General features: G+C 38.8%; 2 protein-coding genes, 2 non-coding genes and 1 pseudogene across 4 annotated transcripts in view; 2 read left to right on the top strand and 3 right to left on the bottom strand.

Annotated features, from left to right (window-relative positions):
- GDF10 (growth differentiation factor 10) overlaps positions 1–3058 on the top strand; it is a 12036-nt gene extending 8978 nt beyond the window's left edge. Inside the window, exons 2-3 of the mRNA XM_049790691.1 lie at positions 1–755; positions 2487–3058. The exon at positions 1–755 is cut by the window's left edge and continues 171 nt beyond it. Coding sequence (XP_049646648.1) covers positions 1–755; positions 2487–2678 — 947 coding nt within the window. The 3' untranslated portion in view covers positions 2679–3058. The remainder of the gene's footprint in view (positions 756–2486) is intronic.
- Positions 3059–17273: 14215 nt separating this feature from the next.
- LOC126033395 (rho GTPase-activating protein 5-like) lies at positions 17274–18050 on the bottom strand (annotated as a pseudogene).
- Positions 18051–20789: 2739 nt separating this feature from the next.
- Positions 20790–25157, bottom strand: GDF2 (growth differentiation factor 2). The gene is made up of 2 exons (XM_049790700.1): positions 24693–25157; positions 20790–21889 (listed from the first exon to the last, which is right to left on the bottom strand). The coding sequence occupies exons 1-2, from the start codon at positions 25036–25038 to the stop codon at positions 20973–20975; spliced, it is 1263 nt and encodes a 420-aa protein (XP_049646657.1). The 5' UTR covers positions 25039–25157; the 3' UTR covers positions 20790–20972.
- Positions 25158–32534: 7377 nt separating this feature from the next.
- On the bottom strand, positions 32535–32639 carry LOC125995279 (U6 spliceosomal RNA). Its single transcript, XR_007490826.1, has one exon. It is a non-coding gene; the product is annotated as a U6 spliceosomal RNA (small nuclear RNA).
- Positions 32640–48917: 16278 nt separating this feature from the next.
- LOC125995157 (U1 spliceosomal RNA) lies at positions 48918–49073 on the top strand. Its single transcript, XR_007490746.1, has one exon. It is a non-coding gene; the product is annotated as a U1 spliceosomal RNA (small nuclear RNA).
- Positions 49074–72089: the final 23016 nt, after the last annotated feature.

The raw sequence follows: 72089 nt of genomic DNA, 5'->3' as shown, positions 1-72089 counted from the left end.
GCTCGCACTTACGCCAACACCTGCTCTTCCACAGCCTCTCTCAGAACACAGCCTCACAGGGGCTACTTCGGGGGGCCATAGCTCTGGTACCTCCACTGCAGGGCCTGTGGCAGGCCAAGGACATCTCCACCATTGTAAAGGCTGCCCGCCAAGATGGTGAGCTGCTCCTCTCTGCTCACCTGGATTCTGGAGAGAAAAGCCTGGGGTTACCTAGGACCAGTCTTCTTGCACCCTACATCCTCATCTATGCCAATGACTTGGCCATCTCAGAGCCCAATAGTGTGGCAGTGACACTACAGAGATACGACCCCTTCCAGACTGGAGATCCAGAGTCTAGTGCAGCCCCTAACAGCTCGATAGACCCCCGAGTGCGCCGAGCTACAGAGGCTAATGGGCCCATTCAGAACAATGAACTGCCAGGGTTGGATGAGAAACCAGCCCATGAGCCCCATCCCCAGCAGTACCACAAACATGAACTCTGGCCCAGCCCATTCCGAGCACTGAAGTCCCGGCCTGGCCGTAAGGACCGCAGAAAGAAGGGTCAGGAGCAGTTTTTGGCTTCCACACCAGTACTAGACTTTGATGAGAAAACCATGCAGAAGGCCCGGAAGAAGCAGTGGAATGAGCCACGGGTCTGCTCGAGGCGGTATCTGAAGGTGGACTTTACAGACATTGGGTGGAATGAGTGGATCATCTCGCCCAAATCCTTTGATGCCTACTACTGCGCCGGAGCCTGCGAGTTCCCCATGCCCAAGGTATTTAAGCAATGAGTCCGAGTCCTGGGGACTTGCTTCGTGTTTGTTGGTCTTGTCCCTGTAAGATAGGTCTCTTGATACCTTCCATCTGGGTGGGCAGCAGTGGGATGGGACACTGAGCTCCTCAACCTTGCAGCCTGGGGGATTGATGTGATTTCATTGCATTTTTGACCACCATGAGTTTGTTGAACTTTAAAGTAGAACATGTCTTCTTTTTGAAAGGAAAATCCACATAACAAATTTGTAGAGAGGTCAAAAAGACATTATCCTCTGGAACAAGACAAGTTCTCCCAAGTCCCCTCCTCCTACCAGGAAACTCTTGTTTCTTCTGTTATTGTGAACTTGCTTCTGTTACTAGAACAAATATTGAATTCATGGCTTCCCAATATGGTATTACCTCTTTCTTCTTTCCTCCCCCCTCACTCAAAGGCTGAGGGTACTTATGGTGCCACAGCTGTCAGGACACACAACTTGAGTGTTTCGTTAATTGTGCTGATACTGGGGTTTCTGTTCACACCTTCCCTCTGGGCTGGAAGATGACTTGGTCCCTTCTGCCCTGTGGCGGCTGGCTGCTAGTTGATGTGGGCCCCCAGGCAAATAGCACATTCCACTCTACTCAGCAATTCTGCTGAGTTCCGGATTATGCCTTCCTCTCTAAGAATGGAAATTAGTGCATAAATTCACTTCAAATGTTAGCCAGCCAGTAACTCCCAACCCCAGGAATGAAACAACATTAACCTATTTGGGAATTCAGGGTCTTCTAACGCCATGCATGCATTAAGAAAAGGAAGGGAGGTGTCAGGCACAGAGACTGTATCTTCTGGAAAACCCAGAAAACCCAGGCTTCAATTCAGCTGGCTGACCTAGCACTTGCCAGATTTGCTGTCTACCTGACTGCTTTGCAAATGAGGGGCTTTCCTCATCTTTATGCTGTAAGTACAACTCTGACCAAAGGTAAATCCTGTTCATCACATGGGAAATGCTGATGGGAACTCAGCACTCAAACCTTCTGAGAAGCTGTTTGAGAGAAATTGTGTTCTCCCAGGGAGCCTGGCTTCCAAGTCAAGCTGCTATCTAACTAGACAGTCTTGGTCAAGTTACTTTAAACCACTTTAAGCTTTAGTTTCTTCCCCCAATAAAATGAAGGTTAAACTCCCCACCAAAAAAATCTGATATGACAAAAAAAGAATGATTGCTTGTGAAATGGCATCTGAGACTCCCAAGTCAAACTGACTGGAAATGTGTAGAACCCCACCCACTGACCATCATTACAGTGCTAAGAGCCTGCCACCCAGAAAGCATGCTTCTGCTTCTCAGATGGTAAACCCTGGACAGCTGTGGCTCAATGCAACCAGCTGAGCTTCTCTCTGGCTTTGTTCTGGAGTCTGGACAGATCCCTGTCCCAGTTCCAGGCTTGCCTCTGGGATGTGTGACGCGCTGGTGCCCTCCAGTGGCCAGTGCTGTGTAGTAGCTAGGACTTGTCCCAACAAACGGAGAGCTTGAGTTCTTCCAGGGACTTCCAGGGACTGTGGCAGACTTCCAAGGAAACAAATAGAGGATACCCTCTATTCGTCAAGGTTGACGGCTTTCCTATGGCCTCCCATGGATACACAGATGCTGTGGTGGTGTTGGTGTATGGTATTTGTATGGTATACAAATGTGTAACATATGTTTGTGTGTATTGGGGGTGACAGGATGCCCAGATAACCAGACCCCTTTCCTGCCTTACAGATTGTCCACCCGTCTAACCATGCTACCATCCAGAGCATCGTCAGGGCTGTGGGTATTGTCCCTGGCATCCCAGAGCCTTGCTGTGTTCCTGACAAGATGAACTCCCTTGGGGTCCTCTTCCTGGATGAGAACCGGAATGTGGTCCTCAAAGTGTATCCCAACATGTCAGTGGAAACATGTGCCTGTCGGTAAGAAGAGCCACTCTGGGGTCACAGGAAGTCTCTTACCCAGCCTTTGCCCGAGAATTCAGCACCCACGAGGCCCTTCTGCAATGGCGGCTTGATGAAGGGTAGACCTGAAAAACAGAACAGAAACTACACATCACCTTTCTGGGCTACACAAAGATCTTTTCTCTAGAACATTGTACTGTGGACTTCTGTTGTTACATCATAACTCCCTAAATGCTGATATGAATCTTAACACTCTGAAGGAATCTGGAATCAGCCTTGGCTGACCACTACTATCATCAATTTATCACCTCAGAGAAGGCTTAGGGCAATAATCCCTTTATGTGGAAAGAAGTTGTTTAAATAATTGGTTTAAAGCAATTTGGATTCATATTGAAACTGGAACCCAAGACTTCACTATATGTGTGTGTGTGTGAGTGTGTGTGTATACATATATACACAGATTTTCTCTTTAAACCACTGTAGAAAAAGCTTTTATATGTACATTATGCACTTATAACAATGATGGTTTCTTTTCTTAATATATATTTTATTCAGAAGCAATAAATTTGTTGAAGCCATTCACAGAAATATGTGTTGAAACCATTCACAGAAATAATAATGTTGATGAAGTGTAAGTTGCTTAAATATGCGTATTGAAATAACATGTTGGGATACTAAAAAAATAACCAAGATTTTTATATTTTTGTAAATTATTCTTTCTATACTATAGATTGTGTATGTTATGTGTTTTATGGACAACTAATAAAGATACAGTGGTATCTTAGAAAATGTAATGTCATTATTCTTTTTTTTTTCTTTTTTTTTGGTTTTTGGGCCACACCTGGTGACGCTCAGGGGTTACTCCTGGCTATGTGCTCAGAAATCGCTCCTGGCTTGGGGGACCATATGGGACACCGGGGGATCGAACCGTGATCCGTCCTAGGCTAGCACAGGCAAGGGAGGCACCTTACCTCTAGCGCCACAGCACAGGCCCCATAATGTCATTATTCTATTTTATAATGTCATTATTCTATTTTAAAGTATTTATTGATTTCCATCAGCATAACATCTGATGGCTATAGGTGGACACAGCCAAACTCCCTAACGCCAGCTTCACATGCTTTTGTTTCTCTCTCCAGCTCTAGAAACTGCCATTTCTATGCCTCCCTGATTCAGACCACCTACCTTGGCCTGCAGATCTTCACCAAGAATTGATTTAGCCCTGACCATGGGTAGGAGATAGCCCTGGGCATTCACAGTGGCCTTATCCACTTTCCCTTCACCTGTCAGGAGACAGAATACTTGGAGTGGGAGAGAGGGCAGAGATATTTGAAAGATGATCTATTACTTCCTGTTTTCTGGGTACCTCATTTGGGGCAGTTTAAGCAGGATAGTCCAGTAAAACTATCAGGGACCTCTCCTAAGAGTTTGGAATATCTGCTTATTCTTGTGTATGTTTGTTAGGATGACCACTTCCAACTTCCTCATCAGTAGCTTCATCTACAACCAAATAAGCACTTCACACATTTACTTCAGCCCAGATTTGACACCTTACAGTAGTAGTGCCAGAAGTGGGTTGGTCATAATTTAGTTCTAAAGGAAGATCTTTTTTTGCAGTATGGTGTCACTGCGTACCTCTCTCTCAGCTGGAATCCCGTCTTACTTGGAGATAAGAAGCTATGAGCAGTAGCATCAAATAATAGAAGCACTTGAAAATTGTCCTAGATCAGGATCTGGAGTTTCTCTGCTCCTGGGATGAAGACGAAAAAATAAAGAGAACTAAAGCAGAAGGGAGGGCCAGAAGTCAAGCTTTTCACCCTGCTGGGATCTCTGGAGTGCCAGTTAAAATTCAGAGCTAGTTCTGCCTTGCCACAGGGGAAATTGATGTTCAGACCGTGGAATGTTATGAGTCCAAGAATTTACCCATTTCTTTCAGATTCTCATGTTTTGTGGCATAGTGTTTCTCAAAGTAGTCTCTAATTACCCTTTGAATCTCTGCAGTATATGTAGTAATCTTCCCATTTTCATTTATAAACCGGTTTATTAAGTTTTTCTTTTCATTTCTTTGTGAGTTTTGCTAGTGGTTTATCAATTTATCAATTGCTAGTGGTTTATCAATAATTATAATTATTGCTTTCATTGATCTTTTGGACTTTTTTACTTCAACTTCATTGATTTCTGCTCTAACCTTTATTTCCTTCTCCCTACCAATTTTGATTCCTTTTGTTGATCATGTTTTTCATTTTTAAAAGCTGGTTTATTAAGCTTTTTATATAGGCCCTTTCTTCCTTTCTGATAAGTGCTTGCAAAGCTATAACTTTTCCTCTTACTATCACTTTTGCTCTGTCTCATAAATTCTGATAATTTGTGTCTTCATTGTCATATGTTTCCAGGAATCTTTTGATTTACTCTATATTATCATCTTTGACCCACTGGTTGTTCAGTAGTGAACTGTTTTATTTCCAGTTGTTAAAGTTTGTCTTTTGTGTCTTTTTGTAGTTCACTTTAATTTCAGTGCCTTGTGATCAAGAAGGTAGTCTGTACAATTTATATCCTCTTGACTTTATGGAGATAGGTTTTATTGACCAGCATGTGGTCCATCCTGGAGAATAATCCATGTGCATTGGAGAAGAATGTGCATCCAGTTTTCTGGGGATGGAGTTATATATATATATATATATATATATATATACATACACACACATATATATACATATATACACACATATATATACATATATATACTAGTTTTCTGTCTTTTATTTATCTTTTCAGAGCTTTTATATTCTTGTTAGGTTTCAGCCTGGTTGACCTATCAAGGGGTTACAGGGAAGTGTTGCTATTAATATCTCCTTTCAGACTTGTCAACAATTGTATTAAATACTTTGCTGGTCCCTCACTGAGTGCATATATGTTTAGCAGTATGATTTCTTCCTGTTGTACATATGCTTTGATTAGTACTAAATGTCCATCTTTGTCCATCATAACTTTTCTGAGTTCTAAAGTTTGTGTCATCTGATATTAATATGGCCACTCCCGTTTTTTAAGAGTGCTGTTTCTTTGGGTGATTTTCCTTAAACCTTTGATTTTGAGTATATGTTTGTTCTGACTATTCAGATGTGTTTCTTATAGGCAACAAAATGTTGGATTCAGCTTTTGATCCATTTTTCCACTTTGTGTCTCTCAACTGATGCATTTAGTTCATTGATTTTGAGGAAGATAATTGTGATGGAATTTATAGTCATCTCTATGTAGAAGTCTGTCTGTGGTCGTCTTGTTTTAAAGTAGACCTTTCAGTTTTTTTTAAGGCTGGTTTTGAGTCTGTAAAGTTTTTGAGCTGTTGTTTATCCATGAAGCTATGTATACTTCCTTCAAACCTGAAAGTTAGTCTGGCAGGGTACAGTATTCTAGGTGAAGCATTCATTTCATTGAGTTTTGTAGCTATATCCCACCACTACCTCTGGCCTTGAGGGTTTCCTGTGACACTTATGTTGTAAATCTTAAGGACCCTCCTTTGAATGTAATTTCTCTTTTTTTTTCTTGCTGCTTTCAGTATTCTACCCCATCTGTGGGTTTCATCATTGTGACTAGGATGTGTCTTGAATTGCTTTTCTTTGGGTCTCTCTTAGGTGGTACTCTTCGAGCATGCAGGATTTGATTACAAGCTGTTTTAGCTCTGAAGTTTCTCTGTAATAATGTCCTTAACTATTGATTCTTCTTGGGGATTTTCTTCCTGTATCTCTGAGACTCCAATGATTCTTATCTTGTTTCTGTTAAATTTATCAAAGACTTCAATTTTCATCTGTTCATATTCCTTGAGTATTTTTTCCATTGTTTGATCATTTACTTTAATGTTCTTTTCCCATTTCTTCTGCTGTATGGAGTTGTTCTGGATCTAATCTTCTAGTTCACTGATTCTGTTCTCAGGTTCTGTTACTCTGTTGGAGAGGCTTTCCATTGAGGTTTTCGTTTCATCTGCTGAGTTTTTCAGTCCTGTTATTTCAGTTTGGACTTTTCTAATTTCTGTCTTTGTGTTCTGTTCAGCTTAATCTATGCTTTCTTTGAATTCTTTGAGCATCCTACATATTTCTTCTCTGTACTCCATATCTGAGAAGCTAACTATGTGGTTGAAACTTTTCGGGTCATCAGAGTTGCTGTCTTCATTTTCTATGCCTTGTGTTGGCTTGTGTTTTTTTCCCATTGTCATAATTGTGGTGCAGTTTTTTTCTATGTATTATGGTGGAGTTCATTTGCTAGAAGATGTGCACAGCTACAAAGCAATGAAGAGCAACCACACTCCTCTGGCCCTATGCTGCGTGGGAGTTCCAGGTCACCCCCATCTTGCATCTGTTGCCGGGGCTTCTGTGCTGAGGTTGGTCTCAAAGTTGCAGTGATGATTAGGCTAAGGCCCCTTACAATTGCGGCGGTGAGCAGACCCCACCCTGCTTAGGCATTCCAGGTTATCTCTGTTTTGCAGCTTCTGCCAGGGTTTCTGTTGATTTTTTAAGTCTTTGGGCATTTAGTTTATCAGTACCTTATGCTTTCAGAATATGAATTGTGTAAATATTTTGTATGTAGAACTATTTCTCATTATTTTGGGCTACAATTATAAATAATTTTTCTTTAAAATTTAGCTTGTTGGAGTCAGAGTGATGGCGCAGAGCGGTAAGGCATCTGCCTTGCCTGTGCTAGCCTAGGATGGACTGTGGTTCAATCTGCTGGCATCCCATATGATCACCCAAGCCAGGAGTGATTTCTGAGTGCATAGCTAGGAGTAACTCTTGAGCGTCACCAGCTCCCCCCCAAAAAAAAAAATTTAGCTTGTACAATTGTGATGGAGCAGAACTTCTAGAACCCATAAAGGAATACTCTATCATAGACTTCATCCTATAACTTGTACAAATACCAAGATCTCTAATTACAGAGAACTGACTTTGCCAGCCACAATTGAGCAAAACGTTTCCTGTCCTACCATAAAAAGACCTTGGTGTTCAATACTGTGCATGTTCAGAGTCTGTAGTTGTTCCCATGACAGTATGCTTCATGAATGGAGAAACGCTGTATCTCTTAGGCCAAGGAAATTCTCTTTCTAATATCACCAATACTTACTGTGCCTACACAAACAACAACAACAACAAAAAAAACAAACCTTGCCACACTAGCTCTCCCCCATTTTTCTCTTTCTTTTTTATTTTCTTTTTCACTTTCTTATTGTTGTTTTATTGTATTTTTCTTATTGCCCTAGTTTTTTGCTGTTGCTGATTTTTTGTTGTTTTTTTTTCCAACAGAATCACAGAACTTAAATTATCTTTTTCTTCCTCATAAATTGAAGGGAGGAACAGTGGATGATAGCAGGAGCAAATAATGGCTTGAAATTTAAGTGGAAATAAAAAATAATCAGACCTAAATGTCATAACCAAAGTCAACAACAATAAAATCAAGATTCCCACTCTACAACAAGCTATACACAAAGGGGACCTGTTACACTAGCAATCCAGAGGGAAAAGGGGGGAGATAACAGATGCATGCTGGGAACAGGGGTGGAGGAAGGACACATTGGTGGTGGGAATGGCCCTATTTCACTGTCACTGTGTACTTTAAATAGAAGGTGAAAGGTTGTAATTCACATTAGTCACAATAAAAATGATAAAACAAACATGTGACTGTAAAAGAATAGCAAACACCTCCCAAAATTAGCTTGTAGTCATTTCTTATATAGTATAGATTCTGTGACCATGTTAAACTGATTATTAACCCTAATATTTTTATAGAATCTTCAAGGTTTTCTAAAAAAATATTTTGTTGAAATATTTTCTTTCTTAGCTACAGACTATTATTTTTAATTTTTCTTTAGTTTGGGGGCCACATCCAGAAGTGCTCAGGATATACTCCTGTCTGTGCTCTGTCATCAAGCTGGCAGGTTTGGGCACTATATAAGAGGTGCCAGGGATTGAACTCTGGTTAGCCACATGCAAGGCAAGCACTCTGAATCCAGATTGCATTTCTTACTCTTGCCTTACAATATTCATTTGAGCTTCCCATCCTCCATTGCCTTGATTCTTATTTTAGAAGAAAACTATTCAGTATTTATTCACTATTAAATGTAATGTTAGCTATATTTGTTATCATTCTGCTTTGCTTTTGTGGGAGATCTGTATTCATTAAATAAAATTCTCTTTTGTTTTTGGTATTTTGATAGCTTTAAAATTATTAACAGATGTTAAATATTGTTAGATGCATCTACTAAGACTATCTTAATTGTTTTTCCTTATTACATTGCTATGGCTGTTTACACTAATTAGTTTTCTAAGTTTTTAACCAGGCTTGATTTGGCAGATAAATCTTCTTTGACCAGGATTTTATTTTTATCCTTTATCTGGTTCTGGATTCAATTTACTAGTGTTTTGTTAAACGTTTTTTCATGCTCCTGAGGGATATCTTTCATCTTTTCTTTTAGCCTTGTATACAGTTAATGATAATATTATCTTTAAATGTTCCTTTGTTATTTCTTTATTTTATGAATAAATATATGTAGCATTTATTTTATTAGAATTATGTAATAAGCTTAGAAGCTTAGGCAAAGAAGGTTCTGTTTATCTCAGGCCCACATCTCAGAAAGGCCAACTTTCGACTGACTCCTGATTTCTCTCGTGCCTTTGGGGATACTGTGTGCAAGGCAGTGAGCCTGACCTGGGTTGGACCACTGAGAAAGAATCAGTACTGAGGGTGTCAGGGGTTCTGAATTGTGACCAAGGTTCTGGAAAATTATCAATATGATTTCTCCACAACACATCTCTCAGAGGCACATAATTGTTCTTTCTCTTCCCTATACTAAACATTTTCCATACAATTGTGTGAGAAACTTAAGTTTTTAACAGTTAAAATAATTTGGGATAAGAGCCTGTCCAGAGAAGGAGCAGAGGAGTGCAGGGGCTACATAGGTTCTAGAAATAAATGCTATTCACAAATGAAGAGGAAGAACTTTTGAATCTGTTGTTTATAGCTAATCATTTAACCAGGTAGGCAAGCCATAAGAATAATAACCTAGTCTAGTCAATTTCCTGTGGCCCTGAAATTACAGGACATTGTGCACTTAGTTCATGGTCTTTTAGTCTCAGTATGGGATAATTAAGCCTCCATTTAAAGGTTAAGGTGTGACATCATTATAAAATGCCATTAGCACATCAGGTAGGAAGTTTGCTTTGCACACGGTTGGTCCAGGTTTGATCCAGGCATCCCATATTGTCCCTGAACCTGCCAGGTTTCTGAGCACAGAACTAAGAATAATCCCTGCGTGGTCCCAGGGGTAGCCCAAACTCCCCACCCATAACATTTTTTAAAAATGCCATTACTCGGCACACATCACAAAGAATGAGAATAAACAGTGTTGGCGGGGATGTGGAGAGAAAGGAACTCTTATCCACTGCTGGTGGGAATGCCATCTAGTTCAACCTTTATGGAAAGCGATATGGAGATTCCTCCAAAAACTTGAAATCGAGCTCCCATATGATCCAGCTATACCACTCCTAGGAATATATCCTAGGAACACAAAAATACAGTACAAAAACCCCTTCCTTACACCTATATTCATTGCAGCACTATTTACCATAGCAAGACTCTGGAAACAACCAAGATGCCCTTCAATAGACGAATGGCTAAAGAAACTGTGGTACATATACACAATGGAATATTATGCAGCTGTCAGGAGAGATGAAGTCATGAAATTTTCCTATACATGGATGTACACGGAATCTATTATGCTGAGTGAAATAAGTCAGAGAGAGAGAGAAAAACGCAGAATGGTCTCACTCATCTATGGGTTTTAAGAAAAATGAAAGACATTCTTGCAATAATAATTTTCAGACACAAAAGAGAAAAGAGCTGGAAGTTCCAGCTCACCTCAGGAAGCTCACCACAAAGAGTGATGAGTTTAGTTAGAGAAATAACTACATTTTGAACTGTCCTAATAATGAGAATGTATGAGGGAAATGGAGAGCCTGTTTAGAGTACAGGCGGGGGTCGGGTGGGGAGGAGGGAGACTTGGGACATTGGTGATGGGAATGTTGCACTGGTGATGGGTGGTGTTCTTTACATGACTGAAACCCAAACACAATCATGTATGTAATCAAGGTGTTTAAATAAAAAAAAATGCCATTACTCAGCAGGACACAAAGCCAGGGTGTAGGTAGCCAGCATGAGATCCACAAAGAGACACCAATAATAACCTCCCCAGTAACCACATAGGTCAATAAACTCATTCATTAGCCCCTCTTGGGCATTTTAGTTTATCTCTTGTTCCCATGAGACAAGGTCCAGATGCTAACTTATATTGACTTAATAAAATACTTACCAGTAGGACAGATGGAGCACCTGAACAATAAAGAAAATATATCCTGAGCCTGACTCCTAGGTATAAGACAGCTTCCCCTGGGAACGGGCCAAACAATCAGGAAAGGGGATATAAACCTAGAAAAGAGAAGACCAAATGTTTCTCTGAGTCTTTTACTATGGCTTAAAGTTCTCCTGGCCCTTTCATTGCAAGCATCCTATTTTTCTAATAAACTTTCTTAATGCCTATAATTCTCACCATGAATTAGTTAACATTTATTAAAATTTAATTTTATTATTCAGAAGGGGAAAAATTGGGATACACCCAATGGTACACTGTTTCTGTGTTGGATCATTCCAGCAGTGCTTGGGGACCATGAGGTGTAAGTTCTTTTTCATTCATAGTGTTTCTCCACTCCCCACAAAGACTTTATTCCATCTTTAGCCATAGAGGTAATAGACACTCTTTGTATCATGCAAAGCCAATTAATAGCTTCTGAGGATTAGGTTGTATGCATAAAGTTAGGGGCCTCCACTTAACACACCACAGAGAGGAGATGCTGTCAGGTGATACCCAATGTTCTTGTGTCCTGTGTTCCCTGTATCTTTCATAAGGGCTCTGCCTGAATTCCTGAACCTGGCTTCCCACTCCTCTGTCAGGGGATACCTCTGTTTTTCCTCCTCTGTTAGCTCTGACTTTGTCCCCTTGGTGATAATCCCTTCCTCCTCCAAATCCTATTTCAATTGAAATATCTCATTAAATAAATTATATTTATTGAAAACACAAAGAGAAAGGGAAAGACAAAAACAGCTAGAAGCAGAACATATAAAATTAAGAATGCAAAACATAGCTCCTAAGATGGATCTAAAGAAAAGAAACAATGGGCATCTCTACTTGCTGCTGGAGTGTTCTTGCAGCTCTGGTAAGTGTGACACTCCTGCAAAAGATGACTGTGATGACCAGTGCATACAATGGAATCATTGGATGGTTTGGCAAAACAAGGAACTTGAAACTCAGGAATCACCTTGGGATCTAAGAGATGATTTTCTGTGCTGAATTTTTATATCAACTCTTTTTAAAAAAATTTTTTTCCTACGTTACCCAGTGGGATGTTCATATTCTCCCCTGCTTCTTTGGAGGAATCCTGAGAAGGACATGCAGCGCAGTAGCTCACAAGGTCCTTCCCATTGTCAAGTTCTGAGTCCATTGGTGAGTGGCCCCAGGGCCTCATCCACAGGAGTAGATGCTTTTTTGCTGCTAAACATGTGTTTAGAGTTTGTAAAAAAAAAAAAAATGGATAGCACAGCGATAGGGCATTTTGCCTTGCATACAGAAGGACAGTGGTTCGAATCCCAGCATCCCACGTGGTCCCCTGTTGGGGTGTGATTTCTGAGCATAGAGCCACGGGTAGCCACTGAGTGCTGCCGGGTGTGACCCAAAAACAAAAACAAGCAAAAAAATATGGATAGCGAACTTGTAGGCTTAGTCTGTTTCTTACTGTTTGTAAGCCCTATCTGTCTACAGTGTTCAACATAAATGCTCTTCTGTGCCACTAACCACCTGTTTTCATGAGGTTAAATCTGGATTAAACATACTGTTGCATCTGTTAGTGTTTGACAGGGTCTATTCAAGTGAGTGGGCCACAGAGCACGTCTCAGAGAAGTCTTGCTTCTTCACAACAGTGTCTCTGAGGTTAGTGCTCAGATGCAGCCATGAGGTTCAATAAAGACCTCTGTAGACCTCCCTAAACTCATGTGCAGATCTCTTAGGTTCCCCAGACTCAATCAACATATTGTAATGTGAGCCAGACTCTGATTACTCTATTAGACTACTTAGATTCAAAACCCATTTTGATGGGTCCATGTCATCACTTTCTCCTCCTAAGAACACAGGCAGAGATTTTACTAAATGTTGAATCTCACTCTGCTTTCCCTTCTATATCAGTTAAGAGTATTTCTATGAAGAATGGTTCTAAGATGGATGAGCAGAAAGAGAGGAATAACTTATTTTTTTGTTGTTTTTTTTTGTTTTTTTTTGGGGGGGGGGTCCACACCTGGCAGCGCTCAGAGGTTACTCCTGGCTCTACACTCAGAAATCGCTCCTGGCAGGCTCGGGGGACGATATAGGATGCCGAGATTCCAACCACTGACCTTCTGCATGGAAGGCAAATACCTAACCTCCATGCTATCTCTCTGGCCCTAAGAGAGGAATAACTTAGATAAGACTATATTTAAATCACTTTGGTAAGGGCACAGCTATAATTCTCTAAGCTGTGGTAGAACATCAAAAGCAATTTTCAGCGTTCAGCAGATGTTTCAGTTTGTTGTTAAAGACAGCGTTGTTTGGTGTCTTAGGTTCTCTTTGGCCATGCAAGCATCTTCTTTCATCTCCACATAACGCCTGACAGGCAGGCAGGCTGAGTTCTTCTCTATCCTCATTCAATATTGTCTATAGGAGGCATACTCAAAGCACTGTCACCTCTCAGTAGTTGTGTCCACTAGTATCCCTAGTTCCCTGCAAAGTCAAGACTTTGCTTACAGCTTCGATGTGGCTGCCAAAGCTCTGCTCGGACCAATGTTCATTTGCCTACAACCTCTGATGTTCCTTGAGCATGTGCTCTTAAAGGGTCACCCCTTTCTCTATCCTGCTTGTCTTTCTCTTTATCTCTTTTCTGTCTCTGTTTTTTTACTAAGGAAAGAACTTCTCTGGCATTCAACTTTCTTTTTTTTTTAAGAATAAACAAAGCATTAGTTTATTGATTTTTTTAAGAAAATAAAATAACATTATATCTTTTAAAAAATTAATGGATAAATTTTCTTGTTTTCCTGTCACCAGAGCCTTTGGCACTCCTTATCAACTGGTACATAAAAGAGTAGAAAAATAAAAGATTGCATTCAACTTTCTTGAAGAGCAGAAAGCTAAGTACTCTCATCAGCTTTTTTTTTTGGGGGGGGGGGGGTTTGCGTCACACCCGGCAGAGCTCAGGGGTTACTCCTGGCTCTATGCTCAGAAATCGCTCCTGGCAGGCTAGGGGAAACATATGGGATGCTGGGATTCTACCACCATTCGTCTTGAATCAGCTGCTTGCAACTGCTTGCAACTGCTGAGCTATCTCTCCGGCCCCCTCATCAGCTTTTCTTCATCTTCTTTTGAACTCTTTTTTTTTTCTTCTGAACTCTTTTAAAACACTAGAGCTCACAAAGTTATTCCTAATACAGTGGTTTTGAACAGCCAATGTTCCAACACCAATCCCAGCACCAGAGTGATATAAGTTTATATTATATAAATTATGTATATTTATATAAAATTGTTTATATAAACAATTATTTATGTTGTTATATACAAAAAAGTTGCTAAGAGAATCTTAAAAAAGTACTTCGGTAAAAGAAAGTTTGTGACAGTTAATATAGTAGTTCTCATCAGGGTCATTAAAGTTAATGTTTTGGTTTACTGAGCTGTTTGTTACTATTTGACTCTTTTTGTGTAATTGCTTTTTGTTTATTGAGCTTAGATGCCTTCTATGCTATTTTCAGATCTAAATTGATGTGCTCTTACAGGGATGTCAGTATTGTAGAAATTTGGAGGTGTCAAAAGCAGCCACACATTCTAGTTTCTCAAGGATCTGTAGAACTGGAATTATTCTGTCTGACCATTCCACTGAGGGAGTTGCAGAATTTTCAGTCCAAAGACTGATATACCCCCTGCGTTTCTGTGCCTTGGCTTGCATTGCTTCAGAAATTAGTATAAATCTGGAGGGTTGTGCTGTTGTTTACATGAGATGTGGATGTGGATCTTTGAACTTCTGAAGGTGGGGCTGGGGATTTGTGTGAGGAAGCTAGCAGTTTTCTTCTTTATAGAATTTTTCCTGCTTTATCTCCTCTTAGAGTGTCTTGCGTGGGGTGTCTCATCCTGTGCCTGGGGTCACTAATACATTCCTAATTATAGTAAATTTTCTACATAACTTGGGTTTTCTAGTTGCATTTCCTGATTTCATTTCTATCAGGCCCATTAGACATATCTGAACTGGAGTAATTAATAATCATCAGGATCATTTCCATGAAACTTGTGGGAAAACTTGGGAAGTGAAGGTTTACTTTGCAGTGCAAAAGTGCTTGACAAGATTTGTGTTTGGTGCTCAACACACAGACAATGCCTAATGTGTTTGTATGTGTGCCTGTGTGTGTGTGTGGAGGAGATGGGTTGCTGAGGCAGAGGAACATGATGCTGCTGGACATGTCTATTTCCAACCCACGAAAGTCACTGATAATTGGAAAATGTGGGAGAAAGTGAAATGGGGGAGATTGAAATGGTAACATCAAAGGAAGTATTACTAATTCAAGGTTATTTTGTCTGGGGTTCCAAATCCAGTAAATATATTTGAGAGACTTGAGTTGGTACAGAAAACAATGAAAAGAAATAAAAAGGTTTAGTTGTTAGCAAACTGAGAAGATGGCTAACAGATTGTCTCTGAAACTCATATTTATCTCAGATAAGTGTATTGCTTGTATAGGAAAAAAAGGAAGACAGCTCAAAGTGAACCTGCAGGAACCCCCAGTTAATCCCCAGGCACCACAAAGTCACACTAACCACAACTGGGACCATATGGTGCCTCGATTAATTGAGAGAAATTCCCTAGTACTTATAAAAAAATTTTTTTAAGTACCTGGAAAACATTTCCTGTCAGTTTTGGAAGTTATAAATCAAGACTTAGTGAGCCTCGCATTTTCTTTTTTTGAGGGAAAGACAGTATTTTTTTTTATTAATGAAAGACAGTATTTTTAAGTAAAAATGCAGCAAATCGAATTCTTAGGAGTCTTGAATCTCAAAATTATTTAGTAATACACATCAGAGAACCTTAAAATTGTAGTATAAATGAAGATTACAATATGAATCAAATAATTTTCTCTTTACTACACAAAATAAAATCAACCAAAGGCAAACTATTTCTTTACTTTTCAGAGGAGGATGGGTAAGGTTCAATAAGGAACAAATTTTGAATAAAGCCTAATGAATTTACCTATGCAATTTATTCTGAAATTTGTATCTGTAATTTAGTATTCTGGTGGTATCTTCACTAAAAAAAAAAAAATTTAATGCCAAAAGAAGCAGTCATTTAAGGCAAATCTGGTACCAACATAAAGGAAAATGTTCTGTTAAAAAAAATGGGGCAAAACTAATTCAGGACTTTAGTACAACGTATCACAGAAAAGAATATGAATACAAGTTTTCAACTTATATATATATACTCCAAAAAGGCTGTCAGTACCCAAAGTATTTTTATTGCTCTATTATCAATGGTTTTGGATATGTTTTTAAGGGACACATAAAAATAGATCCAAGGAACAGATTAAATTAAACTTCTAGGTTAAAATGTTTGATTTAAAGAATTTTCTACAACAAATTTTATGTTTTATGTCTTAAAAGTTATATAACCTAATATATAAATGTCGTGGACTACTTTCTACACTATACTAAATATATTTCCCATGAGGGAAAAAATTAAGATATTTAAAATATATTAAGATTACAAGACCATCATAGATCTTTTGAACATGCATCTGTTTACAGAGTTATAACAGTATACAAGATGTTTATTTTATCATGGACTATTAAAAAATGAGTCGGTGACAATACCCTTTGCACAACATTATCAATTCACTTTAGCCACAAGCATGTCCTTGGTGTGTGTGTGTGTGTGTGTGTGTGTGTGTGTGTGTGTGTGTGTGTGTGTGTACAAGAAATGTTTATCCCTCATCAAATCATTCACAAGTTTACTAAGATGATGAAAGTATAGAAATATGTTGAGTATTTTTTTCTCTCTTTTAAGTAGCATCCTAAACATGGCAGAAGTAGGCTAAATTATAAAATATTTACTGGGCTTTTAGTTAGCTACACAGACTGCTAAAATGTAAATCAAGTTACCCAAATTAGCACATCAAATAACAAAACCAGCCATAAAGCAGGCTGAAAAGCATTAAATGTTTTATAGATGTTTTAAATCATTTAATTTCTATAAAAAAATTTATTCACAATATAATGTGACAGAAAATGCCACAGGAATGATATACTGATTGCAATAAAGTGCATGCAACAGAAGCTTTGTATTTTGTAGCTATTTTTGTTTATAAAAATTAAATCTCTCCAGTCATGCTTATCAGAGGTTTTAAATTTGTTATGTAAATGAATAAGGAATCCCATATAGTCCAAAGAGAAAGTAGTTCATCATTTTGAAGGTGAATTATCTGTAAGAAACATGAAGTACACTACTGAGCCCTGAAACATGCATGCCTAAATTTGCTTTTTTTGTCCTATTTCAGGCTCTCTGCTATCACTTCCTATGTATATGATACCAAGAGGATCCGTCTGTAACTGTGGTTGTATCAATTGAGATTGTAACGATGGTGATAACTGAAGTGGCGGCATTGGTTCCACTAACTGTCTAAGATTTGAAGGTGGTGGAAGAGCCACAGTATTCACAGTTTCAACAATTTCTCCATTGTAAAAGAAAAACTGGCACTGCTGAATAAACGTTTCAACAACAGATTGATGAATCTTAGTGGTAGATAGAAACTCTCGGTTTTCAAAATCAGGTCTCATCAGAGTTGGCCAAAAACAAATGGATAAGTTGTCTGCTGTCATAGGTTGATTTTATTTTGCTGACTAATCCTGTTTAGATGTGTTATTACATATCTGAATACATCATAGTTTACAGGATGAAATTTCTTAACAATTTCTTTCAATGCATGAGGACGTTCTGTTTTATTCGGTATTTTTGCTGTTTCCAACAGTTCTGGATGAAGAAAATAAGCAATTAAAGGATCTGGCAGATCTGCAAAGAAAGTTTTAAGAGCTCCAGCTACAATATTGACTGTTACTTCCATTGATACTAGACTGATATTATGATCTTGATCAATTTACTTTTGAATATTGTCTTGATCAGTTTTGTTTCCACTAACCCGATAGAGTTCTTCAGTACATAACCCTATATCTTCAATAAACTCCATACATTTTTTCAAAAAATAGTGGTATAGGTCTTTCAGCTGTAACCAGATCCTGGAAGGACATCAGAAAGTAATTACATTTCCAATTTCTATGTGTTGGTGGATTAAAGTTCTTAGTTTTCTTTTTCTGCTCAGCATCTCTTCAGCACTCAGTGCCAGAAGAGTGTGTGCATGCGCACAGCCACACTCACACCACTTTTTCTTGACATGACCAACGCTCAATGCTTGACTTGGGGAGTACCTGAGCCCAGTTTAGTTTAGTCCCAAGCCCATGTATTCAACTTTACCTCTGCTAATATCTGCCATTACCCCCTATGTATTGCCAACTGTATGCCATGATTAAGTCATGTGGAGGCAGGAAATAGAATGTAAACCCTGCCAACTTGTCTTTGTGCTGGACTTAGTTTTTTTCAGATGCAAAAGCAGCAGCTTCACCACTAAATAGGTCAAAAATGACCTCTCTATAGGAAACATTACTAAGAGAGCATTGGAAAGAACAGAGGTTAGATAGAGGGCTGTTTAGGTCACACCAGGGGTTATCCAGAGGATGTCCCTCTTGCATTTATTTCACTTGGTTTGAAGTGAACACACTTTGGGAAATTGAATCTGGCGGAAAGAATAGAAAAACAGAAGTCTCACATTGGTAATGAATAGGGATGGTCAGAATTGTCTCAAGTTTGAGAATAGGGTGTTTGGCTAAAAATATAAGGCAAAAGGAACAGGAAGTGCTGGGGTGGAAGAGGGGGAAGGGGGGGCAGAAGCCAGAAAACTGTACAGGGGTTAGGAGTTTGGGAAGTGGAAAGTGATTAACAGCTGGATGTAACTTGTAGCAAGTACCCAGGTCTCCCACCCTTGATGTGATGCAGTGGGAAGGGTAGGTGAAGAAAGGTGTAAGTTCCCCCATCTACTACATACATCATCTGCATGATTTATACACATTCACATCTACACCTGTATTCCTCTACACACACCACATCTGGACACATGTCTTCATCCCAACATTCACTGACACTACTCACAATAACCTGCCCATCTGGTAGCATTCTGACACTCCCTTTAAGATAAAAAGTGTTTTCAGGAAGGGACAACAGAGTGGAAGTGCAGGTCATCAGGCTCAGAACTCACTTCTTAGGCATATGACTTTATTTCCATGGAAAACTTTGATGCAGGCACAGAAGGAAATATATGACCAGGACTAAAAGATGTTCATTTATGATTGAGCAGCATTGTTGTGCCAGAAATTAATATTTTCTATAATTTCAGCAATTAAGTAATGATATTCTATGGTATTCTTTTATTAAAGCTGTTCATTGTTTTCATGTAAACACTAAACACAAACTATTTTGTTTCTAAAATTATTGGGCTCTTCAACCAGTGAGAATGGTCCAGGGTTCTGTGCTGTGGGAATACCCTAGAAAGAAAAATCACTGCTCTAGTCACTTCTCAGAAGGAGCATAGAGGAAATCCTAATCACTTACAGACACCTACTCCATTCTATTTATGTGTGACCTCACAAGTCAGAGGAGATGAAACCTAGAGGGAACAGAAAATAAAGTCTCAAAGTTATTGGAGGTGGAGTCTTGTCCTAAGATGCAAGTCGAGGGCAGGAAGAAGGGAGCACATATAAGAGCTAACAAGAACAGGAAGAACTAGCTATGCCCACAGAACCTGAGTTCTTAGGTGATCAGGGAGCCTGAAGGCTGTCATTAACAAGTATCTGTCATGCAGGGTATAAAGAGAGACATTACAAGTAACTGAACAAGAGTTACATTTATTTCAACAAATTTAAATTCAGATCCTGTTTCCTTTTGAGTCTGTCAGAAAGAAGCCCAGAGGTATGTTATACCATGAGCTGGTTATGACTGGGTGACTAAGAAGCGGCCTGTCATCCATATCTCCAAAACTATCAGGGTCGTTGAGACCATGGGCAGACAAGGCCACCTAAACTCTGTGTGAAGAGGTCCCTGGAAATTTAATCACAATGTACACCCAGATCCAAGGACTGTCATCTTGATTCTTATCTAACCCATAGTTGTTTTGAGGAGTAGTTTTATTGAACCTCAAGGATCATCTTAAAAACATTTTTGTAGGGCTGGGGGTATAGCACAAAGGACTAGAGCATATGTGTTGCATATTGGAGCCCCAGTTTCAATTCTTAGGACCACATGGTTCTCCTAGTACTACTAGATATATCCTCTGCAACTTGAGCAAAAAGTTTTTGCATTTTTTTTTAGAATTAAGAGACCCAGAGAACCTGTGTAGTTAGGACTGATAAGGAGTAACAACCTGCTTAGTTACACTATGTGAATTAACTATGCTCCCTTCTCCTCCACCCCTTCACTACAGGTAAATTTTCTTTAACTATGAGGTTACCTTTTGATCTGAGATGGAAACTTAGACACATTTAGGACTTTGTCAATTGACATACTTATGGAGACCTGTAGGCTGAACTTACAGAGCAAATGGGCATAGCTTGACATGTCTGGGTTTTAGGTTCTGCATCTATAGATGGGGGTTTGTCATTCTCATATCACTGGGTTGTGGAAATATATGAAATGATGGGTTTGAGTGCATTGACTGTTTCTTTCCTTGTACTTCCTGAGGTTATTGGAATCAGCACTTGAATGCCCCTTGAATCTCCATAAATCTGCACATCTGTCTATACTTTTCTGGTCATTTTTACTCTGGCTTTTGTTTTGTATTTTATTGTTGTCTTTGTATTATTTATCACTTGCCCTTTTATCATTATCTTCACTTTTATCACAACAGCACCATCCAACCTTTCTTTTTCTTCTCAAACCCTTTCTTCCTTTGTGTGCTTGGGATGAACTGTGGGAAGAACAAACCTTTACCATAAAGACATGGTGAGTCCCTTCCATTTCCCAGTCTTTCAAACAGATAAACATTGACATTGTCATGCCCAAGAGGAACACAGAATTCTTCCCAAGACACCCCAACAAAGCCTCCCCTGCCCCATGATCTGAAATTACCTGCACCCACATTCTGCCACACTCATCCCTTCATAGTGATACTTGAGGGTAGGAACACCCATGTCATCCTTGTAGAGAATGGAGATGGGGCTCAGTTTGGTGGGAACACAACAGGCTTTGCCCACCTTCATTGGGAACTTGAGATGCACTAGGGTCTGCACAATGGCATGCTTTGTTGGCGTCACATCATCAGCCAGGGGGAAGAAGCATCCACCTTTACACTCATAGGCATCATATTCCTTGGGTGCAATGATCCAGCTATCCCAGCCTATGTCCTCGAAATTCACCCGCAGGGAGGTTTTTTGACAGTGGTTGCTGGCCCCTACACTCCTCTTCCTTCTGACTAGGGATAACCCTGAGACTGTATGACCTTCTGCTTTCACCAGATTGTTCTTGGATGGGCCCTTGAGCACACTCTCCTGCTCATGGCCAATCATCTCCCTGAGCTCTAATCTGGTCTCTTTTGTCCCATTGCTGCGATCATTGGAGAAGATGACAAAAAAGGGCAGGTTTTTGGTTCCTGGGGGGACGCTGATATCCAGCTTGTCACAGCCTTTCTTGTACTTCTCCAAGGTCACTTCCAGTGTATTTCTGCTCTTGGTGGAATCTGCCCTGACCCACCGTCTTACAGCACTGGAGACTTCAAAGGTCTCCCAGCCTTCATGATGAATGCTCTGGGACACCAGGAAGGACTTAGTTACTTCAGAAGCATCCCAAGCATCTGCTCTATCCAAAACATCATAAATAGCCATGTTTCCCTTCAGCTCAGGAGAAGAGTCTACGTGGTTTTGACAGGAGATGTAGAGTCGAAGCTCTGCCCTGGTGATCTGCTCGTGCCTGGGAATGGAGATGTTGAAAATCAAGATGTGTTTCTGGAAGGGGAAGCCTTCAGTGGTGGATACAGAGATGGCATCTGAAATGTAAAGCACAATGAAAGACAAATTCTGGGTGGGAGGTTGAGCCTCCCAAAGCTGAAGCTCAAGATTAAAAAAATACTATCTAGATGGCATAATTTGTCTCTACTAAATATTTTTGGTTTTATGTAAGACTTTATGTAAGATTTCAAGAGAATCTTGAAAGGATTTAGGATCTTCAAAGAATAGGAGAGGCAGAAAATTCCTGTCATCAAAAGTTTCCCATCCCAATCTAGTATGCCTGGTTTTGAACTGGCACTTGTATATGTATACTTTAGTCTATCCTTCACACTAATACTGGGAGAATCTAATTTCCTCACTTTAAACATAGAGCCAGGGTTTAGATATTTAGTCGCCAATACACACACATCTCATCAGGTCTTACACTTCAACACATAATAAGAATAAAATAAGCAAAACAGCCACATTTCATGTTAATGCACATCCTGAGTTTATGATTGGAAAGGCAAGATCCTTGGAGGGAAGATGAGATTACATTATTTAGCAAGTATAAAAATCTCTTCATCCAAACAATGTGAAAAGCATATAAAATTATCTTCTGAGCAAAGTAAAAGTGAATGAGACTTTTCACATTTGAGGAAAAAATACATAGTACCTTTAATGACTTTGCTATGTCAGGTGATAATGGAATTTGTCTCCCAGCTACACAATTGTTCAGATTCCCACTTTTTCTGGACTGGCACACAGACATTAGCACATGTCTATTATGTCCTGACGTGGTCACAAAGAGAGTAAGAAAGTCATGTTTTATTACTAACTACTATGCCCTAATCTATGGGAGACCATCTGTTGTCTTGACATCTGGCAGTTTTTCATGCCTAAAAGAAGAAATAAACAATTACAAATCTGTCTCTTCTCAAGTATGCACCATTGGAGAAAACCCAAGACCCTCTGTACTTTATCTCTTCACACGAGATTCAGCTTATCTGGCTCAGGAATGATATGAGGCTTTCATCTGATAAACTTGGAACTCATCTAGCACTGATCCTGACTTATAGCAGATACTCAGTCAATATGTCTGTGTCATCACCAGATATCCCCCACCTCTGGGCACCCCTCACCTCAAAAGCATGTGCACCCGCCATCCCTCCAAAACATGTGTTATTTTGCTTGCTCTGTGGGATGCACTCACCCCAGTATGGATGTGCCACTTAAACTAAGGAGTGAGTTGAACAGGATAAGAGTAATGTCTATGAGTAGTATATTAAAAACCCAATGCGCTCTCACTGTAACATATCTTGACAATGACTGTGGAACCATAGTCAGACATCTAGAAAACACCCTCCCAAACAGCCACACACCCTATTGCTTCTGAAGGCAAAGATAATTGGCCTCCACGGGAATGTTGGTTATAAGGAGATCTGGGATAATATCAGAGCACTCGCTTCTGCAATGAGGGCAATGCAGGGGATTACTAAGAGACAGGGAAGGAAGATGAAGTTATTGAGATGGCTCCAAATGCTGGACTCCAGGCTCCAATTTGGTATTAGTTTTAGATGAAGAAGTTCAGCCTTCCTCTAGATCAGAGGTTACAAACACTTGGTTTGCAAAGATAGTAACATCCTTATCCTCATCCTCATCATAGCCTCATCCTCAATATTGGCATCATCATTATTATCATTATATAACTAATAAAGTCAGTGCTTAAAAAAATAGCAATTTCCTGATAAAATCTAGGAAGTTTTTTTTTTCTTCTGGATAATCAGAAAACCCAGCACTGTTAAAACATCATGCTGATCAAAGAGAGCTTTAGAAGCCTCTGAGCACTGTGGGTCTGCTGATCTGAATTGTGTCTCTTGAGGGTTTTCAGAATTTCTGTACAGAAGGCAAATGTGCTACTGAACCTTGTTATTCAGAGAAAAAGCTGATCAGTGGGTGCAGACAACTCAATCTAGGTCAGGATCCAGCTGCTTTAGATATTAGCATTCAGAAAAAGTTTCTGAAACATCTGTCAGCCTTGACCTTACACATTGTAGGCATCGGTGATCCAAGTCCTGGGTTCATATCTATTCTCCTTCTCAGCCAGGGATATTATTTTATCTTGAGAAAAAAAAAGTCAGGTTTCTAACATTTCTCTCTCAGAGGTATGTACCTGAATTTCATACATATTTGAATAAGAAAAAATAGGCATTTTTAAAGCAAAAAATGTGTACCCAGTTGGGGGGAGGCCTTAAATAAATGGTCAGTTTTTAGATGGAAAGGAATAGTAGGGGAGGAGAGGCAAAGGGATGGAAGAAAGGAAGCTGTCCTTAACACAGCCCCTCCTGTGTTCAATGTGGCGTTAAGCCAGAGAAAATGAATCTAAAGTAGAGTTGTGCCATGAACTTTCTATAATGTCATAAATGTTGTATAATCTGTACTGTTCTCCAGGTGCTGGGAACCCAGCATAAAGTTAGTGTGGTCAAAATAATTAAATTGGGACTGGAGAGATAGCATAGAGTTAAGGCGTTTGCCTTGCAAGCAGAGGGACAGTGGTTTGAATCCCGGCATCCCATATGATCCCCTGAGCCTGCCATGGGCAATTTCTGAGCATAGAGCCAGGAGTAGCCCCTGAGCACTGCCGGGTGTGATCCAAAAACCAAAAAATAAAATAAAATAAAGTAATTAAATTACTCATTTAATTTATTTAAATTTTTTCACTTAATTTTTTTTCCCATTTTAACTAATTGAAAGTGAAACCTCAAGAGCCTCCTGTAGTTAGTAGTCTCATCTGAAAGTCTGAGCTATCCTTGCTCTTTCCTTTTCTCCCCAAGATTCCCCAGCTCCGCAGGCCAACCCTACCTTCCAGACTGAAGCTGCGCACGATGTTGGAGGCAGGGGTGGATGACTTGTCGGTGGTATATCTATTGTAGAGGTCAATCATATACTGTGGCAGCTCCGCTTGGGTTTTATCCTGGGCAGGGACTCCACTCAGGTTGAGACTGCGAAGAAAATCCACTTTTATGTTCTCCAGGAACATCCTGAGGTCAAAAGTACCTTCTTCTGTATCTCCTCCAGGTTTCCCTAGCAAGTGGTGCGCATCTCTCCCTGCCAATACCTGGCCTGGACTCTCCAGTGGCTTCCCTTGCATTGAACTAATCAGCAGGGAGAGCACAGGCAGGGCCACTATTAGCACCCTGCTGCACATGTTGAAACTGGAGACCAAAAGAAGCTGTGGGTGCTACTGGGTGCACCGAGGAGCCAGGAAAGAATGGGCCCGCATTATCCTGCCCAATGCTCTTCACACAGGCCCACACAGATAATGCACAGACGGTCAGCTACTGTTTGAGTCCCTCCAGGGTGCTTCACTGGTTTTTATCTGTTTCTTGATGTTGGCTCAGAAGTCTTATCTAAGGGAGTTCTATGTTAATGAAGATTCTATAAACATCTGACAAATATGTAAGTCTTGTGAGAAGGATACAGTCTGCTGCAGAGTCCCAACTACTCTAAGGGGTTATCATCCCTAATTAGGATTATTTTTCATTTCCTTCCAAGCTCTGTTTACAAGAATCTCAAGACTGAGACATAATAATAAGCTCATCACCTCCTGGACAAGGAAATAAAAAAGAGTGAAAAAAAAATCACCAAATACTGAAACATCACAAAAAAAACTAAAAGGAAAGTGACAATGAGGGGCAGTGTGGGAACTAGGGTAGGTACTATATCTGATTAAGCCTATGGGTCTGACCCAAGGGCTCTGTGCCATTTTTCATATCTGTCAAAAAGAATATTTGAGCTTAGTGATCATGCGTAAACTTGATGAATAAAAAAACGATTCTGGAGTCAGGTCAGTTGAGTCCTCCACCCAGCTTCCTCAATCCCTCCTGATTGTGACCTGTAGCAAGTCACATCACATCTTAGAAACATCAGTTCTAAGCCCGGAGAGATAGCACAGTGGCGTTTGCCTTGCAAGCAGCCGATCCAGGACCAAAGGTGGTTGGTTCGAATTCCGGTGTCCCATATGGTCCCCCGTGCCTGCCAGGAGCTATTTCTGAGCAGACAGCCAGGAGTAACCCCTGAGCACTGCCGGGTGTGGCCCAAAAACCAAAAAAAAAAAAAAAAAAAAAAAAGAAACATCAGTTCTAAAGTACTGAAAAGGCTTCTGTGGCTCAAACCTTGAGATTGATGCTGAATTGAGGGCGTTGGGGTGGTTGCTTTCTGGATGATGTATCTCTCTAGCAGCTGGCAAAATGTTGGGAGGTTCGATGGAAACTCTATTCTCCAGAATTGCTCTATAGGAGCTCCACACACTGAGCATGCTGCCTCCAGCTCTGGGCCAGAATAACTCTGATTCTAATATTTGGAACTAGTGGTTCTGTGCTCTTGGGCTGCTATTGAGGTCATGCTTGTCAGCAGGAGAACTGTGAAATCTGGTGAGGAAACAGAGGAGGGAAGTCCTGAGTCTAGTATCCAGAAGCTAGCTGAGCAAGTTGGCAGGTTGCAGTCCATAGGGGCTTTTGAGGCCCCAGAATTTATTATTTTAAGATATCTCCTAGGCTCATTTCATTTCTATTTCCATCTGTCTGTTTTCATCACCTGGATCTAGGTCTGATTTTGTCTTTTTAGCCAGAACAGTCCTAGATCTTTCTAACCACTTTCCTGGATAGCAGAAGTAGGTAGAGAGAAAGTTGAAGATTCCTTTCTTGGTGTTGCCACTTTTCTTTTTCTTTTTTCTTTTCTTTTCTTTTCTTTTTTTTCTTTTTTTTTCTTTCTTTCTTTCTTTCTTTCTTTTTTTCTTTCTTTCTCTCTTTCTTTCTCTTTCTTTCTTTGTCTTTTTTTGGGAGGTTTTGGGCCACACCCAGTGATGCTCAGGGGTTACTCCTGGCTATGTGCTCAGAAATCACCTTTGGCTTGGGGGACCATATGGGACATGAAGGGAATCAAAAGGCAGTCCATCCTAGGTCAGCCATGTGCAAGGCAGATGCCCTACCACTTGTGCCACCAATTCGGCTCATCTCTGTCACCTTTCTTCTTCCCAATTCACATAAATTACACAGTTCCTCTACTGCCATCGTTAGTTGGCGACCACAAATGGACTTTCAGTGAATAATTCATAATTGTGAAAACTTGAAGAGGCATAAAATCCTTGGAATTCTAAGGAGACTTGGGAAGAGTGAGATAACCTTTGTTTGAAGATATAAGTGTATGTGCATCCCAATAGGTCCTCCTATTGGGCATGATTCTGTGGTTTATTTCATGACTGGACACTTAAAATCCCCTTAAAAAGTTACTAACCCTGTGAGGGCTGCACTGCAATACTATGGGAGTTCATATGATCCATGGTGATGTCTTGATGGTGTCATGATGTTGGTCACAAGTCTCAATGCTGAACCACTATAGCTAAGTCCACCACTGACCAGACAGCATGTGTGGTCTCTGTGAACAGACACCTCTAAACTGAAAAAAGAAAAAGAACAGACACCCCTCCCCTTATATGTCTAATGTACCACAGACGACAGTGCAAGGAACACAGGAAAACTCAGTAGTGAAAGAACTTTAAGATTTTGGGAGACTTTGGCATAAGATCACTCCCCAGAAAAGTATCTTTTCTTTTATCTCTTTTCTCAGCACAACAGGGAATAGGCTAGAAATTATCAGAAAGCAATTGAGATGTGAATTTGATCAGTACAGTCCCAGAACTAAGTATAACTAAAGACAGGCAGAAATAACTAGTCAGAAAAGACCAGAAAATTTTGAAAAGTAGAAGTTCTTTCATCCCAGATCCAGAAGTAAGATTCTTAAAAGCCACAGCACTTGGCTAGGCTCAACTTGCAGCTGTAGTGGATTGAAGCCAGGTCAAGCTCTAGGGATATTTGGGGTGGAGTACTGAGGACATTAATGGAGACATCTGATTTCATGAATCTGACAATTATGGCAGAAGGAGTTAGTTAATTTTACTTTCTTTTTTTTTGTTTGTTTTGTTTTTGTTTTTGGGCCACACCCGGTAACGCTCAGGGGTTACTCCTGGCTATGTGCTCAGAAGTTGCTCCTGGCTTGGAGGACCATATGGGACACCGGGGGATCGAACCGCGGTTTGTCCAAGGCTAGCACAGGCAAGGCAGGCACCTTACCTTTAACGCCACCGCCCGGCCCCTAATTTTACTTTCTTAAGGCCAAAAGGGATAATGTTCTTTCCGGAGAAGAAGTTAATAGGATGCTGAGAGAAAGAATGTGAAGGAACCATCCTGTCTTGGGATATTCTTCTTTTCATAAACATTGAAAGAGTTTTCTATTAGAATGGGCTAAGAAAAAAAAAAAGAAAACAAAAATTTTCTGCTCAACCTCCAAGATAGTCAATAAATTTTTATCACACTGTAAAAAAAAAAAAGCATGGGCTAAGAAAGAAGCATCTTACTTGCCTTTATCATACCATATGACCCAAATGTAAACTTTATCACTGGGAAAAAAGTTCAGTAACTGGCAACTTGCATAATCATACCATCCTGCAATTAGACCAATTTCTGCAAGAACCAAAAGTAATGGCAGGAAGTCTCATGTCCAAGTCTTCATGGTCGTATACCAAGATTTAGAAAAAAAGAGAGGACTGTCATATTCAGAGCTGAAGGAACCAGAATTAGGTCCTTTAGATGATATTATAATGTTAAATTCCCCACAGACTGTACCAACTGAAGCTCAGAGGCTCCCTCCAATCTCACTAGATTACTCCACCTCTCATTAGATCTCTGCCTCCTAGGACAGAGCCTTCTAACACATCAGAGGTTCAGTTTCCTCATTTGGCAATCCAGGAGAGGAGAACAGCTCAGCCAAGTGTGATAATGCAAAATCCCATTGACATTCCAGTCCCTGAAGCAGCTAGAAGTGCAGCTCAATGTTTTCTAAGAGGAAAGTAAGGGAGACTTGGGACATTGGTGATGGGAATGTTGCACTGGTGATGGGTGGTGTTCTTTACATGACTGAAACCCAAACACAATCATGTATGTAATTAAGGTGTTTAAATAAATTTAAAAAAAAGAAAATAAAAAAATAAATAAAAAAGGAATTATTTTATAAAAAAAAAAAAAAAAGAGGAAAGTAGTAGCAGAGGAGCACTGTAGGCCTTAGAGAACTAGGTTTGAGTCTTGTCCTATCTTTCTCAGGAGATGCAAAGCTCATGCAAAGGGCCTCTTCTTTCACCCATGGTAAACTTTTAATTGCTGGGGTCTTAGGAAGTGCCCAGTTGATTGAATCTACAAGTACTTACTTGTCTCTACTTTCTCTTTCTTCGTTCATCAATAGGAACTTTAAAAATTCTCTTTTGTAGACCCTAGTTTAGGTTTTGGCCTACGATCTGTACTACAACCAAGATCTCTAATTCCAGAGGTCTGACTGAGACAACCGCAACTGAGCAGAACTTCTGGAAACATAATGAATGACTATCCTAGGCTTTGCCCTACGATAGATGCAAAAACCAAGACTACAGAAGACTGATTAAAACAATAGTGATGAAACAGAACTTCTAGAACCATAAAGAAAGACTTCATCCTAGGCTTTAACCTATGACCTGTGCAAATACCAAGATCTCTAATTACAGAAGCCTGATTTTATCATCCACAACTGAGCAGAAAGTTTCCAGATATCACAAAAGGACCTAGGGGAGAGAACAAGAGCATATACAGAGCCTGTAGCTATTCCTGTGACAGTATACTTGAAGAATGAAGAAATCCTGTAACTCTTAGGCCAAGGGAATTTCCTTTCTAATCTCCCCAATATTTACTGTGGCTATGCAAAAAAAATAAAGCACAAATTAAACTTTTTGTTATTGTTGTTGTTGCTTGTTTTTTGTTTGTTTGTTTTGTGTGCTTTTTTGTTTTTTATCTCAGGTCCATGGTTATTGTTTGGTTGTTGTCTTTATTGCTGTGATGCTTATTGCTGTGGTACTTTTCAGGTTTTTTTGTTTTATATTTATTTTTGTATTCTTGTTATGCTTTTCTCTCTTTTTCCTTTTTTCTCTTAAATTGATATTTATAACCTTTAGAAGGACTCCTTCATTTTTGTTTTTGTTTTTTGCTTGTTTGATTTTTGCCCCCCACTTTGGGGGGGGTTTGGGTCACACCCAGCAGCAATCAGGGGTTAATCTGGCTCTGTGCTCAGAAATCGGCCCTGGCAGGCACGGGGGACCATATTGGAACCACATAACTTGAACCTCTTGTTCTGCCTCACAAATTGAGGGAGAAATAATGGAGGGTACCAAGACCAAACAGTCATATAAAGATCTAGTAGAAATAAAAATAATCAGACCAAATCCAAAGCCAACCACAACAGAATTAATACACAATCTACAACAAGCTAGACACAGAGGGGACCACTTATACTAGCAGCACAAAGGGCAAAGGAGAGAGATATGGGATGCATGCTGGGAACAGGGGTGCAGGGAGGACAACATTGGTGGTGGGAATGCCCCTGAATCAATTCACTATGTACCTAAAAAATTACTGTGAAAGATTTGTAATCCACTTTGGTCAAAATTAAAATTAAAAAAAAAGAAGAGTAGAACTTTCTACCAGTAATAGATACATGTGAGAGTTTGGGGTAAGAGATAAATACACACATTTTATAAACCTCCTAAGAATATGTGGGAATACTCCCACTTGGGACTGCCAACATGAAGGTCAATAAACGGGGCTGCAGGTCGCATGGTTACCATGCCAACATCTTTTTCATCATAATAACGGGGCTCTATGTTTACTGTGAAACAGGGAAAGAATGTAGATAGGCTGGGGTTCTTCAACCCAGACTTAATCACCTGGTTGCCTCTGCTCACCGGACAGACTCCAAGGAGTGACTCAGTGTGACTTGGTGAAAGGTCTATGCTGGCCAAGACTCTTAAACCTGGTGTAAACCTATTAGAGTTCTTTTTTGGCAACCTGAAGTGGGAGTAAACAAACTGCCAGAAAGCAGCCAAAGAATGGAAACTGCTTGTCTCAGCATGCCAGGTCCTGTGCTCTTCCTGTTGTTGGTGGTGCCACCTTCAGGACTGAGTACAGGAAATTTCCTGAACCACTTTCAAAGCTGGAGAGACGTCTACAAAGACAAGAGGCATCACAAGAGGGGACTTGATCTGGAGACTGCCTGCAAAAGAAACTTTGATGTCTACTTTGTCTTAGATGCGTGAGTGGCCCTCCTCTCCTGTCCCAGTCCCAGTGCTTCTCAGACCAATTCTGTCCCAAGGGCCACAGGATTTTGTCAAGGAGACACCCAGTATCTGAAAGAAGGGAAGAGGAGATAATCTTAGTCAGGTCCAAGGACTGAAAGTTTGTGGTCACTTGTTTTCTAAGCAGGAGAAATGCCCCTCCCCTTGCTTTGTGTCTGCTATTTCATTTAAGGAGCGAAAATTGTTAACCTATGGAGTCACTAAATTAATGTGTATGCCATGAAATATTCACAGTAAAAGCTTTCTGAATATGAAATAGATCTAAGTGACATTCAAGTTTCTTCATCAACTGGCCTGGATATGCATTCTAATTTTCAGTTATTCTAAAAGTAAGCTGATGACTAAAAGCTGCCTACTCAATATATTTGGGGCTTGTAAGATTTGTTCCACTTGCCTTTCGGTGATTTTCTTTGTTTCTTCTACAATGTGAAGACTTACCTAGAGTTTCTGTTAAGTTGAAAGTTATGTTCTGGATATGATCCTGAAAAGTGATCCTAAGATCACTACTAAATACCCATTTTCTGGCCTCAAGCTAGAAAATGGTATACAAAACATTGAACTTAGTAAATACTGTTTTAGTCCATTTTTGCTCATTTTGAGGGCCACACCTAGCAATACTCAGGTGATATCTGACTTTGCACTCAGAAATTAGTCCTGGGTAGTATACAGGGATCCATACGGAATGCTGGAGATAAAACTCCAATTGGTCACATTCAAGGGAAGCCTACTATGCACTGTACTATCTCTCCAGCCCCAGTTTAGTCCATTTTTATATCTGTTGCATTTTGACTTTCACTAAAATACAAATAATCCTAATGGAAATAATAAGAAAGGTGTTGGCATAGACAATATTCTGGTAAGGAGGCAGGTCTGAGAAGTTGAAGGAAATAGCCTTGATACATAGATGAAAAATACTGGCTTCCTATTCCCCTTCCAATCAAATATCCAAGGTAGCAATTCCTTTGATTCTTCTCATTATTTATGAACACTAGAGTTGAGGAAATGTATACTTTCTAACCCTTCTAACTCATTAGTTTATAATCAAAAGAAGCAGAGCTTGGAGCCTCCCTAGACAATGGAGAGAAGGCACCCTTCTCACTGTAAGTAAAGACTTATGAGATATGTGACTCTGTGTTTCACTACTTCTTTACTTAGACATGTTAGTATTATAGTCTTGGACATTGGGATTGTGTGACAAAGGACCATTGTGTGGAAATATCAGTCTCTGATTACTTTTCTCAAAGAGTGTTTGGTAAGTCCAGATGATTCATGTTGAAGTCATCTTATTGCAATGACTCTACTATTATCTTACCCTGAAAAGCTCGGATCCATCCTGAAGTGGTTTGAGAAATGTTTTGGACCAAAATCTGTAGTAATGTTAGTTGAGCACATAATCACAGTTTCCAAAAATTGAGGCATACATACCATGTATCTATTTCAGGGTTATAAAATAAAGATTTAGCTTCTGTATGATATTCATTTTTTTCTTTTTAAAAAATATGGAAGGCTTCACATATTTGCATGTCATCCTTGTGCAGGGGCCATGCTAATCTTCTCTGTATTGTTCCAATTTTAGTATATGTGCTGCTGAATATCACACTGCTGTGTGATATTCTTAAGATTCCATGAGAGATAGGTGGTTAGAAGTAAAAAAGTGGAAGTGCAATCTTCTCTATATCTCCTAAAGAGAATGTGAATTGAGTGAAGAAAGAGAGTACAAGGAAACAGTAAAAGTACCAGTTTGTTAGAATTTTTCAACCTCTTATCATACCCTAGGTCAAGGGGAATTTAATGTCCCAGACTTTCAGGGCAAGATACATGACTCAAGATAATTCGCAGACTCCATAACCATACAGTCAATATTGGCATTGTTATTTGATCTGGGCAGATGTGAATCTTATATCCTGAAAATAGCATGATGTTCTAATTGTAAAACAAATAAATAAACGCAACTATATTATGAACAATTCTGTAAAAATTCTGTTTAAGTAAAATAAGTTAATTTTGGGGCCTGAGCTGTGGCATGGAACGGTAAGGTGTCTGCCTTGCCGGCACTAGCCTAGGAAGGACCATAGTTAGATTGCCAGGTATCTCATATGGTCCCCCAAGCCAGGAGTGATTTCTGAGCGCATAGCCAGAAGTAACCCCTTAGCGTCACTGGGTGTGGCCTAAAAAACAAACAATCAAACAAACAAAAAAGTTAATTTTAAAAAAATATTTAAAAGACTTCGTTAGACAGTCATGTTCAAACCACTTCTTGGAATAGAAAAAAATGTCAAGTCCAAAGGTTCCAAAGACCAAAGAGACTGTAGAAAGGCAGGTTGCAGCCCAGGAGAAAGAATGTCAATTGAGAGGAGAATTGGAGGCAAAATCAAAGGTACTACCCAAATGTGAAGCATGTATGGATAAACAGTAGCAGAGGATGGAGAAGTTGGTTTCCAAAAACTACATGGAAACAAGTTTATACCTAGGATGTGGAGAGTTTGAGCCATATCTTTATAAGTATGCCGAGCAGAGTTGAAATCACAGATTCCATTCCAGATTCAGATGCTTCTCTATGTTTATTGGTTCTTTGAACAGATGACAATGTGACTGTGATACCTGCCCAAAAATCCAATTCAGAGTCCCTAACCTCTGGAAACAAATTAGGAAGCCCAACACGGATGATGAAATTATTTAAATTATTTAAATGCTTCCAACAAAAATCATGGAACCAAGAAGCAGAGAGGGGACTAAAAGCTAACATTCAGTCACTGATAAAATCAACTAAGTAGAAATATGGCATTCAGAAAAAAATCAAATTCAGTTTTAAAAGAAGAAAGTTTTATTGTATTGAAACAGTGTATAAGTCACATGGGGCAATAGTCAAAGTAGCAGCATCGATGTCATAGTCTTACTATAAAAAAAAGTGAGACAGCATACTTTGAAGAAATAATCTCCCCAATGTGAATGAATAAGGAGCTAAATATTTAAATACAAGGAACTTGGAGTTGTAAATAAAATTTAGCCCTAAGACATATACTGAAGGAGAGAAAAGTAACCCAAAGTGTGTAACACAAACATCTTAGGTAGAGAAAATTGCATATAAGAAAATTTTATATTCATCTTAAACTTTTCAATATTCAAACCTGTCCAGACATCTTTGAGGTTAGGAAGGAATAATACACTAAATTGTATACTTGATGAAATTTTCAAATGAGAAAAATAGATGCTTCTTCACTATCATTTAAATTGAAGTAATAAAGAACTTTTTGTTCTACACATGCAAACCACAGAATCTCAATAAGACTTTAAAAAAAAAAAAAGGAGCTTTAAACATATGGGCCCAGCACATAGTATAGTAGGCAAAGCACTTACCTTGAGCATGGCTACCCCAGTTGGATCTCTAGAACCCCAGATAGTCATCTAAAACAGTGATACCTGAAAGCAAAGCCAAGAGTAAGCCCTGAACACATGAATATAATAAATAATAAACGGGGCCGGGCGGTGGCGCTGGAGGTAAGGTGCCTGCCTTACCTGCGCTAGCCTAGGAGACGGACCGCGGTTCGATCCCCCGGCGTCCCATATGGTCCCCCAAGCCAGGAGCGACTTCTGAGCGCATAGCCAGGAGTAACCCCTGAGCGTTACCGGGTGTGGCCCAAAAACCAAAAAAAAAAAAAAAAAAAATAAATAAATAAATAAATAATAAACTATTGCATGCACTAAAGATGGCACCAAGAGGAAAGCTAATAGAAATGTGTACCTTCATCCAAAAAAAGGGAAATTATCAGATAAGCAATAATCCCAAATCAAACGCTGCATGGAAAAGAACAAACAAAACCAAAAAACAACTGAATAAAGGAAATCCTAACTAGGTGTGGCTCTCATTCAAGGTCTAACAGCTCCAATTAAATAACCATAATTCCCATCTTCCCACAATATGTTCTTCATTCCAGAGCATGTACATCTTGTTAACTTCTATCACTGCACTAGTCAGTGATGCCACCAGGGTGATTCAGATTGCCCAAGTTATGGAACTAGCATGAACTATATAAGACATGGAGGTACTTGCTAAATAATCTTGCAAGATGCAGTGGTAGACCTTCTGTCTGCCCTACTTCTATGCATTTCGTTCCTCTGATTCATGTCCTCTGTGTTTCTAGGTCAAGCAATGTGCAAGATGACTGGAACAGTGTTTGTAAATTTGTGTATGCAATGATTAAGAAGTATAGAGATAGCTGCTGGTGTGTTCCTTTTCCAGGCAAAGCACATGGTTGTCTAACTCAGTGGATATGGGATAATAGATCAATAGCAGAAGTCCAGGGAAGTATTTTAAAACAATAAAAGTGAGAAATGATACTGATTCTATCAAGTCTAAGAATCTTTCCTCTTTCTAGAGTATCCCCAGTATGCAACAGAGATAATCTTCCTTGAGCATCTTAAATTACACTAGGAAATATGCAAACCAATAGCATGATAGCTAAGTATTTGATAAACAGTGACAGGGGTCAAATGAAAGACTCAAGACCTCACATGATAGCACAAAGAAAACAGCATATTTATAGGGAAAAAGATGTACCTTAAAGGGGTGTGGAAATTTTGATCTATCTCTAAAATGGCTTGGGAAATATCAAAAAATTGTATAGTAATAGTTATTAAAATAAATCTTGTGCATAAAAGTAAACTCTATGGCTAAAAAAAAAGGGTTAAGCCAGAAGAGATTGAAGAGTTGATACTGGTGAGAATGATTAAAAAAAAACTTTAGGGTGTTTAATGTCGGATTTATAAGGGGTATATTTTTTTGCTATGATCAAAGATATGAATCTATGGATATTTATGTATTTTGACATAAGTTTGTGTTATAGCAAAAAATCTGATTATTTTATGTAAAACAAGTTCAAAATAGGAAGAGCGGGAAATCAGTCCAGCCCTAAGAGAGAAATTTAACTAAAATAATCTGGAAGCAGGGCCAGAGCGGTGGCGAGGAGCGGTAAGGCATCTGCCTTGCCAGCACTAGCCTAGGACAGACAGCGATTGGATCCCCGGGTGTCCCATATGGTCCCCTAAGCCAAGAGCGATCTCTGAGCACATAGCCAGGAGTAATCCCTGAGTGTCACCATGTGTGGCCCAAAAACCAAAAAAGAAAAAACAAATCTGAAAGTTAAGTGGTCTCAGGTGCATTGGATGGTGAAAAAATGGTCAGAAATAAAAACCCAAGCCAAAGTCAAAGACAATAGAACTAAGATCCATATATAAATATAGATATATATTTATATATATAATATATAAAACTATAACAATCTAAACACAAAATGGACCTGTTACACTGGTAAGGCCACGGGACTAAGGGTGGAGGTATGGGATGTATTCTGGGAACTTTGGTGGAGGGAGGTCAACTCTGGTAGTGGGAATGGTCCTAATTCACTGTCACTATATGTCTAAACTACAACTATGAAGAATTTGTAATTCACAGTGGTCTCAATAAAAAATTTTTAAAAAAAAATCTGGAGGCTAGTGACCATATAATAAGTGACCTATAAGAACAGGATACTATAAAAGCATGACTGTTAAATGGCAGAATGTTTTGAGATGGGAAGTGAGGAAAGATAAAGGGGGGGGGATGAAAGTCTAAATTTTTTACATGATAACAAATCAGTTTTGTCCATACAGAGCAGTGCATGAATATTTGTCTCTTAAGGCATGTGGTATTCACCAGGAGTTTGCAGCATATTTTTTGTGTATATACATAGGCATACATGTTATATATTGGACCATTGAGAGTACAGGGATGTAGGATGGTTTCATCCTGGAACTCTCCCAGAAAGACTAGACTGTCCACTTGTCTTGTAATCCTTTATTAAAGTTAAATAAAAGTAGTAAAAGTTAAAGCTTAATAAAGTTAAACATTTTTAAAGATCTAAATTATTAGTAAACATATCCCAAGTAAAAATTTGGAGTCAGGCATGAAAAAAATGTCATGCATTTCTTGTTACTCCATTGGTATTACTATATGATTGTGTTTATGGTTTCTCACTAAACACATGCTTCCTTCTTAGCCCAAATACAAGATTCTCCATCATCACCTACAACAAAGAAGGCACAACACATATGAGCCTTACTTCAGATAGGTAAGTGTTTCTTTTATCCTTCAAAGTAGGCTTGGAATTGGGGGTACTGTGTGAGAAGCGAAATTGAGAAATCTCTAGGATTTGATTAGAAAACATGCTGAAATGTACTCTGGTCTGACATAAATCACAGTAGAACCCAGTCTCAGATTGTATGCCTAAAACCTCATATAGTTCCCAAGTCCTTCAAGATTGATCCTTGAGAGCAAAGCAAAGAATAAGCCCTGAGCACAGCAATATGAGACCTAAAATAAAATAAGATAGAACACAAATGAAAAAAAAAACAAAAAACAAGATTTCTGGAGAAGACAGATAATGAAACATGAGAGACAATAAAAGGAGAATGGAACAGCCCAAATAATCATAGCTTAAAGGAGGACATGGGCAACACCACAGCAGTTATAAAGTGAAATCCTGAGCTCTTAATACCATTGCAGATATTTAAGGATTAACTAATAAACTTTGTTCCTTTGAATTAATCCCTATGCAAATTGTCACTTTGTGCTGGGTTCTGAGATAAGTGTGCCTAAAACAAGCTTCTTCCTTTTTTTTTTTTTTTGTTTTTTTTGTTTTGGGCCCACACCCGCCACAGGGGTTACTCCTGGCTCTGAGCTCAGAAATCGCTCCTGGCTGGCTCAGGGGACCATATGGGATGACAGGAATGGAACCGGAGTCTTTCCGGGATTGGCTGCCACAAGGCAAAATGCCTTACTGCTTTGCTATTGCTCCGGTCCTAAGGCAAGCTTCTTAACAGTACATTGTCCATTCTTCACAGCAAATTGGTCCAGCTGAAATCCAATAATATTAGGAATAATTTACTTTGGCTGCTGATTCAAGAGTTAGTATGATTGGGGTGATGTCCTACTGGAGTGATAGTTCTTAAAAAAAACTTTTATGTTTATGCAATGATTCACTTGATTTGTTCATCTATCATATATGAGGGCGTTTTGTTGACACTCAAAGACATATTGATTTACAACTTACAATTTGGTTTCACCCAAAACAAAGATCATCCCTGGTTTCTATGTATCTACTTGTTTACAACTTGTTTTTACCCAAAACGGAGATTTTCTACAACATGGATGGGACTGGCTCAGGATAAGCCTTCTGTCCTTACTCCCCTGACCAAGGGTGATCTATGTATTCAATAAATTGCTTGTTTGAATTTTTGCCCCCCCTTTTTTTCTTCTTATCTTTAAACAGAACCACATAACTTGAACCATCTTGTTCTGCCTCACAAATTGAGGGGGAAATAATGGAAGGCACCAAGACTAAACAATTGTATGAACATTGAGTAGAAATAAAAAATGATCAGACTTAAACACCAAATCCAAAGCCAACTACAACAGAATCAAAACCCAATCTACAACATGCTAGACTCAGAAGGGACCACTTATACTAGCAGCCCAGGGGGCAAAGTTAGGGGCATTATGGGATGCATGCTGGGAACAGGGGTGGAGGGAGGACAACATCGGTGGTGGAAGTGCCCCTGATTCAATGTCACTATGGACCTAAAATACTACTGTGAATGATTTGTGATCCACTTTGGTCAAAATAAAATTATTAATATAAAAAAAAAACCCTGCAGTCTGTCAGTTTCTCTTGAGACAGATTGCTACTCAGCCAGACATATTTTACTCTCAATTTTGGATTATTTCTTGCAGCTACCCTTGTTCTAGATCTGCTTTCCCTGGGTCGAAATACAGTCTAGCAAAGGGTCATTCTTATCTCTTCACTCCACCAATAGGGAAGATACCAATTGGTTGTGAGAAAATCTGCATAATCTTTCTATTTCAAAGAACAGGACTAAAATTTCTTGACATATCAACTTGTCTGTGTCTGTCATGTAGTAAAATCTGGTTTTATAACAATCTGGCCTTTTAATATCTTGTTTTTCCAGAAGTGCCATAAATAATGGTATGCAAAAGCTTAAGAGTGTAGTGCCTAGCGGAAAAGATAGAAATTTGCCAGCAGGACTTTCACAGGTAAACATATTACACACATGTCTATAATTTATTCTGCTTTATCAGATTCGTAAAATATTACTAGGTTCTCTCACAGTGCTTCTCCAACATTTCATTTACTTGCAGGCAAATGAACAGATTGTAAATATGTATGGTAGAGGTGAGTTTCCTGCTGACTTCCTGAAAATCACACATCGAATCAGCCTGGGGTCTGAAGAAGGGTGTCTGTACAGACCCCAACAGACAATTCTCACATTTATCTTGGAGAATTTTTATCATCATCTTTATGCTGCAGCTTCCTCCTGTTAGAAATAATGATAAAAATTCACCCCACATCATTGATTATATAACTACATTGATTTTATTCTAGGTTCTGATTATGTATGAGGTTTTTGACCTATAAATTAGATTTTAAAAAATAATAAGGTAGAGCATGTCAACAGATCAAATCAAGCTTTCAACATATAAAGACTGGGGTTTTTGCTTGTTTGGGGAGTTTTTTTGGTCATTGATAACCACAATGTCATATATTTGGTTCTGGTTCCTTTTACCTAATGTTTTCCCCCTTTGTTTTTTTTTCTTTCTGTGTCAATATCTGTAACACTGAAAGTGCAATAAGTCAGGCATATTTCAACTCTGCAATAGCTTTGAGACCCACAAATGCCAGTAAAAGTAACCAAAATAATTCCCAGAACCCAACTCTCCTCTGATCCTGTGTGACAATTTATTGAGTCAGTGTGACATCTCCTTCCATTGCTCACTAAAAGGCTTAAGCTTGTCCAGAGAAATATCTAGACATAACTTCTCAGAATACAGGTAATACTTGTGGGCTGCAGTTCAGTCATTAATGACTGTTGGCAACAATTCTGAGCTAGTCATAGTATTTTTATCTGCAAGGTCATATCTGGTACGATCTCTTCTCTTAATATTAAGATTTCACTGAAAAACTGGTGCTCTGAATGGCGGGTTCTAGAATCCGAGCAATATTTTTCAAGGAGGAGATTAGGGGGTAGTGCTATAAATCTGGCAACATGAAACAAGTCACTCTGGGTGCCAGTTTTGATTAATCCAGTCCCTTTTTCTCCCATAGATACATCTACAGCTAGTGTGATTATCTCTCTTGTAGCTGGACCTATGAATAATGATGTAGTTAAGGAAGCTTCATCTCAAGTGAGTCTAGCACTTACTCCTTATTAATAAGTACTCCATACATGTTAATGATTTGTGCTCACTCTGCCTTCTTTCAGATTAACAAAGCTAAGCATATGAGTACCTTGCCAGTTGCACTAGGTATCAAAAACAGTCAAGAAAACCAGGTAATTTTGAACACTGTCTAGACTCACTGGTAAGTAGTTTGTGTGACAATTTGGAATGCTCCACTGAACCACCCCCACTGATTGCACAACACAAGGCCACTGAATAAATCTATTCACTGTGTGTTTAACTTCTGTGACTGTTTTTTACTCTCTAATAGTTGAGTGCTAGGTGAGTTCACTAGAGAATAACATGGTATGAAGCAAGAGACATAAATCCTGGAATAAGGACCTGTTGTGTCAATTCATGACACTGAAAACAATCCAGTATCTTTCCCTTATAGGTACGTAAACTTGCAAAGGATATTTCATATTCATATTTTCCAGAGGCTTATGAGGAAATGGCAGTAATCAATAGATCGGTAAGTGATAGCTAATTGTGTGTTGGAGGATGGATTGGCTTCTCAGCATTGAGAATGCTGAGAATGCTGGTAATGTCACTCTGCTCTCTATTCTAGATTGTTCTAAATTCCTGTAGTGAGCTTTTGAATTTAGACACTGTCTATTACTGTTTAGGAGGTAAGTGCAAGAGTCACTGTACTGCACAAAAGGGTTTGTTTGTATATTTATACCTGTGGCATGGAAGACTACTGCTAGAGTGTGGTCTGGAAATAGAATGTTTGCATGATGCCCTGATTATTAGTGCTCTGATTATTTGTTGTGTATCCAATATATCATTAGTGCATGTTTTCTATGTGCAGATATATAATGTGCATGTAAATATGTCACTGAGTGTGGTTCTACTTTTAGAAGTAGGTATTAGGTGTATAGTTGTAAGAAGTGGATGCATGCGTTTTGAGTAGGCGTGTAAGTAGTTGAGTGCTCTGTGAGTTTGTGTCCCAAGTACTGTGTGACTATTTGTAATTATTGTATTTTCACTGTATTTTAAGGAAAAAAATAGTTCTAAATAAAAGGTATACCACATGATCATTTTATGTATATATTTTATATTATATAATTACTTTAATGTAATTAATTTTAAATCTAAAATGAAAGTTTGATCTAATTAAGAAACATATTTTTATGACAAAGTATTATAAAAAAATACTCAATAGTCTATGAAAGGAAAGACTTTGAGACTAATTAGGGATCAGCTTAGAAGAGCAATCCCAATTCAGAATTTGAAACGCTGGATAATTTATCACAGTACAAATATGGAGTAATTACATGTTTGCTTCAATGTCTAAAGGGGAAAAAGTGAATACTATTCAAATTCCAGAGTCTTACTAGAAATATCACTTTTCTAACTTTTTTTAGGGAGGCGTCACACCCAGCAGTGCTCAGTGATTACTCCTGGCTCTGTGCTCAGAAGTTGTTCCTGGCAGGCTCAGGGGACCATACAGGATGCCGGAATTTGAACCCGGATTCCTCCTATGTTAGCCACTTGCAAGGCAAATGCTTTACCGCTGTGCTATTGCTCCACCCCCAGGAATACCACTTTAAAAAGGCACCCACACAATGCTCATATGTAAACCTAGACCTTCGGGAAACTCCCTGAGAGGATTCCTATTATGTAATGAGAAGGTCCATGCAGTAATTCCCTTCATTGGAAAGGATTTTTTGTAATTCTGGCAGTTGTGAACCAATCATTGGCATAGTAGAAATGAGAAACAGATAAGCACATTATTCCACTGGGAATGATACACAGCCTGACAAATAATTAGCCTGAGTAATTGGGTCTACCACTCTGCCTTCATTTTATTTATTTTTTATATATTTTTATATTTTTATTTTATTTAAACACCTTGATTACATACATGATTGTGTTTGGGTTTCAGTCATGTAAAGAACACCACCCATCACCAGTGCAACATTCCTATCACCAATGTCCCAAATCTCCCTCCTCCCCACCCGACCCCCGCCTGTACTCTAAACAGGCTCTCCATTTCCCTCATACATTCTCATTATTAGGACAGTTCAAAATGTAGTTATTTCTCTAACTAAACTCATCACTCTTTGTGGTGAGCTTCCTGAGGTAAGCTGGAACTTCCAGCTCTTTTCTCTTTTGTGTCTGAAAATTATTATTGCAAGAATATCTTTCATTGTTCTTAAAACCCATAGATGAGTGAGACCATTCTGCGTTTCTCTCTCTCTCTCTCTCTCTCTCTCTCTCTCTCTCTCTCTCTCTCTCTCTCTGACTTATTTCACTCAGCATAATAGATTTCGTGTACATCCATGTATAGGAAAATTTCATGACTTCATCTCTCCTGACAGCTGCATAATATTCCATTGTGTATATGTACCACAGTTTCTTTAGCCATTCGTCTGTTGAAGGGCATCTGGGTTGTTTCCAGAGTCTTGCTATGGTAAATAGTACTGCAATGAATATAGGTGTAAGGAAGGGGTTTTTGTATTGTATTTTTGTGTTCCTAGGGTATATTCCTAGGAGTGGTATAGCTGGATCGTATGGGAGCTCGATTTCCAGTTTTTGGAGGAATCTCCATATCGCTTTCCATAAAGGTTAAACTAGACGGCATTCCCACCAGCAGTGGATAAGAGTTCCTTTCTCTCCACATCCCCGCCAACACTGTTTATTCTCATTCTTTGTGATGTGTGCCATTCTCTGGGGTGTGAGGTGGTATCTCATCGTTGTTTTGATTTGCATCTCCCTGATGATTAGTGATGTGGAGCATTTTTTCATGTGTCTTTTGGCCATGTGTATTTCTTCTTTGTCAAAGTGTCTGTTCATTTCTTCTCCCCATTTTTTGATGGGATTAGATGTTTTTTTTTCTTGTAAAGTTCTGTCAGTGCCTTGTATATTTTGGAGATTAGCCCCTTGTCTGATGGGTATTGGGTGAATAGTTTCTCCCACTCAGTGGGTGGCTCTTGTATCCTGGGCACTATTTCCTTTGAGGTGCAGAAGCTTCTCAGCTTAGTATATTCCCGTCTGTTAATCTCTGCTTTCACTTGATTGGAGAGTGCAGTTTCCTCCTTGAAGATGCCTGTAGTCTCAATGTCCTGGAGTGTTTTGCCTATGTGTTGTTCTATATATCTTATGGTTTGGGGTCTGATACCAAGGTCTTTCATCCATTTGGATTTTACCTTCGTACATGATGTTAGCTGGGGGTCTAAGTTCAATTTTTTGCAAGTGGCTAGCCAGTTGTGCCAACACCACTTGTTGAAGAGGCTTTCCCTGCTCCATTTAGGATTTCCTGCTCCTTTATCAAAAATTAGGTGATTGTATGTCTGGGGAACATTTTCTGAGTATTCAAGCCTATTCCACTGATCTGAGGGCCTGTCCTTATTCCAATACCATGCTGTTTTGATAACTATTGCTTTGTAGTACAGTTTAAAGTTGGGGAAAGTAATTCCTCCCATATTCTTTTTACCAATGATTGCTTTAGCTATTCTAGGGTGTTTATTGTTCCAAACAAAATTCAAAAGTTCCTGATCCACTTCTTTGAAGAATGTCATGGGTATCTTTAGAGGGATAGCATTAAATCTGTATAATGTCTTGGGGAGTATTGCCATTTTGATGATGTTAATCCTGCCAATCCATGAGCAGGGTATGTGTTTCTATTTCCGTGTGTCCTCTCTTATTTCTTGGAGCAGAGTTTTATAGTTTTCTTTGTATAGGTCCTTCACATTTTTAGTCAAGTTGATTCCAAGATATTTGAGTTTGTGTGGCACTATTGTGAATGGGGTTGTTTTCTTAATGTTCATTTCTTCACTATCATTATTACTGTATAAAAAGGCCATCGATTTTTTGTGTGTTAATTTTGTAGCCTGCCACCTTGCTGTATGAGTCTATTGTTTCTAGAAGCTTTTTGGTAGAGTCTTTAGGGTTTTCTAAGTAGAGTATCATGTCATCTGCAAACAGTGAGAGCTTGATTTCTTCCTTTCCTATCGGGATTCCCTTGATATCTTTTTCTTGCCTAATCGCTATAGCAAGTACTTCCAGTGCTATGTTGAATAGGAGTGGTGAGAGAGGACAGCCTTGTCTTGTGCCAGAATTTAGAGGGAAGGCTTAGTTTTTCTCCATTGAGGATAATATTTGCCACTGGCTTGTGGTAGATGGCCTTAACTATATTGAGAAAGGTTCCTTCCATTCCCATCTTGCTGAGAGTTTTGATCAAGAATGGGTGTTGGACCTTATCAAATGCTTTCTCTGCATCTATTGATATGATCATGTGGTTTTTATTTTTCTTGTTGTTGATGTGTATTATGTTGATAGATTTACAAATGTTAAACCATCCTTGCATTCCTGGGATGAAACCTACTTGATCATAGTGGATGATCTTCTTAATGAGGCATTGAATCCTATTTGCCAGGATTTTGTTGAGGATATTTGCATCTGCATTCATCAGTGATATTGGTCTGTAATTTTCTTTTTTCATAGCATCTCTGTCTGGTTTAGGTATCAAGGTGATGTTTCTGCCTTCATTTTAATGCTAGAGTACAATAGGCTCTAGGACAAGAATCTCAAACTCAATTTACCTGGGGCCGCAGGAGGCAAAGTCCGAGTGAGGCAGGGCCGCATAAGGGATTTCACTTACCAAGTATTTGCAATAAAAAATCGCATTAGTAAGAAAAAAAATCGCAAAAAATTGCATTAAACATTTGCATACCCCGAACGGAACTGCTCAGGGTATGCGAATGTTTAATGCGATTTTTTCTTACTAATGCAATTTTTATTGCCATTATTCGGTAAGCAAATAATCGTGAATACTGCAATGTTTGAAGGCCGGCTGCAGGCCACAAAATGTTGTACAGAGGGCCGCAAATGGCCCACGGGCCACGAGTTTGAGACCCCTGCTCTAGGATCAAACAAAACTTCAATTCTTCCTGAACTCTGTTGCCAATGTACTTGAATATCTGTAAATGACACAAGAGCTGGTTCTCTTCTAGGGGACCCAGTCATCCTGTTTTCTGAGAAGTGTGGGAGTGCAAAAAATGGCTCATTACAAACATTTAGACTTCATTGCTGGCTCTTTTGATTTCTGTGGGCATTATTTTTGGATAAGAGCTGTTGTGAAGGATTGAGATCTGATCAAAGAGCATCTCCTTGATTTCCTTTTGGTTTTAAACTCTAAAGCCATATTCTGATTTCCACTTATGGAGTACCAGATCCTATTTGAAACTCACAAGGAGGTGGAAAGGGGAATCTGATAAAACTTTAGTGCAGCAAGTGACACATAAGTTATATACCATTCAGAAATTAGACAATAGGGCCGGGTGGTGGCGCTAAAGGTAAGGTGCCTGCCTTGCCAGCGCTGCCTTGGACGGACCGCGGTCCGATCCCCCGGTGTCCCATATGGTCCCCCAAGCCAGGAGCAACTTCTGAGCACATAGCCAGGAGTAACCCCTGAGCGTTACCGGGTGTGGCCCAAAAAAAAAAAAAAAAAGAAATTAGACAATAATATAGGTGGATACATGACTCTTGAATGTGGGCACTTGAATTAATAGACTGCATATGCAAGGAGGCCAAAGAAGCTAGTTGCTGAGTCTGTAAAAATGGTGTAAAAATGTGTGCTCGGTGAGTTTAACAACGAGTTAAGGAATAAAGTATAAACAGCACAAACTATAAACTGGCAGGTAGATACTCAGCTAGTGGAAAATGCTATTTTTAAATAAACTTGGAGGTTACATGGTAAAACTGTACATAGATTATTCTGTTCCTGAGTTTATCTGCCTAAATCTATCTGAAATGAGGCTACTCACTTAGTACTCTCACTTTCTTTTTTTTAATATAAATTCTTTCTTTAAGCACCATGATTATAAACATGATTGTAGTTGGGTTTCAGTCATAAACAGAACACCCCCGTTCACCAGTGAAACATTCCCAACACCAGTGCCTCCTTCCTCCTTCCCATCATCTGCATGTATTCAAGACAGGCATTTCACTACAGTTTTTTTTTTAAGTTTAGTAAGCTGTTTTTATTTCTTTCTTAAAGGATAAGTGTTAAAAATAAAATACAGAAGTCATGGTTTGAGAGTGGCAATCGCCATTGTTTGCATAGGCCCAGCAAAATATGGGGAAAATAGAAAAGAAAAAAGCTTCTTCCTAATTACAAGGAGGCCTCAACCCTGAAATTTTCTGGCATAAGAATGACTCTGGGCTGCAGCATATCAGGCTGCCTAGTCTCTGAGTCATCTCCATGGTCCCGGTGAAACTTTTTCGAACATTAGCTGTTGTTGGTGTCAGGTTCCTGTAGTTAAAGATTCTGGTTTCTGCGCATTTCCTTCATCAAGTCAGGTTGATGTGGAATGTCCTCTACTTTCACTTCATCATTAGATGAGGAGACACCTGCCCTGAAAGCAGGTTGTTGCTGTTGTTAAGTGGTCTGAGTGTTAAGAGAGCACTCATTGGAGTAAGTCAATGCCAGAGCAGCAGTCGGGTCTTCCCTGGTCGACGTTTACTTCCTAGTGATGTTATAGAAAATTGTGATTGTTTCCATAGATGCTATCCATGGTTCAGGAGTGTATAGGCAATGCCCATTTTTCTGAGGCCGAGCCAAGTTATTATGCCAATGTTCAGGGTATAAGGCTTTACAAAATTTGTGTTCCCATCTCCATTAGATAAGAACTTGTTTGCATAATGTAATATTTTCCCATTTTAATGTGCCTATGCAAAAGAGGGACAATGCCACAGCGTACTAATGGTACATCTGGGGGTCGAGGGAACAGGTCCAACATTCCCTGTAACTTGGTTCTAACATGAATTCTATACAGATAGACTCTTCTATCAGAATTCCTTATTGAACAGATACCAAAGGGGGGATAACAGTGGACAAAGTTGTCACTGTATAAGAGGATATTCAAAGAGAGTTATAGATGTTAAGAGAATACATATAAGATATACAAAGGAGATACACATGTCTCTTTTATATCTTTAGAATAGTGGGGTGGGAGAGGGTGTTGGTCTGGGTGTTGGTCTGTGATTTGGCCACCTGGAGGCTGCAAAGGACTCCCAGCAGTCCCATATCAGGAATGGTCTTTGAGTACTCTCACTTTCAAAGAAATCTTTCAAAAACATAATTCAGGGCTACAACATTGAAAAAGTCCTCTCTCTGGACTGTCAACAAAATTTACTGTTCAATGTCAATCAGATGTATCAGAAAAGATATATGAAAGAGACATCAGAACTTCTGTTGAGAGTTTCTTAGCAGACATCCTTTATTATATTTGCATCCTTCAATATGCAACTGCACATCTTGATATGCCTGGATCCCACAAAGGATGCTTACTAAACTTGAATTCATGTAGAACAAGATTCAGAAATTGCTTTGTACTCTTAGGCATCTTGGGTAGGAGAGAACACATTGCTCTATGACATTAAATTTTTCCTGAGTGGGTCACATTCCTGACTTCTAGCACAGTGTTATTAGTGGACTTTCATCTCCCTCTATCAATCTAGGGCTCTTTCCATGTAGTTTAAGCTCCTCATAAGAAAGGCTTCCGGGGCCGGAGAGATAGCATGGAGGTAAGGCGTTTGCCTTTCATGAAGGAGGTCATCAGTTCGAATCCCAGCGCCTCATATGGTCCCCTGTGCCTGCCAGGAGCAATTTCTGAGCCTGGAGCCAGAAATAACCCCTGAGCACTGCCGGGTGTGACCCAAAAACCACAAAAAAAAAAAAAAAAAAGAAAGGCTTCCAACCATCAGCTGTGTATGGATTCAGGCAGGTACCCTGAGAAAAGAATAGGAGTAGACCAGATCTTTTGAGCAGAATTTTACAAGGAGAATTATATACACAAATATAAGGAGTAGAATGGCTGCTTATATCTGTGGATGCAGATATGCACATATTTCAATATACTAATGGTAGCTATTATCTGGGGTGTGGGAGAATGAGATGGGTCATAGCAGCTCTGATCAGGACTTATTCATAGCTCTGTGTTCAAGAATTACATCTGGTAGTAATATGCAGACCATATGTGATGCCGGGTATGGAAATGGAGCAGTAATGAACATAAGAAGAGCTTAATGGTTATATTATTTCTATAGTGCTAGGTATTTCCCATTTTACAAAAATAAAAATAAAATGTCACAATATGCATTCATTTAGTTATGATTCCAAATTTTCTCCAAAAATTTTGAAACCTACAAACACATCAGAACAGCTTTGTTCTAAAACCTAAGAACTGCTTTTCATTGTTTTCATTAAAGCATAGATTTTGCAATACTTTCATTGATCTGATAGGTGTTCCAGGATGCCCTAGAAGGAAGGATTTGGGACTTCTAGTAAAGTTTATGCTAGAATTTCTGGATAAAAACTTCTTGAGAAACTGACCCTGAGCCAAGAAGCATCTGGGTTATTCATTGGCTTTAGCCAGACCTGAACCTGAGACTCTTACATCCTATGAAAGGACTAGAGCACAGGAGCCAGAGAGATAACACAGCAGGTAGAGCATTTGCCTCACATATGTCCAATGTGGGTTTGATCCTGGCATCCCATATGGTCCGCTAAGCCTGCCAAGAACAATTTCTAAGTACAGAGCTAGGAGTAACCCCTGAGCGTTGCTGGGTGTGGTCCCAAAATTAAAAACTCACTAGAATACTTACCTGGTAAGGGAGATATCATGATCACGAAGGTGGTTTCCCCAGGGTGAGGCTTATCCATTGCACTCCAGATGTGCTGACACCTGCAATTTCCCCAAATGTGGGAAACTTGACTGCATAATTTGTGGTAGTAGGGAACTGCAATCGCAAAAAAGAAAAAAATAATAATTTAAAAAAACTCACTAGAGCATACAGCTCAACTTAAGTAAACCAGTGTCTATATGGGTGAATGCCACAAAAACTCAGTAAGACAGATAAAGACTAAGTAAGGGTGCAGAGAAACAATTATTTGTATGTAGGGTTCTTGATTCACAAGTAAGTAGCATATCTTCTTCCATGGAAGATTCTCTAAAAAGCTGTATTCATCTCTTTTATTTCCTACCTGAATCCAAACTTGTTACACAAGTTTATATACATAGATATTCAGAAATGTATGGGGTGGGTAGCAGGGAATAATTCTTCTAGTGTGAGTGTCCCACAGGCACCAACATTTGTGTATATAGTTCAAATATAAAAGAGCTTTTTAAATATATATATTATATATATAAAGTATTTAAGCACCATGATTACAATCATGATTGAGGTTGGCTTTCAGTCATAAACAGAACACCCCCCCCTTCACCAGCACAGCATTCCCACCACCAATGCCCTCTATCTTCCTCCTCCCCTACCCCAGCCTGCATTCGAGACAGGCACTCCATTTCTCTCATTCTTTTAACATTGTCATGCTAATTGTTAGTGTAGTTATTTCCCTAACAGCTTTCACCACTCTTTGTGGTGAGCTTCAAATATAAAAGAGCTATTAATTCTATGTTGTGTTGGCTCTTTCCATGAATTTTGGTCTAGTTAAGAGCACTGCCTGCAAATGTAGGACTTTAAGGCAAGAAAACTAAGACTGAATTTATTTCTGTGCAGTAGGATAACTCAGAGCATATGTATATAAAGTATGAATGTTATTTTATAGGCTCTGTGGCTTAGGTGCAAGAGTGAAAGTTCTTGAAATTCAGGGACATAACCAGCCTCTATATTGGAAGAATTTGTCCTGAGAACTTAAGAGACTTTGGCACAAACACGACTGTTTTCTCTTAGGAGTCTCATGGAAGTACTCATTTGGGGCTGGCCTAACAAGTTAAAAAAAAAATAGCACTAAGACTACTCAGACATATCTTTTCATGTTGCCTTTGCAGAAGACTACTCTATAATTCACTATTTTAAAGAAATTGACAAAATAAATAAGGATGCTCTTAGGTGTTTATATAAGAAGGATGGTGTAATAGGTAAGTACTCAACTCAAGCTAGCCAACTTTCTTACATCAATTGCATTACCTCGGTCATCTAAACACTCATATCATGGCTGATTATTTCCTGTGGTGGTTGTACAGCATGGAGAGTGGAAGAAGAAAGCTGGATGGTAAGTCATCGAGCCCCAACAGCATAAACTCTTCTTGGAGCAGGGTTTTGCTAGTGCTGATGATGACTTTGACATGGGGGTATTTATTCGGAGCTACATCTACCCCCAATTCCTTTATCAGTTTCCAAATTCCCTTGAAAGAGGCAGTAACCAAAATGCAGAATCACATGGAGAAAATATACTAGCTCAGGACTCTGAGTCAGTGCCAGCTGGTAACTTTCCCAGAGTTGTGCATCCTAAAATGCATATTTGATGAGAGTTTGTTTCAGCCCCGGAAATCAGCTGTAGACACTTATTGCTTGTGTGACCTGGAATCCTGAGAGTCCCCTTCTCAAACTCTATAATCTTTCCAGTCCAATGGGGTCAAGATATGGTTGCTTTAACAAACTTTAACATATTCAAATCTATCTGAAAATATTCTGCTAATGAGTAACATCATGGATGGAATCTGAATATATGATAAAGCACAGTTGATTCATGTAGCTAGCATGTGGCAAAATTAAAATTCTTGTTCTTTTCCTCAGTGAATACCTGGTTAGTTGACCCAGAAATCTCCTCAACCCTCTCACTTATACCCTTGAATAAAATATATTCATTGTATTTGATAATTTGATAAGTAAAAGACTACTGATTCTAGGTCTATCTGAAAAATATGAAACCAAAAAAATCTTCCCTTCTCATTTTGAGACCACTTCCTTGTTCAATGAGTGCAAAGAATTGGGCGGGATTGACATTGACTGATCCATTTTAAGAAAACATATTTTGTTATTGCCCTCAGTCACACATAGGATACATTGATATGGAAAACTCATCATTGTTGAGCAACTCAGCATCAGATAATATGCTAAGTATATTATATGCAAGTTTTCAATTAATCATTGAGTCAACACATGGCTATTTTTTTATATGGATGCATAGCTGGAGAGAAAAACTAATTGCAGTTAAACCAAGACCAGAGACTATACAGGAAGATCTGGAATTAGTAATGTTGATGCAATTCTCTAGTCCAGCACCTTTGCCTTGCTGAGACAGAAATTCCTGTGGCCTTTAGGACTGACATATTTCAAAGGAATATGGCCAAAACTTTCTTTGTGATCTATTACAGCAATGTGGTTGGGTCACATTGTTTTTGGGTCACAAGTATTTTTCTTCAAGCTCAAACTGGGTCAGGATTTCATAAAAGAGTATGTCCAAACTGATGTGTTAATAGTCAGCCCAGTAGAATACTAACCAAAAGTGACCAAGAAAGCATATCATTCATTCATAATATTTATTTATTTATTGACCAATATTGTTCATTTCAAGGTGTAGCTAAAATGTAATAATTAAAGTACTTGGTTTGATTAGTTAATATTGGTGAAAACCTCATATCAGTCAACCATTGTTTGCTGGGCCCTCAGCATGTCTGATATCTGTATCACCTTGTACTTGTCTCTATTGTTGGCAATGACCAATCCTTGAAGTGTCCTACTTACTTAGAAGTTCTTTTCACTAATTTCATCCATCATACCACTCAAACTACAAATGTTTCCACTTTTCAAACTTCTGAGAATTGACTTCATTTTGAGCAGTTATAAAAAGGTCAAACTGTCCAAATATTCATGCATGCTACTCTTATTTTTGAATTGGCTCAAAGCTCTGCTACATATGGAAATAAATCTTTTACAAGAAATATTTCTGAACTAGAATTCACCCTAAACTAGTATAGAAGCAAATAAAATCAGGAGAGAAAAGTTCCACAATTAAATTAGGAAATAAATTAGGACAAATCTTTAAAAAAAATGCTCAAGGGACCCCAGGGGCTATCAGCCATAAAGAATTTTAGCCAACAGGGTGTGATAGTTCAGTGATTCCACAATTGTCTGGAGGTTATGTGGTGCTGATGATAGAATCTGAATCAGGTCATGCTTGGCATGCCCTCCGACTACTGTACTATCTCCCTTCCCCATTTTTGATTCATGTAAATGCCAACTCCTAAGCACATAAAACAGAGGGGAGAAAAAAAAAACAAATTCCTTCTCAGGACTCCTTATCTCAACAAATGTCACCACTAGTCACCCAGTAGTTCTGGTCAAACATAATGGCATGCCTGAGTTTGAACCTGGTCTGCCATACACAAGACAAAAGCCCTATCCTGTATATTCTCTGGCCTCTAAAAGTGGTAGGTTATTTGCCTTGCATGCAGTTGGCCAGGGATGGACCCGGGTTTGATTCCCAGCATCCCATAGGTTCGCTGGACCTGCTAGGAGCAATTTTTGAACTCAATTACAGGAGTAATGTCTAAGCACCTCTGGGTCTAGCCCCAAAACAAACAAAAAAAAACCTTAAAATGTCAGTTTTTATTCTTGTTGCTTTTATTTCCCATTTAGTATAAGACAAGTCTGTTGCTTTTATGTGTATAACATATGCCAACCTGGCCATAATTAACAGATATATTAAACTTAAAATAAATTCCATAGCCCTGCCAGGATCCATAAGGACTTGGTACCTCCTTTAATCACTTTATTCTTCCTCAGTAAGCTCAGTCCCTTTATTCTTCCTCAGTAAACTCAGTAACTTTGCTATGTAAGTTTAGGACTTTGGCATGGCTTCTCTCACAGCCCAGAAGTCTCCATTATGGAGACTAGATTTCCCCTCATATGGTTTAGTCCTCAGAAACAACTCATTTTGAATGAAAATATTGACTAATATATGGAAGTAGCAAATTTCCAACTTAGGGTCTTGCCTTGCATATCCTGTTCTAGGTTGACCCCTGTATCCCATATGGCTCCCTTGAGCACAACCAGGAGTGATTCCTGAGTGCAGTAACAGAAGTAACTCCTGAGCATTGTCTAGTGTGGCCCAAAAGATATTCAGCCAATTAAAAAAATAGAATATAACTTGAAACAACATTAAAGTATTTGAGTAGCTATCAATAAAATAGAATATAATTTAGGTTCTATATTAATCACCATTATTCAAAAGTATCCATATCAGCATGGCATCATTTTGTGCAAATATCTTAGATTCTCCAGAGGCTCAATAGAATGTAAGCATTTCCCATGCCCTTTATTCTCACCTTTTTTGTACCTTGTTCTTTGGCACTTTATTGTCTGTACTTCTGTTCAATACTCCATTATAATATCCTTGAGAGCACAGTCTCTGCCTACTTTGTGCTCATTAACTGCCAGTAATAGCACAAACTGGTTCTTTCTAGAAGGCAGTGAGGAGAATCTGTCAAAAGCTGACATACTAATTTTACAGCCATGTGAAGACAAAAGGGAGAGAGGGGAGAATGTATATGTCATTATTATTCTTCCATAGCTTTTAATTCATTAGTGTTTTTGTTTTTTGTTTGGAGGTCAAACCCACCTATGCGCAGAGGTTAATTGTGACTCTAGGTTCAGGAGTCACTTCTGGTTGGGTTGCTGCAGATAAAACCTGGCAAAGCAAGCAATCTATCTGCTGTACTATTTCTCTAACCCCATGGCTTTTTCTTTCAGATATAAAACCTGCTATTATTAAAGAAAAATATATACTTTGTCCAGGGATAATATTCACTAAGCCTGGAGAGTAAGTACTTTAGGATGGGGTGAGGGTAGAGGGTTTATTAGCTCTATTTGCCCCCATGGTGCATCTAAAATTGGGATATCTATCTACTGCTGGCTGTTAATAACTATTCTGGAAGTATTTGGGGAACTCTTCCTAATTGCCTTCCTTTGTTGGCCTTTCCCCAATACACTCAAATCTACTGTGGTTCAGACAACTATGGAAAGAAGTTTCCTAAAAATGCCATGCCTCAGGGGTGGTAACTTTAGCACAGAAAGCCTTTTGTAGCTGTGGGTTTGAACCATGTATAAGAATTGTATTGAGTAGACTTGTAAAGAACATCTGACTTTTTGTACTATAGGAGTGTCGAAATGGATTTAAGCATGGACTATGGTAGAGATGCAAAGACAAGAAAATACCGCTCTAGATCAGATGGCAAGGAATGTGTGAGTCAAATAAAAGGGCTTAAACTTCTTTACAGGTCATATGACACCTATCAGTTAAAGGTAGATATATGGGAGGGGGAAGGTATTGAGTGAGGAAATAAAGGAAAAAATTTCCCCAGAAAATTAATTTGTGCAGACAAGCATTTCTGTAGCAACTCATAGTCACATTGGGATACTCCGCCCTCCCTACTAATACTGAATAAATGTGCTTGAAGAGACTCATCAAAATTTTTTTGTTTTGTCTTGTGGATTTTCTGTGTATGTGATACATAACCTAAAAAAAAATTTAAATGAAAGTTTTTTTTTTGTTTCAATGCATTTGATTTTTTTTTTTTTACTCTGGCATGAATTTCTCAGAGGTAGGATCAAAGTGACATGCTTGCCTATGAAACTCATGTCAGAGGGAATTCTTTCCATTTTTTGCCATTTAGAATGATATTTGTTTTATATGTTTGTTTTATGGGTTTGTTTTATATGACTGTTATTCTCCAATGTTTGTTTTTCCTATCGTTAATTTGTTGAGGATTTTTATTCAAGAATGAATGTTAAATCTTATCAAAATTGTTTAAGTTGGATTAACAAGTATCATGTTTTTATCTTTATCTTGGGTTTTCATATTACATTTAATTATTTGTCTGTACCAAACCATCCTTGTGTTCCTAGGATTAATTCTACACGATCATTATCCTTTTAGTATTATCAGAAGGTGTCAGGCACAACAGAAGCAGTTTGTAGCTTAGCAACATAAGCTGATGTCATAAAAAAGTGCATATGAATAATTTAATCTCATAGCATGATAAAATAGAAAAATAACTGTGTTAATGTGTTTATAAACAAATAAATAACAGGGGCTGGAGAGATAGTGCAGTGGTAAAGCCTTTGCCTTAGGCGCAAAAGGACGGTGGTTCAAATTCTGGCATCCCATATGGTCCCCCGAGCCTGCCAGGAGTGATTACTGGGCATGGAGCCAGGAGTAACCCCTGAGCACTGCTGGGTGTGACCCAAAAAACCAAAAATAAATAAATGAATAAATAAAATAGTGCAGAAATTTATGACCTAGAAATCAAAAGAATGTTTGAAGGGTTAGTGAATGCAGTACTGTTTTGTTTTTTGTTTTTTGTTTTTTGAAGTAAATAAACTTGACAAACCCTTTTCTAGGCCAATGAGAATAAAAATAAAATTACAATAAATTGTATAAGAGAGGAAATAATTATTACAACAGGTAATTATGAAATACATAAAACAATAGTATGTTACTATGCACAACTCTATGCAATTAAGAAAACTTAGAAAAAAAGTCATGTACCTAAAATCATTCAAATTCCCACAAATGAAACAGGAGGAAGTTTAAAAAACTAAACAAACCAATCATGAGTAAAGAAATTAAAAGTGATTAAAACTTAAAATCTTCTAAAAAAAAAACTTAAAATCTAAAGAACAAGAGCCTGGATCTAGATAAGTTCACCATTCTAGAAAAATTAAAAGATAAATTTATTACCTCAATTCTTTTTTTATTTCCTCAATTCTTAAACCTAGTTATTAAACTACTCAAAAATACCAAGCAAAGAATTCTCTCCTAATAGTTTATCTAAAGCAACTTTACACAATGGCAAAATATAAATAGGCAAGGAAATTTTCAGCCAATAGCTCTGATAACCAGGGATTAAAAGATCCTTAACAAAATCTGAGCAAACAGAATACAATATATCGATCAAATTTTTATGAGGTGGATATATTAGCCTATATATTCTCAATAATATTGCTGAAATAGTTTTAATTGCAAAAAAGTGAACAAAACTAACATACTTTTCTCCACTGTTCATGAAGTTTCTATTTTCTTTGGTGGGTAAGCTTACCCATGAAGAAGCTTACCTAATGGAGAAGCATATGGAGGTAAAAGCAATAATCCAGACTGTTCTCTTCATATTCCACATCCCTGGGAATTTTTATCAGAGATTAGCAAAATTTAGGCAGAAGAGAACACCTTTCCTTACTGCCTAGTAACAATTTAAAGGTCCCACTGTGCCAACACTGTTCCCTAAATTTATCCACATTTAATTCAGACGAACTAAATATAAAAACTTCACTTGATATTTATCACCATCATCAAACAGTTTAACAACAAAAAGAATAGAAAAAAGAACTCAGGAACAGCTTTGTGACTTATGAACCTGGCCTATTAGAATATTTATAAACAAACTCTAAAATTCACAACTATTCCCTCTATATCCTGTTAGAGATGTGAAAAGAAGCTTCCAAATGAAGTGGCATGGTTCAAATTTAAAGATTAAGGTGATAGAAGGAGCCAGACTCTGGACAGAGACTGAGGTCTCTAGTTATCTTGCACTAATCTTTAGCAACCATCTCTCGCACATTTTCCATATATAGCATTTTGTTTTCTTCAAATTCCCTTACAGTCAGAAATAGCATAGAGTGGGAAATGAGCTTTGACTTTATGGTGAATTCTAGATTTCTTTAACAGAGCTCTTAGGTAGCACCTCTGAGCTTGGCCAGCAATATTTCTAGCCCTAAAGTGAGCCCTCAGGATGGCAACCTAGCAAAAAAGCAGAAGGAGAAACAGAGAGGGAAACCCAGATTGGTTACTGGGTAATGAGTACATTGAAGGTAGTCACAGCCATTAAAGCCATCTTCCACCTGTTTTTCTCTTCAGGAAAAAACAGAGGAATATGTTGACATCCAAACAACACCCACAACGCACTCAATTGCCACGCAAGAAAGAATTGTCACAACTCCAGAATTTATAGTTATCAAAGAGGTGACCACAGGGACCACAGTAGCTACAGGATATCCAACAGTCTTGACAAAAATGGAGATTCCAAATCACTTATTTCCACAGGAGCCATCCAATGAAGAGACTAACATTAAAGCAGTGTTCATTCTAGGCCTGCCCGTCTTTGTGTTGGTGTTCTGTTGCATCTTCTATTGCAGCTGGGTGAGTCTCCATATCCCCTGCCCCAGATCCTTAACAATTATACCCAGGCTGATTTCCATGGGGACTTGAATGCTTTATTCTTCTGTTTTTATTTGCTTATATTCATCAGATCCTATTCATACATAGCATAAGTAAACAGGAGTAAAGAGATCTTCTTGTACTTCAGGTAAAACCACCTGACTTCTCAGAGACAGTCAGGTGACCACTTCGAGTCAAAATCCTACTCCCCTAACAAAGTGGACAGAAAGCTTTCAAGCTCTTTGGTTACTAAGGTTGGCCAATGAACACGAGGCAGCCTCTGTTATTAAGGGGAAAAATAATGGGTACTATCAGAGTAAAATATAAATGGGTAAAATTTATGGGTACTAACATTTTGACCAAAGTGTAGGGATGCTTAAAGTTGAGGATTTCACATTACTTGAAAACACTGTTTTAAAAACCTACAAAGTTTCTGAACATCTCTATTATTTCATATGTCCACGTCAACAGTCATGCTAAGTTCCATATGGACCCAGAAACAGACTAAATGAGCTGCTCTCAACACTATTTTAGTGTGGTTTGCAATTTATGGATGGGGTTGTTGAGGGTAAAGTATCATCTAATAGGATGTGGTAAGTGCCAAGATAAAATAAAAAAAAAAATAAATAAGGACAGGATACAAACAAGCATGGAATGGTAGAAGAGGAGAGGCTCTGATGCAAAGAGTTTGTGAAGATACATGTAGACAGACAGACTTAGGGAAAGAAAGCATAAGGCAGTGATCAGAGGAAAACAAGCCCAGAAGAAGCAGATATTCTCATTAGTAAGGAGCCTAAAATCAAGAAGGTTCAATAATTTGTTCAAAGACCCAAAGGCAATGAGCACCTATATTGACAACCAAAACTCAATATTTATCTCATTGCTAAATAACCCTACGTCTTTTAGGATCAACTAGAAAATTCAACATCACTTACAACAGTCTGTAATTATGTCTCTTATTTATTCTAGACATACAATAAGGAACCAAGAAAACATACTGTAAGTATTTCTAGTTTTACTGCAAGTATTGTCAGTAGACCTGATTTACACAGACTTTCACAGAGGCCTTCTCAATATCTGTGACATTGTATTTCCACCTACCATGTCTATCAATGTCAGTAAAAAGAGATTTTAGAAAGAAAGGATAAAGGTATTCCAGATAGGCCATGGGATTCACAAAATAACACCCTGAGCCTTCTCTCAGACTCTTCCTGATCCAGGGTCAATGAGGTCCAGTAAAATATATCTGCTTGTTGCAGGCACCTGATCACCCTCCTGGGCTCTGAAGAATTATATAACCTCAGTAATGTGTTTATGCCTTCCTTCTGGACAGATGTGGAGTTTGGGGTTGGTTTTTTTTTTCTTTAGTGGGAAATATTGAAATGAGAGAAGAGAGCCATACTAGTCATGGGACTGTGAGGGAGACACAGGCCAAGAGAATAGCAGGGTCGAAAGTCAGGTGTGCACACTGGAAAGAGACCCAATCAAAGCCCATAGCAATCAGAAGAGAAGACATGCTGTTATAATAAACAAAGAAATGAGAGTAAACCCTGAAGCAAACATACCTCACTGTCATGAAACTGAACTCTGCAATAATATTCAGTGTCATTTGAAGTTAGACATGTCATCATCAAGTGAAGAAACTCCTGACTCCTATAACAATAATATCTCTCTTTTATACTATGCAGATAAAGACCTGTTGCTCCTGCGGGTACTTTGGGATGGAATTTTAAGGTTTTTTTCTGTGACATGCAAATTGATTAAATCAGTAGTATGCCTATCTGTTTCATGGAAGTTTCTGTAGCTGTGATGTATCCTACTCAAGGGTCCTGAAATTTCCAAAGAAGCCCCTAAATAATTTCTGATTATTAAATTAATAATAAGTAATCATAATTAAACAAATTATGTGGAAAATGTCAGTCTGTTCCAGGGACTGCCAAACAAGAAAATATACATTTCTTCCCTTTCTAGAAGCCACGGAAGATGTACTCCTTGGTGGTTTTCCCTTGTATGTGTCAAGAAGAGAGCATAATGCAGATGGAGGTGAGAAGGGAGATTTGGAAGGAGTTGTAATGAGATGGACAATGGTTCGTTCAGAACAGATCTAAAACCAGAGGGACAATTTGTGGGATTAACAATGAGCTGTAGACTCTTACCTCTTGGTGAGTAGAGACCCTCCAGCTACCTTCTACATGGAGAGGATCCAAAATTTGAGATTTTAAGCTTTGATCAATACAGCTAAACTGGTCTAGAACCTGGTTAATCCCTTTGAATTAGACTGAATCTATGCTATGGGTGTTGATGATCAATGAGTCTGTCAACATTTAAAACAGTCATCTTAGGACTCACTTGTAGAGAGAATATAAGAACTTGAATTACAAATTTAGCTTTGATGTCAGAGAAAAATAAAGATATTTCCCATTCAGTACTTTGAAGTGCTATTCACCTTCTGGCTCCTCAAAAGGTCATACAGTAGTTCATACAACAGCTACATGTTCTATGACCCTAGCATGGATGACAGTGTCACTTAGAAGGCAATACAGGTGAAAATATCATGCCCTAAAGTAAATGACCTCACTTGGTTAGTAAAACCAACCTCAGAAAGGACATATTATAACAGATGGGAAAGTCCAATGTGCCAATGTTGAGGAAGGAAAACGCCTGCTCCTGTCCCTATCATGAGAGGGTCTATTCTTTCAGGTAGCTTCATATGCCATGTTGAGACTCAACCATAACTTTCCCCAAAAACCAAGTGTGGAGGAATGACAGACAAATCATACTTCTAGACATGGGAGATGTACTTACCAAGGGGCTTGTTGCAACTCATGGGGCATCATCCCAGCCCCCAGCAGTAGGTCCTTGAACGGTAGATCTTTAATACTCCCACAGTCAGGATCAGTAGCCAGAGTCCATGGAAAATTTTGAATCTCTTCTCTGCTGTGTTTTATCATGGATGCTGGTATTGGTCAGAACAGGGCATGAGTCCTGTGCCCCCTTCTTACAGGCCCTGAAAGCATGCCCTTCCTTCTTCCAGCATCTACACAAGTCCTCTGCTACCATAATACTTATATTTTCTTACCCACCACTTATCTACCCAAACATTTGCACTTTGTCGGCTTGACCTCCCATATCAATACATAGATTTATTGCACATTACAAAGAAATGAATGATACACAATGAATTCTGAATGGAGACTAAAGACCTCTCTCAGGGAGATAATAGGGACAGACACTCAGATAATGCTGCAACGTTCGAGGCAGTAGCCAATCTCAGAACATCTGTTCACAGAAATACATCTACTTTTCAGGAAAAACTGGATTCCTTGTGTGACTTCTTTCAAACTTCCAACTTTGTACCATTCATATGGGGTTATCCTATATGCAAGGTAAGTAGTTTCAAGTATGTCTCACAATTCTTAAAATGTCCTTACTGTGCATCAGGAGAGGTTGGCCTGGGATATGATAACAAGAAGGCCAAGATTCATTTTGTTATATCTAGGAAGTGTTGTTACAAGTTAGAAGTTGTATTGACCTATTTTATATGGAACAAGTCCTCTTTCATCAAGGCTGCACAACCAAGCTTCTCAGGAACATCGGGTCTCACAATATATGAGAAATATTGACATTTGGAGAAAACCAAATGACATAGAAGTTTATTGTTTTTTCATTCAATATTTCTAAGCACATATTAAACAGAGTTAAAGATAACTTCATCATTAGAAATGTGTTTCATGACCAGAAATCCATAGACTTCTATATCCTCCTTTTGCTCCTTATAGATGTCAGTTCAGAGGAGTTAATAAATGGTCCTGTTCTCTGACACTGCTCAGACATCATGCCTCACTTAATCACTAGACCAATCAGAATCTATTCAAATATCCTTTAGTCAAGTCCTTAGATTGGTCTCCTTGGAGACTCTATCTCTCCTCTGCCATTGGCCTAGAAACTTGTCATAGCATCTTCAAGTCAATGGTAGATATCTATGGAAATATGTGATAATGACCACAAAGTGAACAATATCTAGAATATTGGACAGAATCTTCATGGGTTTTCCATGAGACTGTGTGCACCTGGAAACTTCTCACAGATACATGGTTCTTTTAATAGGTCATTCATTATTCACAGGTTTCTCAATAACGTATGTACCATTTATGTCATTACAAACCACTTTTGTATCCTCTGTCTTTTTTGGGGGGTGGGGATGACACCAACAATGCTCATGCTTGCTCCAGGTTCTGTGCTCAGCAAACCATAGAGAGTGCTAAAGAGAGAACCTGGATTGGTCACATGTAAGGAAAGTGCTTACCTACTCCTACTATATTATTACTCGGCTCCTCATGCTCCCTACAACAAACTCTCTGTTTCCTGTGTTCATACTCTGTCTTCTCAAGACAATTCTCATTTATCAAAATATCTAGGATGACACAAAAAATCTGGCTGATAATTGGATTCACAATCCTACATTCTGATTCTTACCCTCTTTCCTCGGAACTGAAATCATAAACTGACTTCATCTTTCCTCACACTCAAACAGAGTGGCTAAGCAAACCTTGGATCTCTACAGCTTTTTGGCCTAGTCCTTGTTTCTAGGAAAATAGAACAGGATGATCAAATGAAAGTCTGAACCAAGTGAGTTCAGAGTCAGAACAATAGACAGCTGAGTAAAAATTCAATAACTGAACAAAACTTAAGGAAAATTTTCAGATACAATATTAATTAAAGCAAGGTCACCAAGAAAGGTCGACCTATAAGTCTGATGTGTCCTAGTATGAGAGCAGTGGGCCAAAGTAAGGCAAATTTATGGTTCCAGTAACTATGATCTTTCAGTAATATCCTCTCTTTTCTCTTTACTCCAGGGAGAATGCCTAAATACCCACCTCTGGAGCCCATATGGCTTACAAAACTTCTATTGCCCAAATCTCTGCCTTCAATACAATCAAGACTGTCTGCCCTTCAGCATCTATACCTTGGTTCAACAACCCAGAGCCATATGTTTATTGCCATCTTACAAAAAGCTACTGCTGAGAGCTCCCCCTGACTCTCCAATGTGCCACACCCCTAACTGATCCCATAACCATAGTTCAAGGTTTAAAAAAACGGCTTTATTTTTTAAAGTCCCTCGAGTGCTGCAAGGAAAGTATATTTTGAATCTTGCTGTGCAGCCAGTACAAATTATAATTTATTACTGTTCACGAAGTCAGTTTGTACCTGGCAAGCATTATTGTTGCTTAAATGTGTTTTCAGATGTATAGCAACTTTTCTAAGCAACATAAAATATTTTTTCTCCAGGTATTCAGTGGATATAATAATCCACAACCTGGTATTCATCTGCCATCAAAAGTTACAATGCACTCGTATGATTGGCTTTTATTCTTATTTTATTTTTGTTTCCACATCCAACTTTACTCAGGGCTTACTACTCCTGGCTCTGTGCTCAGGCATCAGTCCTGGCAGGCTCTGTAGACATTTTGGGGTGATTGGAAGCATGTCAGCTACATGCAAGAAAGTCACTTGAGCCAAATTATTCTCTAGGAAAAGACATCTCATCTTTAAGATGTAAGTACAGGATTGCTTCTATCCCATATTTATTGTCAATATTTTTATCATGTCAATAAATAACTGTGTTTCTTGGGCATTTCCAAATTCTCCAAATTCATATGTAGAATTTTCAATATTCTTCATGATCCCAATGATACTTTTAGTCAAATTTTAAAACTGGTTTATTCTGAAAGACATCTACATGTGCTCCAGTATTATACTAATTAAAAACCTTATGCTAAAGCATTTAATGTTATTGAAATAGATAAAATGTAGATATTTAATGGAGGGAAAGTTATGCTGCAGTTTAAGCTCTTGTATAATACTTGGATAGTGAGCCAAGAAACTGAATAAAGAAATGTCTCTTCTGCAACAGAGATGAGGGCTGGAAGGACCAACTCACAATAAAAGATGTTTTTGCAATAATTCTCAGAGACAAAAGAGAGGAGGGCTGGAAGGTCCAGCTCACGACATGAAGCTCACCACAAAGAGTGATGAGTGCAGTTAGAGAAATAACTACATTGAGAACTATCATAACAATGTGAACGAATGAGGGAAGTAGAAAGCCTGTCTAGGTGGGGTGGGGTGGGGAGGAGGGAGATTTGGGACATTGGTGATGGGAATGTTGCACTGGTGAAGTGGGGAAGGAGAGAGTTGGGGGGCATTGGTGGCAAAGAGGTTGCACTGGTGAAATGGGGTATACTTTTTATGACTGAAACCCAACTATAAACATGTTTGTAACCATGTTGATTAAATAAAGATTTAAAAAAAAATGTCTCTTCTGTAAAGAGATAAGCAGCCTGAATATGGATGTTTGTAAATAGGAGAATCGAAGTTTATCTCTAAAATTGAACATCACATAAATTGATTTGAAATGCATTAAACACATATTAAATCATGTTTCTAATAGAATTATGATCTTGAAGAAAAACAGGAGAAAAATCCCTTCATATTGGTTTTGAGAACTGTTTTTGGTAATTTATTTTAGTTTTGAGTTTTTTATAGTTTTTTTAAGTATGATACTTTACAGCAACTAAATAAAAAAAATAAACATTTGGGCCTTGATTAAAAATGACTACCAGGATATTGAGGAGACTATATCTAATGAATAGCTGTAGAAAAAGTTTTTTATATGCAAAAGGTTTAAGCAACAAAAATTAAAATCAATGTATAGAATGGAACAAAATATTTTAAAAATTAACATTACACATTTATAATAATGGTTCAAAACTTATAATATAAATAAAACATATCTATCAAAAATAAACCAATAATCTTATTTAAAATTCAGCATAATAAGTAAATTTTATTTTCTAAAAATGATGTTCAGCTTCTCAATAGATCACTCATCATGAGGAATAAATGGAAGAGAAAAAGTAAAACCATTAAGTTAGCATCTCACATCTATTAGGATGGCTGTCATAAAAAAAAAAGAAAATGCTAGTGAAAATTGTGGGGGAGAAGGGAACTCTGAGAATCTAATGGTAGGAGGTGAATTATATCTTGGCAGGTCACAAAAAATAATTATAAGTACAGCTACCATAAAATACAATAACTGGACTTTTGAATATATATTTGGTTGAACCAAATTCCCTAATCAAAGTAAATATTTCAAACAGTTTCAATAGCTAAGTTATGGTAATGAAGAGTTCATTGTGGAAGGATAAAGAAAGGTATAAATATATGATAAAATTATCTACTTTAAAAATTAAGGAAATTTTGCCACATGGACATCAAATAAATTAAGGCATTATGTAGTAAGTGAAATGAATCAGAAATTTAAAAATACTATTTTTAGTTTAAAAATCAAAAGCATCCATCTCAGAAAAGCAGATCAACTTGGACTCCAATAAGCAGGAATTAGTGGCTGAGGAAAATATGAAATAGTGGTCAAACTTATGCCAACAATAATTATGGGTATGTAATATGTAGTGCAGATTATAGAAATAGCCTTCATTTGAAGAATGAACCGAACTCTATTTATTTAAGGAGACATTTAGGGGGAAGCAAAGCATAATGAGGATATGAAAATGCTGTCCACTTTATAGTAGGTAAACAATAAAAGGACTTGATTATGGTGCATTCCTAAATTTAAATTATATGGACTTGGATATTACGTACAAAACTTTCTGATATAAAGTTGATCAAAATATATAAAATATTTGAGTATTTTGGTATAATTTATAATTTATAAAATACATTTGTCAAGGGAAAAGTGTCTCAAGGACCCAATTTCATTCTGAGTCCTCTGTACACAGGGAAGGGTAGGGTTCATTGATCAGAGGCAGATGCTCAGATAGGGTAGAGCCATGATAATTGTTGTAATTTATTATCTATTTTGATTTTTGCGTCAAACTCTAGCTCTGTTCTTGTAAATTACTCCTGGCAGGCTCAGAGGGCCATATAGAGAGTATCAGGGCTCAAACCCAAGATGGCTGTGTGCAAAGCAAGCAACCTACCCACTATACTATCTCTATGCAAAATTACAGTAAATTTAACCAGGCATAAAACTCAAAAATTTTCTTTGTAATGTGTGCCAGTCTCTGTGTTGTGAGATGATATCTTATTGATTTTTTGATTTGCATCTCCCTGTTGATTAGTGATGTGGAGCATTTTTTCATATTCCTTTTGGTCATCTTTAATTTTCCTTTGTGGAAATTGTTCATTTCTTCTCCCCATTTTTATGGGGTTAGATTTTATTTCTTATTAGTCTTTATAATAACTTTGATATTAACCCCTTAACAGATTGACATTCAGTAAATAGTTTCTCCTATTCTGTGGGTAGTTTCTGTAACCTAACACCTTTTCCTTTGAGAAGCAGAAGCTTAAGAATAACCTGTGCTGGAGCAGATGCAGGGAGAAAGGGACTCTCATTCCCTTCTAGTGGGATTGCTGACTGATAAAGGCCTTTTAGAAAAGGATATGGATATTCCTCAAAAAAAGTAATTGAGTAATGTGATCCAGCAATACCATTCAGTGGAATATACCCTAGAAACACAAAAACACAATGTAGAAAAGCCCTCTGCATTAACTACAGCACTATTTACAGTAGCCAGAATCTGGAAAACAGAATCTGGAAGCAACTCAAGTGCCTGACAACAGAAGAGTGGCTAAAAAACAGTTACATCTATATAATGGAATACTATGCAGAAATTTAGAAAAGGGAAGTCATGAAATTTGCTTATACATGAATGGATATGGAGAAAATTATGTTGATACCCTGCTCATGGATTGGAAGAATTAACATCATTTAAATGGCAATAATCCCCAAAGAATTGTACAGATTTAATGCAATCCCTCTACAGCAGGGGTCTTAAACTCACAGCCAGTGGCCGCAAACAGCCCTCCGTACAACATTTTGTGGCCCTGCCCTAGAGGAATCTTTTTTTGTTTTGTTTTGTTTTACTTGTTTGGGTCACACACCCCCAATGTTCAAGGCTTACTACTGACTTTGCATTCAAGGATCACCCCGACTTTGCCTCCTGTGGCCCACAGGTAAATTGAGTTTGAGACCCCTGCTCTAAAGATACCCATGACATTCTTGAAAAAAGTGAATCGAATACTTCTGAAATTCATTTGGAACAATAAACACCCTCTAATAGCTAAAGCACTCCTTGGGAAAAGGAATATGGAAGGTATTCATTTCCCCAACTTTAAACTGTATTACAAAGCAATAGTTATCAAAACAGCATGGTATTGGAATCAAGAGAGACCCTCAGATCATTGGAATAAGCTTGAGTACTCAGAGAATGTTCCCCAGACATACAATCACCCAATTTTTGATAAAGGAGCAATAATCCTAAATGGAGCAAAAAGCCTCTTCAACGAGTGGTGTTGGCACAATGAGTTAGCCACTTGCAAAAAAGCGAACGCTAACATCATGTACGAAGGTAAAATCCAAATGGATTAAAAACCTTGATATCAGACCTAAAACAATAAGGTATATAGAACAACACATAGGTAAAACACTCCATGACATTGAAACTAAAGGCATCTTCAAGGAGGAAACAGCATTCTCCAAACAAGTGGAAGCAGAGATAAACAGATGGGAATATATTAAGCTGAGGAGCTTCTGCACCTCAAAGGAAATAGTGCCCAGGATACAAGAGCCACCCGCTGAATGAAATAAACTATTTACCCAATACCCATCAGATCCAAGGGGCTAATCTCCAAAATATACAAGGCACTGACAAAACTTTACAAGAAAAAAACATCTAATACCATCAAAAAATGGGGAGAAGAAATGGACAGACACTTTGTCAAAGAAGAAATACAAATGGCCAAAAGGCACATGAAAAAATGCTCCTCATCTCTAATCATCAGGGAGATGCAAATCAAAACAACTATGAGGTACCATCTCACACCACAGAGACTGGAGCACATCACAAAGAATGAGAACAAGCAGTGCTGGTGGGGTTGTGGAGAGAAAGTATCTTTTATTCACTGGTGGTGGGAATGCCATCTAGTTCAACCTTTATGAAAGGCGATATGGAGATTCCTCCAAAAACTGGAGATTGAACTTCCATACGATCTAGCTGTACTCCTAGGGATATACCCTACGGACACAAAAATACAAAAATCCTCACACTGATATTCATTGCAGCACTATTTACAATAGCCAGACTCTGGAAACAACCAAGATGCCCTTTATTCATTCAACAACATTTCATTCATTCTATTCATTCTATTCTATTCTATTCTATTCATTCATTCATTCATTCATTTCATTTCATTCAACAGATGAATGGCTTAAGAAGTTGTGATACATATACACAATGGAATATTTTGCAGCCATCAGGAGAGATAAAGTCATGAAATTTTCCTATACATAAATGTACATGAAATCTATTATGCTGAGTGAAATACAGCAGAGGGAGAGAGAGAGGCACAGAATTGTCTCACTCAAACTATGGGTTTTAAGAAAAATAAAAGACATTTTTGCCATAATTCTCAGAGACAAAACAGAGGAGGGCTGAAAGGTACAGCTCAGTACATGAAGCTCACCACAGAGTGATGAGTACAGTTAGAGAAGTAACTACATTGAGAACTATCCTAACACTGTGAATGAGGGAAGTAGAAATTCTGTCTAGAGTATAGTCAAAGGGTGGGTGGGGAGGAGGGAGATTTGGTGATGGTAATGTTGCACTGGTGAAGGGGGATATTCTTTAAATGAATGAAACCCAACTACAATCATATTTGTAATCAATGTGTTTAAATAAAGATATTAATAATAAAAAAGAAAAATAACAAAAATTCTAATTTATTGGGCCCGGAGAAATAGCACAGTGGTGTTTGCCTTGCAAGCAGTCGATCCAGGAGCAAAGGTGGTTGGTTCAAGTCCCGGTGTCCCATATGCCTCCCCATGCCTGCCAGGAGCTATTTCTGAGCACACAGCCAGGAGTAACCCCTAAGCACCACCAGGTGTGGCCCCAAAACCAAAAAACAAACAAACAAACAAAAAATTCTAATTTATTTTTAAATAAAATAAAAATATTTGATTGCTATAAATAAAATACAATATTATTTAAATTATGCCCTAAAATTACTCAAAAGTTAGTATCATCCTGGCATCATTTCCCCCCAGGCCCTCTATTCTACTTGCTTCTTGTTTACCAATGTGACAGCACCTTATTCTCTGGCATTGTGTTATTATCCACACTTCTTCCAGTTCCTCAAATATAATATTCTTGAACATATTTATTGTCTACTTTGTTCTTGTTGATTGCTAGGCATGGCTTAGAATAAGATGTGTTAGGTGCCTAGAAAACATTGACAGGAATCCATCACCAGTCAACATACTAGTTCTGAGTGCCATCTGATAGCAGAAGGAAGAGAGGGGAGAGTGAACATGTCACTGACAATATTCTATGGCTTTTTCTTTCAAATATAAAACCTGATATTTTTTTAAAAAGATATATAGTTTGCCCTGGGATAATATTCAATGAGGCTGGAGAGTAAGTACTCTAAGTTCGAGGGTAGGTGTGGTGGGGGTATGGTGGTGAGCTCAATTTGTCCCCATGTAAACAACTATCCTGAAAGGAATACTACATAACTGCCTTTGTTGGTTGTTCTCCAATATATTTTGGGAAATTCTGTGTTTCAGACACAATGAAAGGAAATTTCCCAGAAATGACATACTCCAGTGATGGTAACGTTAGCACATAGTCTTTATTTCATAGCTGTGGATTTGAACCATGGACTTAAATAGTGTATAAGAATTATATTGGGGCCGGCAAGGTGGCGCTAGAGGTAAGGTGCCTGCCTTGCAAGCGCTAGCCAAGGAAGGACCACGATTCGATCCCCCGGCGCCCCATATGGTCCCGCCAAGCCAGGGGCAATTTCTGAGCGTTTAGCCAGGAGTAACCCATGAGCATCAAATGGATGTGGCCCGAAAAACCAAAAAACAAGATTATATCAATAAGAAACTGTCATTCAAAAGGCTATAATATTTTTTTTTTTTTAGTTTTTAGGTCACATCTGGCGGTGCTCAGGGGTTACTCCTGGCTATCTGCTCAGAAATAGCTCCTGGCAGGCAAAGGGGACCATATGGGACTCCGGGATTCGAACCAACCACCTTTGGTCCTGGATCGGCTGCTTGCAAGGCAAACGCCGCTGTGCTATCTCTCCGGGCCCGGAAGGGCTATAAATTAAAGACAGAGATCCTGGGGAGGGACCATGAAAAAAGAAAGGGACACAATATCTCCAGAATGCACCAGAAATTAGTTTTTGCAGAAAGGCAGCTCAGGTAACTCACATTCATACTATGATGCTATGCCCAACATGAAGAACTTTCCCTATTAGTATTGAAAATGTGTCCTTAGAGCAACTCATCAAGAAGGTTTTTATTTGTTTCAGTTTCTTGTCTTGGTAGAGTCTTTAGTTTTCTATGTATATTGTCACAAATTCTGGAAAAATTGGTTTAAATGGAAGTTTAATTTCTTTTCCAATTTGTATGCCTTTGATTTTTCTGATTTGTTTAATTGCCATTGCAAGACTTTCAAAAATGAGAACATACAGGAGAAAGTAGACATTCTTTTTTTTTTTTTTTTTTTTTAGTTTTTGGGCCACACTCGGCGGTGCTCAGGGGTTACTCCTGGCTGTCTGCTCAGAAATAGCTCCTGGCAGGCACGGGGGACCATATGGGACACCGGGATTTGAACCAACCACCTTTGGTCCTGGATCGGCTGCTTGCAAGGCAAACACCTCTGTGCTATCTCTCCGGGCCCGAAAGTAGACATTCTTAAAATTGATGTCAAAGGGAAGATTTCAGTTTGTTGCCATTGAGTTGTCTGTGGGTTTGTTAACATACAAAATGACCCATTATTCACTTGAGGTAAATTCATTTTTATCCCCATTTTCTTGAAGAATTTTACCATGCATGGATATTGATTCTTTTCAAATTTTTATCTGCATTAATTAATATCATACATTTACCTTTCTTTTAATTTAGCTTGCACTTTACATGAACTTATTTGCATATGTTAAACTACACTGTGGTCACTGGATGAATGCAACGAGATCAGAATATATTATATTTCATATTTTCATATTATCAGAAGCTGTGGGATACAACTAAAGCAGTTTAGTACTTATAAATATAGATTGAAATTAGGAAAGAAAGGTGTATATCAATAATATAATATCATAGCTTAACAAAATAGAAAAATAACAAGAACCAGGGTAATTTTAAATAAAGAAATAGTAAGAATTATTGTGGAAACTTATGATCTAGGAATCAAGAAAATGATTAAAAGGATTGTTGGGACCTGGGTTCTGAACAAAGAGGGACACCATTTTTTGAAAAGGCCACATGGCAGACCTAATTTAGGTTCTGAACAGAGAGATGCCATTTTGTAAGGAACCACGTGGTGTGAGCTACATGCTAGATTCCCCAAACCAATTTCCATTTGCACCGCCCCAAGTTACTTGGCCATATCAGGTAACCTATCTGGAAGGGACAAAAGGCAGCAGTGGGAAGATACCCCTAGCCAACAGCCAATCATTTTAAATATCATCAGAAATCTAGAACTTCCCTGTATCCCTATCCTATATAATCTCATTCATACCCTGGGCGGGGTTTTCATCCCTCACAGGAGAGAACCCTGGCCCAGCCAGTTAGGAGCTGTTGGCTGGCAGAATAAAGTTTAAACTTTACTCCAATTTATGTGATCTCGTCCTTCGATTTCTGGGCCCTAACATTTGGGGGCTCAAGTTTCCAGGAGGCCAGGGACTTGCAGCTCCAGGAAGTCCTGGCTGCCCCACTTTCTCCCTCTTCTGATCCGGGGCAAATATATAAGGCTACACTGAGGAGGTTGTACTCTATCCACTGTATCCACGCCCAGCCAGGCGGGTACCAACCATCCAATGCTAGTGTCCAGGGTCTGTTATGGTGGTGGTGCCTTGTTGCTTGTCCCCTAATCCCGTGTCTATGTCCTTAACAAGCTGGCACAAGTCAAGGTGAAACCTGGGTGGTCCCGTGGTGGTGTTCACCTGTGCCACCACTCATCCTGTCCGGTTTGAAAAAATCCACTCACCAGGAGCGGGGAGGTAAGGCTGGTGTCCTGCCATACCCAGCCCTACCAGTATCTGACACCAAAAGGTCCCTGATTATTGTGTTGGGCAGATGTTCCTAGTGGCTTTGTGACCAGTTTCAGTCCCTGTTCCTTGCCCTGCAGTGGCTCCAGCTGCCAGGCATATTCTGCTGGTGCCTTATTTAGGTGTGAGAGGTGAACCCATGGTTTAACTCCATCTAACTTGGCTGCACTGGAAGTGGTCAAGATCGCTGTGTAGGGCCCCTTCCAGCGGGGTTCGAGAGTTCCGGGGTAGTGTCACTTTGCAGGACTGCATCACCAGGCTGGAACTTGTCTTCAGCTGACGAGCTGTGTGCAGTCTCAGCTCCAGGCTCCTTCGTGGGCAGTTCTGATGTTCTGGTGTAGTGTCCTCAAAACCTGTCGGAAGGCCTGTAAGGACAGGAGGACAGCGTGATCATACAATGTTCCTATCACATCCTCCCATAACCTAAGACACACAGGGGCCTTTCACCCAAAAAGAACCTCATAAGGAGTGGCAGAACAAATGTAAGGGGTACACTGAGTCTAAAGAAGGGCAAAGGGAAGGAGATCTACCCAACTGCCGCTAGTGTCTTCAATTAATTTTGCTAATGTTTCTTTTAGGGTCTGATTCATCCTCTCTACTTGTCCTGCACTCTGAGGCCTATATGCACAGTGCAGCTTCCAGTTAGTCCCTAGTTGCAGGGTCCAGAAACCCCCCAGG

This window comes from Suncus etruscus, chromosome 17 (genome assembly GCF_024139225.1).
Source record: "Suncus etruscus isolate mSunEtr1 chromosome 17, mSunEtr1.pri.cur, whole genome shotgun sequence".
Taxonomy (NCBI): domain Eukaryota; kingdom Metazoa; phylum Chordata; class Mammalia; order Eulipotyphla; family Soricidae; genus Suncus; species Suncus etruscus.
The sequence above is the reverse complement of the archived record's forward strand: the minus strand, read 5'-3'. Positions and strand labels throughout refer to the sequence as shown.

What these genes read in the sequence shown, in the direction of transcription:
- GDF2 (XM_049790700.1), bottom strand. Translation starts at nt 25,038, where the DNA reads ATGTGCAGCAGGGTGCTAATAGTGGCCCTGCCTGTGCTCTCCCTGCTG. An exon ending in GCGCAGCTTCAGTCTGGAAG is followed by an intron (nt 21,890 to 24,692) that starts GTAGGGTTGGCC and finishes TTTACATTTCAG; the next exon opens with ATGCCATCTCTGTATCCACC.